General features: G+C 45.0%; 5 protein-coding genes across 11 annotated transcripts; 4 read left to right on the forward strand and 1 right to left on the reverse strand.

Annotated features, from left to right (window-relative positions):
* The first annotated feature begins 7,065 nt into the window (after positions 1-7,065).
* LOC127930340 (uncharacterized) lies at positions 7,066-8,629 on the forward strand. The gene is made up of 2 exons (XM_052520012.1): positions 7,066-7,084; positions 7,218-8,629. The coding sequence occupies exons 1-2, from the start codon at positions 7,066-7,068 to the stop codon at positions 8,627-8,629; spliced, it is 1,431 nt and encodes a 476-aa protein (XP_052375972.1).
* Positions 8,630-22,444: 13,815 nt separating this feature from the next.
* On the reverse strand, positions 22,445-36,847 carry LOC118375880 (luc7-like protein 3). Of its 7 annotated transcripts, XR_008136811.1 has the most exons (12): positions 36,495-36,845; positions 32,100-32,206; positions 31,518-31,662; positions 31,285-31,365; positions 27,796-27,900; positions 27,463-27,624; positions 26,893-27,230; positions 25,807-25,967; positions 24,803-25,038; positions 24,523-24,640; positions 23,940-24,024; positions 22,445-23,073 (listed from the first exon to the last, which is right to left on the reverse strand). XR_008136811.1 is itself a non-coding variant. In XM_052519377.1 (10 exons), exons 1-9 carry the CDS (start codon positions 36,591-36,593, stop codon positions 24,836-24,838), a joined length of 1,398 nt encoding a protein of 465 aa, XP_052375337.1. In that variant the 5' UTR covers positions 36,594-36,847; the 3' UTR covers positions 22,445-24,640; positions 24,803-24,835. The 7 variants fall into 7 exon arrangements, 4 of the variants coding, with proteins under 4 accessions (XP_052375337.1, XP_052375334.1, XP_052375335.1 ...); XR_008136809.1 differs by having other exon boundaries at positions 22,445-24,024; XR_008136810.1 differs by having other exon boundaries at positions 23,940-24,640.
* Positions 36,848-44,322: 7,475 nt separating this feature from the next.
* On the forward strand, positions 44,323-53,924 carry ankrd40 (ankyrin repeat domain 40). Its single transcript, XM_052519378.1, has 5 exons — positions 44,323-44,870; positions 45,379-45,527; positions 45,852-46,454; positions 46,757-46,938; positions 50,451-53,924. Exons 1-5 carry the CDS (start codon positions 44,737-44,739, stop codon positions 50,592-50,594), a joined length of 1,212 nt encoding a protein of 403 aa, XP_052375338.1. The 5' UTR covers positions 44,323-44,736; the 3' UTR covers positions 50,595-53,924.
* Positions 53,410-57,548, forward strand: LOC127930341 (serine/threonine-protein kinase PRP4 homolog). The gene is made up of 3 exons (XM_052520013.1): positions 53,410-53,419; positions 55,608-56,093; positions 56,544-57,548. Exons 1-3 carry the CDS (start codon positions 53,410-53,412, stop codon positions 56,999-57,001), a joined length of 954 nt encoding a protein of 317 aa, XP_052375973.1. The 3' UTR covers positions 57,002-57,548.
* A 4,620-nt stretch (positions 57,549-62,168) lies between these two features.
* Positions 62,169-69,705, forward strand: LOC118375876 (WAP, Kazal, immunoglobulin, Kunitz and NTR domain-containing protein 2). Its single transcript, XM_035762500.2, has 3 exons — positions 62,169-62,804; positions 66,736-67,052; positions 67,447-69,705. The coding sequence occupies exons 1-3, from the start codon at positions 62,586-62,588 to the stop codon at positions 68,654-68,656; spliced, it is 1,746 nt and encodes a 581-aa protein (XP_035618393.2). The 5' UTR covers positions 62,169-62,585; the 3' UTR covers positions 68,657-69,705.
* Positions 69,706-71,439: the final 1,734 nt, after the last annotated feature.

A 71,439-nucleotide genomic window follows, 5' to 3' on the forward strand; every position in this document is an offset into this window, starting at 1 on the left:
ATCGTCAATGCCCTTGCTGATGGAAGGAGGTTTTCACTCAAAATCTCACGATACATGGCCCCATTCATTCTTTCCTTTACACGGATCAGTCGTCCTGGTCCCTTTGCAGAAGAACAGCCCCAAAGCATGATGTTTCCACCCCCATGCTTCACAGTAGGTATGGTGTTCTTTGGATGCAACTCAGCATTCTTTGTCCTCCAAACATGACGAGTTGAGTTTTTACCAAAAAGTTATATTTTGGTTTCATCTGACCATATGACATTCTCCCAATCTTCTTGGTGGTAGGCTTTGTTACTTTGGTCCCAGCTCTCTGCAGGTCATTCACTAGGTCCCCTGTGTGGTTCTGGGATTTTTGCTCACCGTTCTTGTGATCATTTTGACCCCACGGGGTGAGATCTTGCGTGGAGCCCCAGATCGAGGGAGATTATCAGTGGTCTTGTATGTCTTCCATTTCCTAATAATTGCTCCCACAGTTGATTTCTTCAAACCAAGCTGCTTACTATTGCAGATTCAGTCTTCCCAACCTGGTGCGGGTCTACAATTTTGTTTCTGGTGTCCTTTGACAGCTCTTAGGTCTTGGCCATAGTGAAGTTTGGAGTGTGGCTGTTTGAGGTTGTGGACAGGTGTCTTTTATACTGATAACAAGTTCAAACAGGTGCCATTAATACAGGTAACGAGTGGAGGACAGAGGAGCCTCTTAAAGAAGAAGTTACAGGTCTGTGAGAGCCAGAAATCATGCTTGTTTGTAGGAACTTGCACAATTGGTGGCTGACTAAATACTTTTTTGCCCCACTGTATGGCCTATTTATTGCCTTACCTTCCTTATCCTATCTCATTTCCACACACTGTATATAGACTTTATTTTCTATTGTATTATTGACTGTATGTTTGTTTATTCCATGTTTAACTCTGTGTTGTTGTATGTGTGGCACAGCTTTGCTTTATCTTGGCCAGGTCGCAATTGTAAATGAGAACTTGTTCTCAACTAGCCAACCTGGTTAAATAAAGGTTACATTTTAAAAAAATAACAGAATGACACACACACACAGTGCACTGTCATCGCCCTGACGCTCTTTATTATGGAATGACACACACACTCCCTTTGTCCAATTACCGTCACAAGCACACGCACACACACACACCGGTAGACTGACCTTCAGTACAGATCCTCTATGGACACAGGTACGCCCATTAGAGGAGGGGTAGGTGGGAACTGAGGAACCAGCCACAAACTCTGGCCTTGCAGGTCGAAAAGCATCTTTATCAGGTCTAAAACATACTTTAAACCTCTAGAACGGGCTTTCTAACGGTCTAACGGTGTTGTTTAAGTCATAAAAGTATTCTTTAAAAGTACAAAAGTATAACATTCTAAGCAGTAATACAGCGTTAGCATTTAACCCCAGTCTATTGAAGCTATAGCATTGCAGCACAGGACTAAGCCTTATATAAAAGGCTGTGGTCCTGGCCGTGCAGCATCACTGGACAGAACATGACTGACAGAGCCGGCTCTAACTTTTTGGGGTTTCTAAGCGAGATTTGGTGGGGGGCCCCCCACCAAGCGGGCACATTTTTTAGTGGTCCGCCTCTTGACGGCGGAGAGAACATTTGTCCTGCAATTCTACACATTGTGGCATGAGGTGCAGAGAACATTTTAGAATTTTATAACACATTTGAGGGGGCCCTAATCGACCGCTTATGTCGCTTATGCCTGGAGCTGGCCCTGGTGACTGATCTTTGATCCAGGATGAGAAGATCAATGTAGGCTATTGGAGCCCGATCCAGAAGAGGCTATCTGGTTCTCCACCCCATAACGCCTCTACCACCTCCTGCTAGACCTCCACCCCATAACACCTCTACCACCTCCTGCTAGACCTCCACCCCATAACATCTCTACCACCTCCTGCTAGACCTCCTCCTCATAACATCTCTACCACCTCCTGCTAGACCTCCACCCCATAACATCTCTATCACCTCCTGCTAGACCTCCACCCCATAACATCTCTACCACCTCCTGCTAGACCTCCACCCCATAACATCTCTACCACCTCCTGCTAGACCTCCTCCTCATAACATCTCTACCACCTCCTGCTAGTCTCCTCCTCATAACATCTCTACCACCTCCTGCTAGACCTCCACCCCATAACATCTCTATCACCTCCTGCTAGACCTCCACCCCATAACATCTCTACCACCTCCTGCTAGACCTCCTCCTCATAACATCTCTACCACCTCCTGCTAGACCTCCTCCTCATAACATCTCTACCACCTCCTGCTAGACCTCCACCCCATAACATCTCTATCACCTCCTGCTAGACCTCCACCCCATAACATCTCTACCACCTCCTGCTAGACCTCCACCCCATAACATCTCTACCACCTCCTGCTAGACCTCCACCCCATAACATCTCTACCACCTCCTGCTAGACCTCCACCCCATAACATCTCTACCACCTCCTGCGAGACCTCCACCCCATAACATCTCTATCACCTCCTGCTAGACCTCCACCCCATAACATCTCTACCACCTCCTGCTAGACCTCCACCCCATAACATCTCTACCACCTCCTGCTAGACCTCCACCCCATAACATCTCTACCACCTCCTGCTAGACCTCCACCCCATAACATCTCTACCACCTCCTGCTAGACCTCCACCCCATAACATCTCTATCACCTCCTGCTAGACCTCCACCCCACCTCCTGCTAACATCATCTACCACCTCCTGCTAGACCTCCACCCCATAACATCTCTATCACCTCCTGCTAGACCTCCACCCCATAACATCTTTACCACCTCCTGCTAGAACTCCTCCTCATAACATCTCTACCACCTCCTGCTAGACCTCCTCCTCATAACATCTCTACCACCTCCTGCTAGACCTCCTCCTCATAACATCTCTACCACCTCCTGCTAGACCTCCTCCTCATAACATCTCTACCACCTCCTGCTTCCCACCCCTTTACTTTGTTACTGGGTACAGTGTATTATTACCTGGTGGTGTTTGTGTGTGCATGCCTTCATTTAAGCATGTGTGTGTCTTCACTCAAAGCACGGGTTGACGTGTGTATACTGCAGATGTATTGCTCATACAGACAGCAGCAGCCTACTAGACCAGGGGAAAGGTCTGAGAGGAGAAGAGGTCTTTCAAACATTTACATCTCCAGTCTTCGCTCTAGTGAAAACATGCCTGACACATGCAGGGCCAAGTGGGGAGTGGAGGGAGAGTATCATGTATATAGATTGACTGTATGAGCTTGGCTTACTATGGATTCATCCTAAAATCCTAGCTCTCTGTGTGTGTGTGTGTGTGTGTGTGTGTGTGTGTGTGTGTGTGTGTGTGTGTGTGTGTGTGTGTGTGTGTGTGTGTGTGTGTGTGTGTGTGTGTGTGTGTGTGTGTGTGTGTGTGTGTGTGTGTGTGTGTGTGTGTGTGTGTGTGTGTGTGGATAAGAGCATCTTATCTGACTAAAATGGGAGTATAGCTTCTAAAGGAATACTGTGAGATATAATACTGTGAGATATAATACTGTGAGATATAATACTGTGAGATATGATACTGTGAGATATGATACTGTGAGATATAATACTGTGCGATGTAATACTGTGAGATATGATTAGACATCCAGGTGGAGTCACACCTCAATGTGTATATCATGAACCATTTTCCATAGCTATGCAATGACCTGTTATGCTTGGCCTAACCATGGTTATCCATGTGATATGTGCACGTGTATGTTTATGTGTTTTACATGTAATGTTCTGCTCAGCAGTGACATACAGTACCCCCCTGCCTCACAGCCTTCTAGGTAAACTGAGCTGCTCTTTGAAAACTCATTCTAGTATTGTGTCAAGCTGCACTACTGTTCTGCGTTTCTTTCCCTGGTGCTTTGATGTCCGTCGTAATTCTTTCTCCAGTTGTCTTGTTATGCTGTTGCATTCCCACCAAGCAACGCCAACCTCCCGTGGGTGCGCTAATATTCTCTCTCATCCTCAATCTATAGGAACAATAAAAGCCATGTTTTTTGTTTGAACTGGGACAGGGAATTTCCAGTGACCATAATGATGAGCCGTCTAGTTAATCAGATCATGAATAATGCATGAGATGGAAGTGTGTCTCCTGTGTGATCAAGATTGCATCGCAGCACAGTTCCTGGGAGGAGAGGAGGTTGCGAGAGAAAGACACGTGTGGGGAGCATGTAGAGCACGTGAAATACCTTACTTTATTTTTAAAAAAATATTGAAACTTTATTTAACTAGGCAAGTCAGCCTGAGCACCGTCATTGACAATCATAAAGACTTTCGACGCAGTCTCCTCTAAAATATGTCCCATTACTTTGCTAGAATGTCTGTTCAAGTTTTAGTCATCATAAATGATATAACATCATAGAGAAACACTGTTGATATTACATAGTGTGAGATATGATTAAACATCCACATAGAATCACACCTAAAAGCACTTTGAATAACCCCTAATTATTGATTGGTGCTTAGCTAACACCAGCATGAATGTGTTGCATATTGAATATCAAACCTTACCTCTAATGGTTTGGTGTGTAACCTAACCTCTAATGGTTTGGTGTGTAACCTAACCTCTAATGGTTTGGTGTTTAACCTAACCTCTAATGGTTTGGTGTGTAACCTAACCTCTAATGGTTTGGTGTTTAATCTAACCTCTAATGGTTTGGTGTGTAACCTTACCTCTAATGGTTTGGTGTTTAATCTAACCTCTAATGGTTTGGTGTGTAACCTAACCTCTAATGGTTTGGTGTGTAACCTAACCTCTAATGGTTTGGTGTGTAACCTAACCTCTAATGGTTTGGTGTTTAACCTAACCTCTAATGGTTTGGTGTTTAACCTAACCTCTAATGGTTTGGTGTGTAACCTTACCTCTAATGGTTTGGTGTGTAACCTTACCTCTAATGGTTTGGTGTTTAATCTAACCTCTAATGGTTTGGTGTGTAACCTTACCTCTAATGGTTTGGTGTTTAACCTAACCTCTAATGGTTTGGTGTGTAACCTAACCTCTAATGGTTTGGTGTGTAACCTAACCTCTAATGGTTTGGTGTGTAACCTAACCTCTAATGGTTTGGTGTGTAACCTAACCTCTAATGGTTTGGTGTGTAACCTAACCTCTAATGGTTTGGTGTTTAACCTAATCTCTAATGGTTTGGTGTGTAACCTAACCTCTAATGGTTTGGTGTGTAACCTAACCTCTAATGGTTTGGTGTTTAACCTAACCTCTAATGGTTTTGTGTTTAACCTAACCTCTAATGGTTTGGTGTTTAATCTAACCTCTAATGGTTTGGTGTGTAACCTAACCTCTAATGGTTTGGTGTTTAACCTAACCTCTAATGGTTTGGTGTTTAACCTAACCTCTAATGGTTTGGTGTTTAATCTAACCTCTAATGGTTTGGTGTGTAACCTAACCTCTAATGGTTTGGTGTTTAACCTAACCTCTAATGGTTTGGTGTTTAACCTAACCTCTAATGGTTTGGTGTGTAACCTAACCTCTAATGGTTTGGTGTTTAACCTAATCTCTAATGGTTTGGTGTGTAACCTAATCTCTAATGGTTTGGTGTGTAACCTAATCTCTAATGGTTTGGTGTTTAACCTAATCTCTAATGGTTTGGTGTGTAACCTAATCTCTAATGGTTTGGTGTTTAACCTAACCTCTAATGGTTTGGTGTTTAACCTAACCTCTAAAATAATTATAATTTGCAAATTGACCACATCTAAGCCCAAAAAGAGTTTGTATTTGAAAATAACAATTTCATACCTTGATTAAATTGAGACATGATCTCATATCTCTTCTATTAATTTATGGGAATACTGGGAAACAGATTTTCAAAATTATACATATATTTTTGCTGAATTCCAGGTGATCTTACAGTCTTTTTGTCACAACTTCCTCCGAAGTCGGTCCCTCTCCTTGTTCCGGCGATGTTTGGCGGTCGACGTCAATGGTCTTCTAGCCATCGTCGGTCCACCTTTCAGTTTCCATTTGTTTTGTCTTGTCTCCACACACACCTGGTTTCAATCCCAGCAATTACATGTTGTGTATTTAACCCTCTGTTCCCCACATGTCCTTGTCCGGTATTGTTGATTCTAAGAGTTTGTGCACGTTATGTCTGGCGTGCGAAGGGTTTCGTCCCATTGCATTTATTTCTTGTTTTAGTTCACAGTGATTTTATTATTAAACTGCACCGTTGTAACAGTCTTTGCCATCCTGCGCCTGACCTCTCTGCCGCCAGTACGCACGCATTACACTTTTTGACCAAAAACTAAAATCCCCCAAAACATTGGGGGTTCAAAAACAAATCACTTGGGACAGTTGTGGCTCGAGGCTGCCTGTTCCCGACCCCTGCTTTAATGGTTTGATCCAAGAATCTCATATCAATATTGACTAATTGGATTGTCCTGATATTAATCAGAGACCACCAGAGGTGATAGGTGAACCATAGCCATGACCCTGGATGGGCTCATCGATCCTGATTCATAGCTAAGAGAATCGTGGTTATATTCCATCAATCAAGCACTTGTGGGGGTATGGGGGTATGGGGGTATGGGGGTATGGACAGTAGGCTATTCATAAATTGTCTGGTTTCAACTTCTGCATATAACACTGTTTATTACACTGCAGTGTTGTCATTCAAAAAGTGATGTGAAGCATTCCATGGCTAGTGTTAAAAACAGGTGGATGGGCAGTATTTATAAATGATCTGCTTCTGACTTTTAGTTGAATATCACAGACAACCTCTGATCCCTACAAAAATACTAAGTAAGCACGGAAATAGAGCAGTGACACTTGCAACTTTACTACTCTGCTCCTACCTGCTCCTACCTGCAGTGAGGTGTGGTAATTTGGACACATAATTCCAGATGTGCTGCAGTGAATTTAGTTTGGGATAACTTTTTCTGTCAGCACCGCACTTAACCGACCCAATGTGCATTCTTTCCTAGTTATTTTCCACATATCCTTCTGCCTCAGTGAGAGAATGAGAGGGAGACTAGTGTTTGTGCTGTTTCTATTTTGCCGTCGTGTTTGGGTTTTTGCATCGGCTGGTTGTTATGGTACAGATTATGGGAGGTCAGTTTGAGGGGTTGCCATGGAGACAGTGTGCCCTGCGCTGGCGGAGGATGATTCGGTAGCTCCTTGGTGTGTCAGTAGCCTCTGATGAGGTGAAATAGATTTCACCTGAATAACACATCCAACCATTTAGACATAAACACAGCCAGGCCTCCCCGCCAGTTCAACCCACCATTCCATCTCCACGCCTCCCTGCCTGAGAGCAGGCAGTTCAACCCACCATTCCATCTCCACGCCTCGCTGCCTGAGAGCAGGCAGTTCATCCCACCATTCCATCTCCACGCCTCCCTGCCTGAGAGCAGGCAGTTCAACCCACCATTCCATCTCCACGCCTCCCTGCCTGAGAGCAGGCAGTTCAACCCACCATTCCATCTCCACGCCCCTCCCATGCCTGAGAGCAGGCAGTTCAACCCACCATTCCATCTCCACGCCTCCCTGCCTGAGAGCAGGCAGTTCAACCCACCATTCCATCTCCACGCCTCCCTGCCTGAGAGCAGGCAGTTCAACCCACCATTCCATCTCCACTCCTCCCTGCCTGAGAGCAGGCAGTTCAACCCACCATTCCATCTCCACGCCTCCCTGCCTGAGAGCAGGCAGTTCAACCCACCATTCCATCTCCACGCCTCCCTGCCTGAGAGCAGGCAGTTCAACCCACCATTCCATCTCCACGCCTCCCTGCCTGAGAGCAGGCAGTTCAACCCACCATTCCATCTCCACGCCTCCCTGCCTGAGAGCAGGCAGTTCAACCCACCATTCCATCTCCACGCCTCCCTGCCTGAGAGCAGGCAGTTCAACCCACCATTCCATCTCCACGCCTCCCTGCCTGAGAGCAGGCAGTTCAACCCACCATTCCATCTCCACGCCTCCCTGCCTGAGAGCAGGCAGTTCAACCCACCATTCCATCTCCACGCCTCCCTGCCTGAGAGCAGGCAGTTCAACCCACCATTCCATCTCCACTCCTCCCTGCCTGAGAGCAGGCAGTTCAACCCACCATTCCATCTCCACGCCTCCCTGCCTGAGAGCAGGCAGTTCAACCCACCATTCCATCTCCACGCCTCCCTGCCTGAGAGCAGGCAGTTCAACCCACCATCCATCTCCACGCCCCTGCCTGAGAGCAGGCAGTTCAACCCACCATTCCATCTCCACGCCTCCCTGCCTGAGAGCAGGCAGTTCAACCCACCATTCCATCTCCACGCCTCCCTGCCTGAGAGCAGGCAGTTCAACCCACCATTCCATCTCCACGCCTCCCTGCCTGAGAGCAGGCAGTTCAACCCACCATTCCATCTCCACTCCTCCCTGCCTGAGAGCAGGCAGTTCAACCCACCATTCCATCTCCACGCCTCCCTGCCTGAGAGCAGGCAGTTCAACCCACCATTCCATCTCCACTCCTCCCTGCCTGAGAGCAGGCAGTTCAACCCACCATTCCATCTCCACGCCTCCCTGCCTGAGAGCAGGCAGTTCAACCCACCATTCCATCTCCACGCCTCCCTGCCTGAGAGCAGGCAGTTCAACCCACCATTCCATCTCCTCTCCTCCCATGCCTGAGATCAGGCAGTTCAACCCACCATTCCATCTCCACGCCTCCCCCTGCCTGAGAGCAGGCAGTTCAACCCACCATTCCATCTCCACCCTCCTCCCTGCCTGAGAGCAGGCAGTTCAACCCACCATTCCATCTCCACGCCTCCCTGCCTGAGATCAGGCAGTTCAACCCACCATTCCATCTCCACGCTGGAGCAGGAGTTCTCCCCTGCCTGAGAGCAGGCAGTTCAACCCACCATTCCATCTCCACTCCTCCCTGCCTGAGAGCAGGCAGTTCAACCCACCATTCCATCTCCACGCCTCCCTGCCTGAGAGCAGGCAGTTCAACCCACCATTCCATCTCCACGCCTCCCTGCCTGAGAGCAGGCAGTTCAACCCACCATTCCATCTCCACGCCTCCCTGCCTGAGAGCATGCAGTTCAACCCACCATTCCATCTCCACTCCCCTCTTGTTTTATTTCCATCTCTCTAATCTGTAATTTTCACCAAAAAATACATGCCGGGCATTCAGTTTGTGTTTCTGAAGTATTTGCTTATCATTTTTATCTATCTCTCTGTATCCTAGTCATCCCCCTCTTTCTGCATTTCTCCTTTTCCTCTTCATCTCACTCCATCCCTCTCTTCTTCTCTCCTGATGAGGTGGGTGGAAGTGAGGACATCCTCTCTCCATTTCTTTCTCCATATCCCTCGCTCCTCTCCCTTTGCTTTTTGAGAGTGATGTATGCAGTCATCCTTTCATTGTCAGTCCTGAATTCTCTCATCCGACTCTCCTTCTCTCAAATGTCTCTCTCCCTTCTCCCCTTCCATTTCTATTATCACTCTTTCGTTTATTCTCTCCATACCTCTCTCTCCTGTGCTCTCTGAGAGGAGTGGAGGCGGCTGGAGGGAGGATGTCATCCTGAGCATCAAGCCCACTATGAGGCTTTGAAGCTGGGTTGGACTCCACTCACTGGCTGCCTCTCCTCCCTCTCTGCCTCTGCAGCTCCTGGCTCTGGAGCTATGGCTAGGCAGGCAGGACTGCAAACGCAGCAAAAACACAGAGAGAAAGAAAGCTAATGAAAAAGGAAAGAGGGAGGGAGGAGAAAGAAACAGAGAGCTCCTGGGCTTTTACTCAGAGCCTGTGTGGGGCCTAATTCCTGTGGAGGGGCCATCTGCTTAGAGGGAAGGAGAAAGAGAGGGGGGAGGGGAATTCAGAAAAGAGCAGTAGTAACAGCACCACACACACATTTATCTAACCAGTCTCCACTGTAACCAGTCTCCCCTGCAACCAGTCTCCTCTGCAACCAGTCTCCCCTGCAACCAGTCTCCCCTGCAACCAGTCTCCCCTGCAACCAGTCTCCCCTGTAACCAGTCTCCTCTGTAACCAGTCTCCTCTGTAACCAGTCTCCCCTGTAACCAGTCTCCTCTGTAACCAGTCTCCCCTGTAACCAGTCTCCTCTGTAACCAGTCTCCTCTGTAACCAGTCTCCCCTGTAACCAGTCTCCCCTGTAACCAGTCTCCTCTGTAACCAGTCTCCTCTGTAACCAGTCTCCCCTGTAACCAGTCTCCTCTGTAACCAGTCTCCCCTGTAACCAGTCTCCCCTGTAACCAGTCTCCCTGTAACCAGTCTCCCCTGTAACCAGTCTCCCCTGTAACCAGTCTCCCCTGTAACCAGTCTCCCCTGTAACCAGTCTCCTCTGTAACCAGTCTCCTCTGTAACCAGTCTCCCCTGTAACCAGTCTCCTCTGTAACCAGTCTCCTCTGTAACCAGTCTCCCCTGTAACCAGTCTCCCCTGTAACCAGTCTCCTCTGTAACCAGTCTCCCTGTAACCAGTCTCCCCTGTAACCAGTCTCCTCTGTAACCAGTCTCCCCTGTAACCAGTCTCCCCTGTAACCAGTCTCCTCTGCAACCAGTCTCCCCTGTAACCAGTCTCCCCTGTAACCAGTCTCCTCCGCAACCAGTCTCCCCTGTAACCAGTCTCCTCTGTAACCAGTCTCCCTGTAACCAGTCTCCCTGTAACCAGTCTCCCTGTAACCAGTCTCCCCTGTAACCAGTCTCCCTGTAACCAGTCTCCCTGCAACCAGTCTCCCTGTAACCAGTCTCCCTGTAACCAGTCTCCCTGTAACCAGTCTCCCCTGTAACCAGTCTCCCCTGTAACCAGTCTCCCCTGTAACCAGTCTCCTCTGCAACCAGTCTCCCCTGTAACCAGTCTCCTCTGTAACCAGTCTCCTCTGTAACCAGTCTCCACTGTAACCAGTCTCCCCTGTAACCAGTCTCCCCTGCAACCAGTCTCCTCTGTAACCAGTCTCCTCTGCAACAAGTCTCCCCTGCAACCAGTCTCCTCTGTAACCAGTCTCCCCTGTAACCAGTCTCCTCTGCTGTGTTACTATGACAGAGGAACAGTACAGTAAACATCACCTACAGCCTCTTACCATCACCTGGTGTCCTGAGGACTCTCTCTCTGTAACCAGTCTCTGCTGCTCCAAGTCTCACTCCACCATTATGTTACACTACTAATGGTATTAAGTGGTAATAATGCTCATGTGTGTGTGTGTGTGAGACAGAGGTGTACTTTCATGCTCTATCCACCATGCGTTACAGTACTAAGTGTGAAGGAATAAGCCCTTCACTACAAGGACATTGTTTTAATTGTGTCTGTTGCCAATTGTAAAACAAAATGAATGCAGAATCCCCATCATGTTAACCATTCATCATTCCATGCAATATTATAGCTGCAATGTCAATTGCACCTCTTCTGTGTTAATTCATTATGTAGCTCCTGATTGGCTAGTTAATTGAGTGGTTGTTTGAACACAGGTGTGGTCCCTCAGACCTAATTATTGAAGGAACCGCTTTTAACAGAGAGTGTGTTATTGTTTGAGAGATTATTGTGTGTGTGCATGGTGAGCCACTGTTTTAGCTATCCGTTTTGTCATTTTTACCTGGTTTATCTTGCCTTTTTACAATAAATGTAGCATTATTGCCAGTCTCGGTTTTAAAAGCCTTATGTGCAAGAGTAGGCCAGCTGTAACCAGTCTCAAGTGATAATGATGTGATAATGGGTAGTAAACAGCAGCCTCAGACAAAAGGTAATACATGACTCTGGAGGAGAGTCCTCTGGCCTCACTACTCGATGACTGACAGGTGACATAGTAGGTGTGTGTGTGTGAGACCAGTGGGAGTCAGGGTCGTTAGACAGACAGTCGAGTGACATTGCATTACTGCTTTTACTGTCAGTGAATGGCCCTCTGATACAATCTAGTCTCCCACTCAACCTTCACTTGTACACTACTGACTATGTGTGTGCAGGTGACAGGGAGAGAGGGAGGAAGGAAGGAGAAAGAGGGAAGGCAGAGAGATGACCATCCATCCCCATTATCCTTTTTCACTCAAGTTATTTATGCCTCACATCCGGCTGACCTCTCTGTTTGTTTTTCTATCGCTCCCTGTCATTTTCACTTGTTCATGACTGTCCCCTCTCCCGCTTTCTGTGCTCTCATTCTGCCCTGCTCCCTGAGGAAATACCAGGGTCCTAATGACATGCAGAAAGGTTGAGGTTACCAGGGTCCTAATGACATGCAGAAAGGTTGAGGTGGGAGAAATACCAGGGTCCTAATGACATGCAGAAAGGTTGAGGTGGGAGAAATACCAGGGTCCTAATGACATGCATAAAGGTTGAGGTAGGAGAAATACCAGGGTCCTAATGACATGCAGAAAGGTTGAGGTGGGAGAAATACCAGGGTCCTAATGACATGCAGAAAGGTTGAGGTAGGAGAAATACCAGGGTCCTAATGACATGCAGAAAGGTTGAGGTGGGAGAAATACCAGGGTCCTAATGACATGCAGAAAGGTTGAGGTGGGAGAAATACCAGGGTCCTAATGACATGCAGAAAGGTGAGGTAGGAGAAATACCAGGGTCCCTAATGACATGCAGAAAGGTTGAGGTGGGAGAAATACCAGGGTCCTAATGACATGCAGAAAGGTCGAGGTGGGAGAAATACCAGGGTCCTAATGACATGCAGAAAGGTTGAGGTGGGAGAAATACCAGGGTCCTAATGACATGCAGAAAGGTTGAGGTGGGAGAAATACCAGGGTCCTAATGACATGCAGAAAGGTTGAGGTAGGAGAAATACCAGGGTCCTAATGACATGCAGAAAGGTTGAGGTGGGAGAAATACCAGGGTCCTAATGACATGCAGAAAGGTTGAGGTGGGAGAAATACCAGGGTCCTGTGACATGCAGAAAGGTTGAGGTAGGAGAAATACCAGGGTCCTAATGACATGCAGAAAGGTTGAGGTGGGAGAAATACCAGGGTCCTAATGACATGCATAAAGGTTGAGGTGGAGAAATTGGGTCCTTGACATGCAGAAAGGTTGAGGTAGGAGAAATACCAGGTCCTAATGACATGCAGAAAGGTTGAGGTAGGAGAAATACCAGGGTCCTAATGACATGCAGAAAGGTTGAGGTGGGAGAAATACCAGGGTCCTAATGACATGCAGAAAGGTTGAGGTAGGAGAAATACCAGGGTCCTAATGACATGCAGAAAGGTTGAGGTGGGAGAAATACCAGGGTCCTAATGACATGCAGAAAGGTCGAGGTGGGAGAAATACCAGGGTCCTAATGACATGCAGAAAGGTTGAGGTGGGAGAAATACCAGGGTCCTAATGACATGCAGAAAGGTTGAGGTGGGAGAAATACCAGGGTCCTAATGACATGCAGAAAGGTTGAGGTTACCAGGGTCCTAATGACATGCAGAAAGGTTGAGGTAGGAGAAATACCAGGGTCCTAATGACATGCAGAAAGGTTGAGGTGGGAGAAATACCAGGGTCCTAATGACATGCAGAAAGGTTGAGGTAGGAGAAATACCAGGGTCCTAATGACATGCAGAAAGGTTGAGGTGGGAGAAATACCAGGGTCCTAATGACATGCAGAAAGGTCGAGGTGGGAGAAATACCAGGGTCCTAATGACATGCAGAAAGGTTGAGGTGGGAGAAATACCAGGTCCTAATGACATGCAGAAAGGTTGAGGTAGGAGAAATACCAGGGTCCTAATGACATGCAGAAAGGTTGAGGTGGGAGAAATACCAGGGTCCTAATGACATGCAGAAAGGTTGAGGTAGGAGAAATACCAGGGTCCTAATGACATGCAGAAAGGTTGAGGTGGGAGAAATACCAGGGTCCTAATGACATGCAGAAAGGTTGAGGTAGGAGAAATACCAGGGTCCTAATGACATGCAGAAAGGTTGAGGTAGGAGAAATACCAGGGTCCTAATGACATGCAGAAAGGTTGAGGTGGGAGAAATACCAGGGTCCTAATGACATGCAGAAAGGTTGAGGTAGGAGAAATACCAGGGTCCTAATGACATGCAGAAAGGTTGAGGTAGGAGAAATACCAGGGTCCTAATGACATGCAGAAAGGTTGAGGTGGGAGAAATACCAGGGTCCTAATGACATGCAGAAAGGTTGAGGTGGGAGAAATACCAGGGTCCTAATGACATGCAGAAAGGTCGAGGTGGGAGAAATACCAGGGTCCTAATGACATGCAGAAAGGTCGAGGTGGGAGAAATACCAGGGTCCTAATGACATGCAGAAAGGTTGAGGTGGGAGAAATACCAGGGTCCTAATGACATGCAGAAAGGTTGAGGTGGGAGAAATACCAGGGTCCTAATGACATGCAGAAAGGTTGAGGTGGGAGAAATACCAGGGTCCTAATGACATGCAGAAAGGTTGAGGTAGGAGAAATACCAGGGTCCTAATGACATGCAGAAAGGTTGAGGTGGGAGAAATACCAGGGTCCTAATGACATGCAGAAAGGTTGAGGTGGGAGAAATACCAGGGTCCTAATGACATGCAGAAAGGTTGAGGTGGGAGAAATACCAGGGTCCTAATGACATGCAGAAAGGTTGAGGTAGGAGAAATACAGGGTCCTAATGACATGCAGAAAGGTTGAGGTGGGAGAAATACCAGGGTCCTAATGACATGCAGAAAGGTTGAGGTAGGAGAAATACCAGGGTCCTAATGACATGCAGAAAGGTTGAGGTGGGAGAAATACCAGGGTCCTAATGACATGCAGAAAGGTTGAGGTAGGAGAAATACCAGGGTCCTAATGACATGCAGAAAGGTTGAGGTGGGAGAAATACCAGGGTCCTAATGACATGCAGAAAGGTCGAGGTGGGAGAAATACCAGGGTCCTAATGACATGCAGAAAGGTTGAGGTGGGAGAAATACCAGGGTCCTAATGACATGCAGAAAGGTTGAGGTGGGAGAAATACCAGGGTCCTAATGACATGCAGAAAGGTTGAGGTGGGAGAAATACCAGGGTCCTAATGACATGCAGAAAGGTCGAGGTGGGAGAAATACCAGGGTCCTAATGACATGCAGAAAGGTTGAGGTGGGAGAAATACCAGGGTCCTAATGACATGCAGAAAGGTCGAGGTGGGAGAAATACCAGGGTCCTAATGACATGCAGAAAGGTTGAGGTGGGAGAAATACCAGGGTCCTAATGACATGCAGAAAGGTTGAGGTAGGAGAAATACCAGGGTCCTAATGACATGCAGAAAGGTTGAGGTAGGAGAAATACCAGGGTCCTAATGACATGCAGAAAGGTTGAGGTGGGAGAAATACCAGGGTCCTAATGACATGCAGAAAGGTCGAGGTGGGAGAAATACCAGGGTCCTAATGACATGCAGAAAGGTTGAGGTAGGAGAAATACCAGGGTCCTAATGACATGCAGAAAGGTTGAGGTGGGAGAAATACCAGGGTCCTAATGACATGCAGAAAGGTTGAGGTTGGAGAAATACCAGGGTCCTAATGACATGAGAAAGGTTGAGGTGGGAGAAATACCAGGGTCCTAATGACATGCAGAAAGGTTGAGGTGGGAGAAATACCAGGGTCCTAATGACATGCAGAAAGGTTGAGGTGGGAGAAATACCAGGGTCCTAATGACATGCAGAAAGGTTGAGGTAGGAGAAATACCAGGGTCCTAATGGCATGCAGAAAGGTTGAGGTGGGAGAAATACCAGGGTCCTAATGACATGCAGAAAGGTTGAGGTAGGAGAAATACCAGGGTCCTAATGACATACAGAATGTTGAGGTGGGAGAAATAGCAGGCTATTGACATACAGAATGTTGAGGTGGGAGAAATAGCAGGCTATTGACATACAGAAAGGTTGAGGTGGGAGAAATAGCAGGCTATTGACATACAGAAAGGTTGAGGTGGGAGAAATAGCAGGCTATTGACATACAGAAAGGTTGAGGTGGGAGAAATAGCAGGCTATTGACATACAGAAAGGTTGAGGTGGGAGAAATAGCAGGCTATTGACATACAGTAGTGTGTGTGACACTGGTCAAATGTCAGTGATCTTATTCTCAATGATCCAGTGTGTGTGTGTAAATGACTGTGCGACACTCACTAGCACACACACACACTCCCCTCTCGTGTTCTGGCACATCAAAAGCCTTTGGGGTGAAAGTGACACAGCGCAGACAGTTACACACTGACCCCTGCTGCAAATATTGGGTAATACAACCAGCACATACACGACCACTTTAAACAGGAAGATAACACTCGGCATGACGTTGCATTGGAGCCTCTGGGCTGGTAAAACTCTTGTGACATCACATTTACATGTAGGCTGTTTTACAACAGCAATGCAATGTGGTCCTTTACTTTTTCTGGAGAACAGTGATCTGACCACTAAAACAGAATTGAAATACTATTTACTCATACTCTGCCGAGGTTAAAGCATAGCAGTGAAACAAGTTGAAAGAGATACTGACGTTCCATTCCAAACTGCAGCACACCTGCTCTCATCACCACTTCTATTGTGCTGCAGAGGGGAGAGTCAGCCACAGCCTTTACCTCTGTGGACCAGGGCCAATGTAGTAGAGCCAGACTTCAGAACCTGTATGGGAGCTTTACCAAGACATTTCAGTCTTCAAATTTACAACCTTGGCCGGGACTCAATCCAGGCCACATCTGCAGTGTTTACCTAGAATACATTGCCTTTAAACGGTGCATTGCATAAATCATGGTTTAATGAACTGATACAAAAAACACTTGATTCAACACTGAGTTTTTCCATTTTAAATTATGATACATTTTTCGCCACCAACAGAATATATATATATATATATATAGTGGGGCAAAAAAGTATTTAGTCAGCCACCAATTGTGCAAATTCTCCCACTTAAAAAGATGAGAGAGGCCTGTAATTTTCATCATAGGTACACTTCAACTATGACAGACAAAATTAGAGAGAAAAAAATCCAGGAAATCACATTGTGAGATTTTTTATGAATTTATTTGCAAATTATGGTGGAAAATAAGTATTTGGTCACCTACAAACAAGCAAGATTTCTGGCTCTCACAGACCTGTAACTTCTTCTTTAAGAGGTTCCTCTGTCCTCCACTCGTTACCTGTATTAATGGCACCTGTTTGAACTTGTTATCAGTATAAAAGACACCTGTCCAGAACCTCAAACAGTCACACTCCAAACTCCACTATGGCCAAGACCAAAGAGCTGTCAAAGGACACCAGAAACAAAATTGTAGACCTGCACCAGGCTGGGAAGACTGAATCTGCAATAGGTAAGCAGCTTGGTTTGAAGAAATCAACTGTGGGAGCAATTATTAGGAAATGGAAGACATACAAGACCACTGATAATCTCCCTCGGTCTGGGGCTTCACGCAAGATCTCACCCCGTGGGGTCAAAATGATCACAAGAACGGTGAGCAAAAATCCCAGAACCACATGGGGGGGACCTAGTGAATGACCTGCAGAGAGCTGGGACCAAAGTAACAAAGCCTACCATCAGTAACACACTACGCCGCCAGGGACCCAAATCCTGCAGTGCCAGACGTGTCCCCCTTCTTAAGCCAGTACATGTCCAGGCCCGTCTGAAGTTTGCTAGAGAGCATTTGGATGATCCAGAAGAAGATTGGGAGAATGTAATATGGTCAGATGAAACCAAAATATAACTTTTTGGTAAAAACTCAACTCGTCGTGTTTGGAGGACAAAGAATGCTGAGTTGCATCCAAAGAACACCATAACTACTGTGAAGCATGGGGGTGGAAACATCATGCTTAGGGGCTGTTTTTCTACAAAGGGACCAGGACGACTGATCTGTGTAAAGGAAAGAATGAATGGGGCCATGTATTGTGAGATTTTGAGTGAAAACCTCCTTCAATCAGCAAGGGCATTGAAGATGAAACGTGGCTGGGTCTTTTTCAGCATGACAATGATCCCAAACACACCGACCGGGCAACGAAGGAGTGTCTTCGTAAGAAGCATTTCAAGGTCCTGGAGTGGCCTAGCCAGTCTCCAGATCTCAACCCCATAGAAAATCTTTGGAGGGAGTTGAAAATTCGTGTTGCCCAGCAACAGCCCCAAAACATCACTGCTCTAGAGGAGATCTGCATGGTCAGGAATGGGACAAAATACCAGCAACAGTGTGTGAAAACCTTGTGAAGACTTACAGAAAACGTTTGACCTCTGTCATTGACAACAAAGTGTATATAACAAAGTATTGAGATAAACTTTTGTTATTGACCAAATACTTATTTTCCACCATAATTTGCAAATAAATGTATTAAAAATCCTACAATGTGATTTTCTGGATTTTTTTTTCCATTTTGTCTGTCATAGTTGAAGTGTACCTATGATGAAAATTACAGGCCTCTGATCTTTTTAAGTGGGAGAACTTGCACAATTGTCCCACTGTATGTAAAATGTGATTGCAAAATGTATGTATATGTAGCAGAAAAGCTGTAAAAAAACAAAAAAAGATGTGTCCTCCTTAGGGGGGGTAAATATAATACAAATCAATATATACAGTACCAGTCAATTTGACACACTCATTCAAGGGTTTTCTTTATTTTTTACTAACCTTTACTACATTGTAGAATAATAGTGAAGACATCAAAACTATGAAATAACACATGGAATCATGTAGAAAGCAAAACAGTATTTTATATTTGAGATGCATCAAAGTAGCCACTCTTGGCATTCTCTCAACCAGCTTCATGAGGTAGTCACCTGGAATGCATTTCAATTAACAGGTTTGCCTTGTTAAAAGTTCATTTGTGGAATTTCTTCCCTTCTTAATGCATTTGAGCAAATCAGTTGTTTTGTGACAAGGGTGGTAATACAGAAGATAGCCCTATTTGGTAAAAGACCAAGTCCATGTTATGGCAAGAACAGCTCAAATAAGCAAAGAGAAATTACAGTCCATCATTATTTTAAGACATGAAGGTCAGTCAATCTGGAAAGTTTCTTCAAGTGCAGTCACAAAAACCATCATGATGAAACTGTCTCTCATGAGGACCACCACAGGAAAGGACCCAGAGTTACCACTGCTGTAGAGGATATGTTCATTAGAGTTAACTGTCTCTCATGAGGACCGCCACAGGAAAGGAAGACCCAGAGTTACCGCTGCTGCAGAGGATAAGTTCATTAGAGTTAACTGTCTCTCATGAGGACCACCACAGGAAAGGACCCAGAGTTACCACTGCTGCAGAGGATAAGTTCATTAGAGTTAACTGTCTCTCATGAGGACCGCCACAGGAAAGGAAGACCCAGAGTTACCACTGCTGCAGAGGATAAGTTCATTAGAGTTACCAGCCTCAGAAATTGCAGTCCAAATAAATGCTTCACAGAGTTCAAGTAACAGACACATCTCAACATCAACTGTTCAGAGGAGATTGCATGAATCAGGCCTTCATGGTCAAATTGCAGCAAAGAAACCACTACTAAAGGACACCAATAAGAGACTTGCTTGGGCCAAGAAACACGAGCAATGGACATTAGACCAGTGGAAATCTGTCCTTTGGTCTGATGAGCCCAAATTTGAGATTTTTGGTTCCGTCTTTGTGAGACGTAGAGAAGGTGAACGGACGATGTCCACATGTGTGGTTCTCACCGTGAAGCATGGAGGTGTGACGGTCTTTCGCCGGTGACACTGTCAGTAGTTTATTAAGAATTCAAGGTACACTTAACCAGCATGGCTACCACTGGTTTGCACTTAGTGGGACTATCATTTGTTCTTCAACAGGACAATGACCCAACACACCTCCAGGCTGTGTAAGGGCTATTTAACCATTAAGGAGAGTGATGGAGTGCTGCATCAGATGACCTGGCCTCCACAATCCCCCGACCTCAACCCAATTGAGATGGTTTGAGTAGGACCGCAGAGTGTAGGAAAAGCAGCCAACAAGTGCTCAGCTGTTGGAAAAGCATTCCAGGTGAAGCTGATTGAGAGAATGCCAGGACTGTGCAAAGCTGTCATCAAGGCAAAGAGTGCCTACTTTGAAAAATCTCAAATATAAAATATGTTTAATGCTTTTTTTTGGTTACTACAAGATTCCATGTGTTATTTAATAGTTTTGATGTCTTCACTATTATTCTACAATGTATAAAATAGTACAAATTAAGAAAATGAGTAGGTGTGTCAATTTGACTGGTACTGTATATAGACTATATAGAAATATCCTCTCACTGTCAACTGCATTTATTTTCAGCAAACTTAACATGTAAATATTTGTATTTACATAACTGAACAAGTTCCACAGACATGTGACTAACAGAAATGGAATAATGTGTCCCTGAACAAAGGGGGGGGGGTCAAAATCAAAAGTGGCGACCAGCTGCATTAAATACTGCAGTGCATCTCCTCCTCATGAACTGCACCAGATTTGCTAGTACTTGCTTTGAGATGTTACCCCACTCTTCCACCAAAGCACCTGCAAGTTCCCAAACATTTCTGGGGGGAATGTGCTCAATGGGATTGAGATCCAGGCTCTTCGCTGGCCATGGCAGAACACTGACATTGCTGTCTTGCAGGAAATCACAAACAGCACGAGCAGTATGGCTAGTATGGCATTGTCATGCTGGAGGGTCATGTCAGGATGAGCCTGCAGGAAGGGTACCACATGAGGAAGGAGGATGTCTTCCCTGTAATGCCCAGCGTTGAGATTGCCTGCAATGACAAGCTCAGCCCGATGATGCTGTGGCACAACCCAGATCATGACGGATCCTCCACCTCCAAATTGATCCCGCTCAAGAGTACAGGCCTCGCTGTAACGCTCATTCTTTTGACGATAAACACAAATCCAAACAGCCCCCCTGGTGAGACAAAACCGCGACTCGTCAGTGAAGAGCACTTTTTGCCAGTCCTGTCTGGTCCAGCGACAGTGGGTTTGTGCCCATAGGCGACATTGTTGCCGGTGATGTCTGGTGAGGACCTGCCTTACAACAGGCCTACAAGCCCAGTCCAGCCTCTCTCAGCCTATTGCAGACAGTCTGAGCACTGATGGAGGGATTGTGCGTTCCGGGTGTAACTCGGGCAGTTGTTGTTGCCATCCTGTACCTGTCTCGCAGGTGTGATGTTCGGATGTACCGTTCCTGTGCAGGTGTTGTTACACGTGGTCTTCCACTGCGAGGAAGATCAGCTGTCCGTCCTGTCTCCTTATAGCGATGTCTTAGGCGTCTCACAGTACGGACATTGCAATTCATTGCCCTAGACACATCTACAGTCCTCATGCCTCCTTGCAGCATGCCTAAGGCACATTCACGCAGATGAGCAGGGACCCTGGGCATCTTCCTTTTGGTGTTTTTCAGAATCAGTAGAAAGGCCTCTATAGTGTCCTAAGTTTTCATATCTGTAAGCTGTTAGTGTCTTCAACCGTTCCAGAGGTGCATGTTCATTAATTGTTTATGGTTCAATGAACAAGCATGGGAAACAGTGTTTAAACACTTTACAATGAAGATATGTGAAGTTATTTGGATTTTTACTAATTATCTTTGAAACACAGGGTCCTGAAAAGGGGACCTTCCCTTTTTCGCTGAGTTTATGATTCCGGCCCTTGTCTCTGTGATAAAACCATTGCTATCAGTGTTTAATAAGTGTTATTAGGTATGGTTTTGAATTGTTAAATCAAATATTCTCAATTGCTAGTACGGTACTTTATGGCCTGCAGGTCACTTGGTTAGGGAAACCTTTTGGCCCTAATCACGATTTATCATCAACCGGGCTACAAGCTCCAAGCCCTAGACCCAATTCCCCTCTGTAAAAGGCAGGTGCAGTCTACACCCAGTACAATCACTTAGACCTTCGCACTAATCCTTAAGCAGTTGGCTGGGCTCCAGTGGTCACTCAGACCAGCCACAGGAGGCAGGCACAAACCCAGCCTGTACACTGACCCCACCACCCTTAATTATTAATTACAATGCTCTGATCATGTCTAGAAACGCCCGCTGCGTTGTCTAATTGCCTGCTGGGTTGACAAGGTCAGTTCTGAGACTGAAAAGCCGAAATCACACTAATAAAAAGGCGCGACTAAGCCAAACTAGGCTACTGGGGCCTCATTACACATTCACTATAGTTGCCGAGCCAGCACAGTGGGGTTCAGGTCAGCCCTAAAGTGTGATCCAGGGAAGGGCGAGAGGCTAGTAAAGCATCCTTATTAGGACCATAATCAGACCAAACTCCCTCAGTTATCTGGCTCCCATCTTGCTGCTGGATGGTAGACAGGGAATACCTAGTCAGTTGCTTAACCACTAGGCTACTTGCCGCCCCAAAAAGACAGAGCAAGTGAAAGAGACAAAGATGGAGTGAGTCAGCTACCGTTGATGAATGAAAATGTCTGGGTTTTATACAGAGCCAGTGGGGCTCATCCTCAATTTAGATTTTAATGAGCCGGGTCTGTATTCACAAAGCATCTCAGAGTAGAAATGCTGGTTTTGTCGGGATCAGTTCCAACCTCTTATTTATTAAGACTTAAAAGGTCAAACTGACCCTAAATCAGCACTCCTAAAAACAGGAGTCAAACAAATCCACAGACATCATTCAAGCTCTCTTTTTATTGATCAAGATGAACAGGTTTAAAAATCAGAACAAAAAATGTTTTATTCAATCTCACTATATTTTACAGTAAGGGGCTAGAGAGATCAGTCAGTGGGTGTGAGATCTGGTGGGTGGGAAGGAGAGAGGAGAGAAAGAGATGCTCCTGACTAAACATTGTACAAACACTTCCCAAACTGATTTCCCCAAAAAGTCAAACCGTGAAAGAGTGGAAACCTGACATTACAAACCAAAACAAGCACGGTTTTTATTTGTCATAAAAACTGCATGAGAAACAGAACATAGATAAAAGCCTTAATGTACCATTCTACCTCAGCAGCTACTAGACAAGGTCCTTTATATCAGAAACGATGAAGGAAAGAAATACAACGGAAAACTGAATGAAGAATGTCTGGTCCTGCGCTAAAAATGTGATCTTCCAAAAACAACAAGAGGAGGACAACAGAGGGCACCTTTACACACGTGTCTTTTGTTGTGATTTAGATGTCACAGTTGTTTTAATAAGCCACTACATCTGTGGTTCACCTTGTTTTAAGCAGCGCAGAGACAGGTTCAGGGTGGAGCGACAGGTGGTCTTCAGATCTTCCTCCTCCAGATTTCCCAGCGTCCCCTGGGGTGCACAAACGGTCAAAGAGGTGACACATTAGCAAAGATCCTGGTAACACAGCTTGTAGCAGCCACAAGCTGTTATCATCAACTATACATACAGAAATCCCCCTATAGACATGTCACAGAGGAATGGTAACTAATCTAACGAACTGGAAAATAAACTAAAACTAACACTAGCAAACATTGGGGAAAACTAAATTGCATTTTTTGGAGCAGGGAACATCCTGGAATTTTGTGGACGTTTCTCCAACAGCCCTTTAATGTTAGTGGACATTAGCTGACGATGGCCGCCCTGCTCTTCACACTCAGTTTGGGACACAGTATAAGGCAATAGAACTCAACTTTAAAAGCTTTAACCATCCTATTTTGAGATTATGGAACCTGCTTGATATCCCCTTTACCATAAAATGAACTGTAGACAAACCTAAACTGAGGAATGTTAGTTGGATGATAGATATAACCATCGATATCAAACATGGGCCAACATTAAGTGTTTTCAATTAACAGCATGTAGATAATATAAATTGGTACACTTTCAAAGTCAATGAAGTCCTGAAAGGCAGGTCCACTAATAAGTACCAAGTCTGCTAAATGACTTAAATGTAAAATGTAAATGTAATTAAACTAGACAGCTGGAGGATATCAAACAAGTTCACCTGTACCTCTATACATCATTATCATCACTTCCTGATAATAAATACTTCAAAAACAACCTTTAAAAGATGAAAAAAATCCACCAAAAAAGCAAAGGAGAAACAAAAAACAAGACACATCAAGCTTTAGTCATGATAAAGAGCAGTAAGCTCACAGGCAACAGCATTCAGTAGAAATGGATGTGGGTAGAGAAAGGAGTACCTGGGTGAGTACCTGAATAGTTTGACAGTTTGATCCTTGAGGGTTTATTAATTTGCCTTTTTCTTTCATGAGGTCGCTCACTCACTCAACACCAACGCTGTGTGAGGTATGGAAGTCAGCTGCAATCATTCATTAACCCCTACCCTTCCATCATCAGCCCAATGCTAACCAACACACTGTGTTACAATACATATCAGAGAACAGAGAGCTGTATATAGAACACAATATCCATGGCAGTGGGAGAGAAAATGGTTTTAGACTGTGCATTCAGTAGGTCAAAGCAATAGTACGGCTCCGTCCAGATATAGCTTCACTTTACTTTTAAAGTATCTGTAAAATGCAGTGTGTCTATGTGTGGATACATGTCCACATTGCTAGACAGTCACTTTAATATGTTCCTTAGGCTATGAAAATCGACAAATTAAAAGACATGGTTACTGCCACCATCACTGAAGAGAAAAAAAATATACAAGAGGCAATACAGGCAGAAAGAAATGCTTGGATTTAAATTTGGAAGAGATTTTTGTCCAATAGACCAAATATAGAGATATATAATATGTATGCATGTATATAACCGATACAAAACGAGGGGTACCTCCAGGTATGTTTTTCAGGACTACACTGGTCTTTCCCTCTGGGCTTTGTGACCTCTGTTTCTACCTTCTTCTCTCATCATCGGTCTAGCTCCATCTTCAGTGCATACTTACGATGCACTATATCCAAAACAACAGGATAAAGATACAACATACAAATCAAAGGCAATAGAACTGAAAGTAAACAGGGGGACAGGAGAACAGGAGGGGGAGGTTTGAGAGGGAAGATGGGGGAGGGGTGTGTGTTTTGAGAGCCAGGATGACGGGGGAGGGCGCACTTACCTGAGCCTGATCTGAGGTCCTATCAGATCAGTTTTAATTGGACTGAGTGTCACCTTCAGAATGGAGTTCGTCTTGAGCAGCCCCGTTGACCCTGGCCAGAAGGGCCAGGCCCAGAGTGGAGGCAGGAGCCTCAGCCTCCACGGGCCCAGGCTTGGCCACGTCAGAGGAAGGCTTGTCATCCTCTAACACCTCGTCCTTCTTGGAGCTGCTCCTCCTCTCCTCCGGCTCCTTACGCTCTGGGAGGGATGGAGGTATGAAACAGAGTCATGACAAAGACTCCTAGAGTAGGACACACTTCAAATCACACTTGTGAATTCGGTAGGGACCATGATGGTCCAAATGTTGTTGCATCACCAGCTCAATCACAAGTGTGGAGTCACTAAACCAAACGTGGGTAAAAGGTCTAGTCAGGGATTTGTCTGCCGTTTAAATCTTTAGGTGGGCCGCCTAAGTGTTTTTCAGGCCACCTAATTCCAATCTGTAAAAAAATATATTTATCTGATCAATTTTAGGGATGGAAACCGCTTCAGTGTAAACTTAAACGACAAACCAGATAGAGTATTTACAATAAATAATAGGGAAAGAAATGGTAGTCTTTGAGATCTAAATCACCAAAAGAAAAGCTAGACAGTCGAGGAGAATTTAAAAAATATATGAATTTAGCAGTATTGATTTTATCTTCGAGTAAAAGAACACCGCATTAGCAATGGCAAAATGAATAGAATTGCAGGAAATTAGCTTTAAAACAAACATTCTCGCAGCTCAATGGGGAAATTTGTATAACTAAGAAATTCACTTAAATTCAAACATTTCTCTACACCGCCTCTAAAATATTCTCTAAAATTCAGCCACGCCGACGGATGGACCTCGCCCATTGCCACGTCCACCACCTAAGCCCCTTTTAGATTCAGAAAAAAACCCTGCTATTGCTGCAAGAAACCTGCAAGATCTGAGTTGTAATTATTCTAAATGTGTTTGATGTGCCAACTTGTCCCATGTCTCACCTTTGTCTCTGGACGTCCTGTCCTTGTCCCGGCTGCGGCTCCGGTGGCGGTGAGACTTGCGCTCCGAGCTGCGGGACCTCTTCCTCTCCCGGCTACGGGAGCGCCGTTTCCTGTCCGAACGCTCCCGGCTGCGCCGCCTCTCCCGGTCCCTGTCCCGGCTTCTGTGGAAAAACACAGGACACAGGAACATGTTAATCCACGACACACTCAAGAGCAGAGCAGTGGAACTTTCAACGAGTGAGAGTTTTTCACAAACACATGAACTGTGATACCTGATTAACATTATAGGGCCAGGCAGAGCTGTACTGGGCTGGTTAACCCCCTAAGGCCGATGTCCGCACCCCACGGAAAACTAATTAGCATAATAATATCTCCATAAAAATATTTCAGATTAAGGCGGAGATATGTTGTTTTTGCAATGGATGCGTCTCAATCCACTGCATCCGCCCATGTTAACACTTCCGCATCTGCAGTGATGCGGTGTTTGTCAGACCATGAGACATCCCGAAAAATCGCTCTTCTCACAAAATCGTCGGTAGCGTCCGAAATACTATGACCCCTCTATGGAAAGATGAGACTGGGATGAACACGATGGTGTTCTCCGTTTTAATTGGAAAAAATAAGGGGTTAAATACATGTTTAAAAAATAAAATAATCTGTTATTCAATGTGAATCTGTTATTCAATGTGAATCTGTTATTCAATGTGAATCTGTTATTCAATGTGAATCTGTTATTCAATGTGAATCTGTTATTCAATGTGAATCTGTTATTCAATGTTTGTATAGGCCAAAAGCAGTAAGGCCAAAAAATGTTTTCATCAAATATGTTTAACATTTATTTTTTTAAAAGTGTGATACAAAATACCAAAATGATCTTTGGTATGACCGTAACACAATTCCTTACAGCTTAGTAGACCCCCTCCCCGGCTTAGACTCTTATGGGTTAAGCATCCACCATAGTTGCTGGGACCGTGCTGGAAAAGACCATTTGAAAGGAAAAATAACGAGCCAGTACAGTACAGTTGGGGGTCGACCTATAGTGTGAATCAGCCATAAGGCTAGTCTACGTGCCATACAGTACAGTACCTGCTACGTTTGCGCTCCCTCTCCTTGCTCCTGGACCGCCGGCGTTCCCGGGAACGACTCCTCTTACGGTCCGACGCCCGGCTGGAGTGCCGGCTGTTCGAGTGGCTCCTCCTTCCTCTCTTCTCCCTCTCTCGCTCCCTCTCTCTCTCCCGCTCCTTCACTCGCTCCCTCTCTTTCTCCTTCTCCTTCTCGCGCTCTTTCTCCTTCTCCTTCTCTTTCTCCTCCTCTTCCAACTTGCGCTTAGTCTCCCTCTCCTCCCTCTCACGCTCCCAGTCCTTGCTTTCTAGCTCTCCCTTGTCTTCTCCGGCGGGGTCTTCGGATCGCCGATTTAACTTCTCCTTAACAGAAAATCATTCATTCATTATTCATGATGAACAATTAAATTATATGACCAAATGTTTTTCTGCATCAGCAATATCAACATACTGGTCTTTCAAAACAGCAACAGTCAAAATGATTAAATTATACTTCCTTTTCATGGGTATTAAAGCATACAGTACAACAAATGGCATATATGGAATCTTGACAAACAAACATTGACTTGGGAGTGAACAATCCTTCAAACCTTACCTTGAGCTCCTCCACAGTGGATTTGATCTTGGCGTAGCCCATGTGCTGCTTGCCCATCAGGTGGTCATCCACCCGGGACTGGGCGTCTCCCACAATGAGAAACGCCCCGCACACCTCACAGACCTCCATCTGTTTCTCCTGGGCCGCAAAGGTCTCAATCGTCTGGAATCAATCAGGATAACTTTTAGTTTTACAAGTACAGTACTTTCAACCACAAATGCATTCATCCCCGGGTTTAGTTCACGGTATTGAATTCATACTAAAGGCTTACTAAATAGATCACTGAGTTGATCTCAATGCTGATGGAGTGAGAAAGAACCGGGAGTAACTCACCGAGGGGGTGGAGCTGAGCAGCTCTCGCTCATCCTTTAGCTGTTCCACCAATTTCATCATCCCCTGGGCCTCCTCCACTCTGCCCTCAGAGCCCAACTCCTCGATCTGAACACAGCACATACAAACGCCAACTTTGTTGACATAGAAAACAACTTACTCACTCCAGAGTGTGTGTCCTGCATGAATGTAGGCCTTCACATGATGGATGCATGTACACTACATTTCAAAAGTTTGTGGTCACTTAGAAATGTCCTTGTTTTTGAAAGAAAAAATAAAAGCAAACAATGTGTACACTGTATTTCTGACCAATTTGATGTCATTTTGTTGGACCAAGAACTAGGACATTTCTAGGTGACCCCAAACTTTTGAACGGTAGTGTAGGGTCCATGTACATTTGAAGTCGGAAGTTTACATACACCTTAGCCAAATACATTTAAAATCAGTTCCACAATTCCTGACGTTTAATTCTAGTAAAAATTCTTTGTCTTAGGTCAGTTAGGATCACCACTTTATTTTAAGAATGTGAAATGTCAGAATAATAGTAGAGAGAATAATTTATTTCAGCTTTTATTTCTTTCATCACATTCCCAGTGGGTTAGAAGTTTACATACACTCAATTAGTATTTGGTAGCCTTTAAATTGTTTAACTTGGGTCAAACATTTCAGGCAGCCTTCCACAAGCTTCCCACAATAAGTTGGGTGAATTTTGGCCCATTCCTCCTGACAGAGCTGGCGTAACTGAGTCAGGTTTGTAGGCCTCCTTGCTCGCACACGCTTTTTCAGTTCTGCCCACACATTTTCTATAGGATTGAGGTCAGGGCTTTGTGATGGCCACTCCAATACCTTTACCATGTTCTTACGCCATTTTGCCACAACTTTGGAAGTATGCTTGGGGTCATTGTCCATTTGGAAGACCCATTCGCGACAGAGCTTGAACTTCCTGACTGATGTCTTGAGATGTGGATATATTGAAGCAACATCAATTTTCTGCCTCATTGCACCATCTATTTTGTGAAGTGTACCAGTCCCTCTTGCCACAAAGCACCCCCACAACATGATGCTGCCACCCCCGTGCTTCATGGTTGGGATGGTGTTCTTTGGCTTGCAAGCATCCCCTTTCTCCTCCAAACATAACAATGGTCATTATGGACAAACAGTTCTATTTTCATTTCATCAGACCAGAGAACAATTCTCCAAAAAGTATGATCCTTGTCCCCATGTACAGTTGCAAACCGTACTCTGGCTTTTTTATTGCAGTTTTGGAGCAGTGGCTTCTTCCTTCCTGAGCAGCCTTTGAGGTTATGTCGATATAAGACTTGTTTGACTGTGGATATAGATACTTTTGTAACCGTTTCCTCCAGCATCTTCACAGGGTTTATTGCTGCTGTTCTGGGATTGATTTGCACTTTTCGCACCAAAGTACGTTCATATCTAGGAGACAGAACATGTCCCCTTCCTGAGCGGTATGACGGCTGCGTGGTCCCATGGTGTTTATACTTGCATACTATTGTTTGTACAGATGAACATGGTACCTTTAGGCGTTTGGACATTTCTCCCAATGATGAACCAGACTTGTGGAGGTCTACATTTTTTCTGAGGTCTTGGCTGATTTCTTTTGATTTTCCCATGATGTCAAGCAAAGAGGCACTGAGTTTGAAGGTAGGCCTTGAAATACATACACAGGTACACCTCAATTGACTCAAATTATGTCAATTAGCCTATCAGAAGCTTCTAAAGCCCTGACATCATTTTCTGGAATTTTCCAAGCTGTTTAAAGGCACAGTCAACTTAGTGTATGTAAACTTCTGTAAACCCACTGGAATTGTGATACAGTGAATTATAAATTCAATAATCTGTCTGTAAACAATTGTTGGAAATATTACTTGTGTCAGATGTAGTAGATGTCCTAACTGACTTGCCAAAACTATGCTCTGTCAGGTTGGAGGGAGAGCTTCACTGCACAGAAACTGTTAACTTCTTTGGGGTATGGGGCAGTATTTTCACATCCGGATGAAAAGTGTGCCCAGAGTAAACTGCCTGCTACTCAGGCCCAGATGCTAGGATATGCATATTATTAGGATAGAAAACACTCTGAAGTGTCTAAAACTGTTTTAATGATGTCTGTGAGTATAACATTACTCATATTGCAGGCAAAAACCTGAGAAAAAGGAAATTTGAGGTTTGTAGGTTTTCAAGTTTTTGCCTATCAATATACAGGGTCTGTGGGGTCATATTGCACTTCCTAAAGCTTCCACTAGATGTCAACAGTCTTTACAACCTTGTTTCAGGCTTCTACTGCGAGGTGGGAGAGAATGAGAGCTGATTGAGTCATGGGTCTGCCAGAAGGCCATGTGCTCAGTCAGGCGCACACCCGTGAGAGTTAGCTCCGTTCCCTTTCATTTCTAAAGACAAAGGAATTCTTCGGTTGAAACATTATTGAAGGTTTAAGATAAAAACATCCTAAAGATTGATTATATACATCGTTTGACATGTTCTAAGAAACTGTAATATAACTTTTTTTGACATTGTCTGGACCTAGTGCCTGCGCATTTGGATTACTGTACTAAATGCGAACAAAAAGGAGGTATTTGGACATAAACATTGGACTTTATCGAACAAAACAAACATTTGTGGAACTGAGATTCCTGGGAGTGCATTCTGATGAAGATCAAAGGTAAGTGGATATTTATAATGCTATTTCTGACTTTTGTTGACTCCATAACATGGCGGGTATCTGTATTGCTTGTTTTGGTCTCTGAGCGCTGTAATCAGATTATTCCATGGTGTGCTTTTTCCCGTAAAGCTTTTTTGAAATCTGACACCGCAGTTGCATTAAGGAGAAGTATATCTTTAATTCCATGCATAACGGTTATATTTTCATCAACATTTATGATGAGCATTTCTGTAAATTGACATGGCTCTGCACTTTTACCGGATGTTTTGGAAGCAAAACATAACACGCCAATGTAAACAGAGATTTTTGGATATACATATGAACTTTATCCAACAAAACATATATGTATTATGTAACATGAAGTCCTGTAAGTGCCATCTGATGAAGATCATCAAAGGTTAGTGATTCATTTTATGTCCATTTCTGCTTTTTGTGACTCCTCTCTTTGGCTGGAAAAATGTGTCTGGGTGCAGACCTAACAATCACATGGCATGCTTTTGTCGTAAAGCCTTTTTGAAATCGGACACTGTGGTGGGATTAACAACAAGTGTATCTTTAAAATGGTGTATAATACATGTATGTTTGAGGAATTTTAATTTTGATCATTCTGTTTGAATTTGGCGCCCTGCACTTTCACTGGATGTTGGTCAGGTGGGACGTTAGCGTCCCACGTACCCTAGAGAGGTTAACAAGACATTTGTGGAGTGGTTGAAAAACAAGTTTAAATGACTGCAACCTAAGTGTAAACTTCCGACTTCAACTGTAATTGTGCTCAATGGAGGAATGTAATGTTTTAGTAAACCCAGGCAGCTCACCTGCATGACTAGGTCCTCGATCTTCTCTGTCAGGACTGTAGCTTTCTCCTCGTTCTTCCCCACAGGACCACCAGGCCCCTGCTGGAGAAAGGTCCAGTCAGCATAATCTAACAACATTGATGAACATGACAAACCGAATACAAGGGTTGGCCTAGGTTTCCATGTTGAGTTCTGTGTTCTCTATAGTGGCAAACCTATGGGCATTGACTGAGTATATCTATATATATTCTTACTCCTGCGGCCTGCTGGGCCTGCGACAGGGCTAGACGGGCGTGGCCCCTGCGGATCCTCCTCTCCACCTCGGCCAGGAGAGACTGCAGGTAGCGCAGGAAGTCCCTCTCATAGCCCTCCTTCATGAACCGGGAGCTCTTCTCATACCTGGTGCACATAGGGATGAAAAGGACGTTATACACCTGTAATTCCATGTTATACGCTATAGACATGTGATACTAGTTTAAGGACAGCCCTTACTCATGGTATATTGTCCACATACCACAGGTATAATACAAAATGACTTGTTTACCTTTCTAATTACTTTGGCAACCAGTTTATAATAGCAATAAGGCCTGAAGGGGTGTGGTATATGGCCAATATACCATGGCTAAGGGCTGTATCCAGGAACTCTGCGTTGTGTCATCCCTAAGAACAGATGTAAGACGTGGTATATTCGCAATATGCCACACCCCCCTTGGGCCTTATTGCTATTAGAAACTGGTTACGAATGTTATATTGGCCATATACCACACCCCTCGGGCCTTATTGCTTAATTATAACACAAACAACAAAAAGTGATGGGGGAAAAAGGTAAAACGTACATTTTCCTAAGGTTTTCATCGTGGATTTTTTCACAGGGACCCAAGTCAGACCGGGTGTTTGTGAATAATTCTGCAGGGCAGAATCCACAGAGATAGTACTTACAGGTCTGCAAGGGAAGGGAGAAAAGATAAGCCACGTCATTAGTGAGCCAACAGTTGCATGATTTTGGGAAATAAGAAGCCACAAAACCCAAAACCTCTTCAATGCCGGGCCTGACAAAAATGTTGCTTGCAAACTGGTTGGGAAATGCAACATGGATCTTCTATCAAACATGCATCTTCAAACATTGATTAGCCTAATCTCACTGATGAACCAAATTAGTAGCTAGTGACCTTTGCTTTGGTAATAATGCCAATTCTATTTTTTTTTAAATAGGTAACCATTTGGCCCATCATACACACAGTGCGTTAGGAAAGTACCCCTTCACTTTTTGTAACGTTACAGCCTTATTCTAAAATTGATTAAGTGAACAGAAAATCCCCTCAATCTACACACAATACGACAATGGCAAAGCAAAAACAGGTTTAGAAAATGTTGCATAAAAATACACACAAAAAAAAATAGAAATACCTTATTTAAATAAGCATTCAGGCCCTTCGCTATGAGACTCAAAATTGCGCTCAGTTGCATCATGTTTCCTTTGATCATCCTTGAGATGTTTCTACAATATGATTGGAGTCCACCTGTGGTAAATTAAATTAATTTGACATGATTTGGATAAGCACACAGCTGTCTATATAAGGTCCCACAGTTGACAGTGCATTTCAGAGCAAAAACCAAGCCGTGAGGTCAAAGGAACTGTCGATTGTGTTGAAGCACAGATCTGGGGAAGTGTACCAAAAAATGTCTGCAGAATTGAAGGTCCCCAAGAACAGTGGCCTCCATTATTAAATGGATGAAGTTTGGAACCACCAAGACTCTTCCTAGAGCTGGCCGCCCGGCCAAACTGAGCAGTCGGGGAGAAGGGCCTTGGTCAGGGAGGTGTCCAAGAACCCGATGGTCACCGACAGAGCTCCAGAGTTCCTTCCAGGACAACCATCTCTACAGCACTCCACCAATCAGGCCTTTATGATAGAGTGGTCAGACGAAAGCCACTAAACATTAAAAGACGCATGACAACCCGTTTGGAGTTCGCCAAAAGGTAGCTAAAGGACTCAGACTGATGTAACGATATGACATTTTTGGCCGATACCAATATCCGATATTTTCCTTGCCAAATAAAACGATACCGATAAGACATTTAACATTTTAGTAGGCTTTTAAGCATTCTAGTTCAGTTAAATAGTTAAGACACACACGGACGCAGCGGTCTAAGGCACTGCATCTCAGTGCAAGAGTTGTAACTACAGTCCCTGGTTTGAATCCAGGCTCTACCACATCCGGCCGTGATTGAGAGTCCCATAGGGCAGCGCACAATTGGCCCAGAGGCGTCCGAGTTTGGCCGTCATTGTAAATAAGAATTTGTTCTTAACTTACCTAGTTCAATAAAAAGTTTACACACACACTAACCAGAATTTAAAAAGTAAACATCAGTATCTGGTGTGGCCATCAGCTGCAATAAGTACTGCAGTGCATCTCCTCCTCATGGACTGCACCAGATTTGCCAGTTCTTGCTGTGAGATGTTACCCCGCCCTTCCACCAAGGCACCAGCAAGTTCCCGGACATTTCTGTGGGGGGCCCTAGCCCTCACCCTCCGATCCAACAGGTCCCAGACGTGCTCAATGAGATTTAGATCCGGGTTTTTCACTGGCCATGGCAGAACACCGACTTTGCTGTCATGCACAGAACGAGCGTATGGCTGGTGGCATTGCATTGCTGGAGGGTCATGTCAGGATGAGCCTGCAGAAGGGTACCACATGAGGGAGGAGGATGTCTTCACTGTAATGCACAGTGTTGAGATTGCCTGTGCAGGTGTTGTTACACGTGGTCTGCCACTGCGAGGACGATCAGCTGTCCTGAGGCGTCTCACAGTACAGACATTGCAATTCATTGCCCCGGCCACATCTGCAGTCCTCATTCCTCCTTGCAGCATACCTAAGGCACGTTCACACAGATGAGCCGGGACCCTGGGAATCTTTCTTTGTGTTTTTCAGAGTCAGTAGAAAGGCCTCTTTAGTGTCCTCACAACTGTGACCCAATTGTCTGTAAGCTGTTAGTGTCTTAACGACCGTTCCACAGGGGCATTTTCATTAATTGTTTATGGTTCAATGAACAAGCATGGAAAACTGTGTTTAAAACCTTTACAGTGAAGATATGTGAAGTTATTTGGATTTGTATGAATTATCTTTGAAAGATAGGAGACGTTTATTTTTTTGCTAAGTTTATGTATGTCGTGAAGCTAACAGCAGTGATGCTATTACTGTGTAACTCCAGTAGGACAACATCTGAAAAATATCGCACTTAGTGTGTACCGGTGCTTGACCAGTCGGCAAAAGCCAACTACCCCACGACAGAGAACGGTTGATTGTCAAGAGCAATGAATTCCATTATCTTGGCTTTAATGGATTTTGCCTTTGAGTTGTCTCACTGAAAATGTCTTACTTGTTCAAATGACTGCTCAACTTGTTGACTGCTCAATCCACAGCAGACATTGTGGGCTCGGTTAGAGATGCTGTGCTGCACAACATTTTACGTGGTGTCATTACCTACATTATATAGATATGCACGACAGCTTTGACATCGGTGTGAAACTGGATATTGGGCCGATACCGATATCGGCATTTTTAGCTAATATTGGCTGATTCCGATGTTCACCAATATATTGTGCATCCCTAGACCATGAGAAATAAGATACTCTGGTCTGATGAAATCTTTGGCCTGAATGTCAAGCGTCACGTCTGGGGAAAGCAGGCACCGCTCAACTCCAGAGCGCTCATGACCTCAGACTGGGGCAAAGGTTCACCTTCCAACAGGACAACGACCCTAAGCACAGAGCCAAGAAGACGCAGGGGTGGCTTCATGACAAGCCTCAATGTCCTTGAGTGGCCCAGCCAAAGCCCGGACTTGAACCCGATCGAACATCTCTGGAGAGACCTGAAAACAGCTGTGCAGTGAAGCTCTCCATCCAACCTGACAGAGCTTGAGAGGATCTGCATTGAAGGGATTAACTCCCCAAATACAAGTTGTAACATCATACCAAAGAAGACTTGAGGCTGTAATCGCTGCCAAAGGTGCTTCAACAAAGTACTGGGTAAAGGGTCACAATACTTATTTGATTTATTTAACTAGGCAAGTCAGTTAAGAACAAATTCTTATTTTCAATGAGAGCCTCGGAAAATGCTGGGCCAATTGTGCGCCGCCCTATGGGACTTCCTATCACAGCCGGATGTAATACAGCCTGGACTCAAACCAGGGACTGAGATGAGATGCAGTGCCTTTAGACCGCTGCGCCACTCAGGAGCCCTGAAAATGTTCGTTTTTTAAAATAATTAATACATTTGCAAAAAAAATAACCTTTTTGTAATTATGGGGTATAGTGTGTAGATTGAGGGGACAACAATTTAATCAATTTTAGAATAATGCTGTTATGTAACAATGTGGGAAAATTCAAGGGGTCTGAATACTTTCCGAATGCACTGCATGTTACATTACTTTTTAGATGTGTATATTGTTAGATATTACTCCACTGTTGGAGCGAGGAGGAACACAAGCGTTTGGCTACACCCGCAATAACAGATACTAAATATGTGTATGCGACCAATAAAATGTGATTTGACTCAAGTCTCATGCAACTTGATTAACTAGCTAACGTTACATTGACAACGACATAGCGTAAGGTTACTAAGCTAGCTAATGTCTAACTTTGAGCCAATACAAATGTCAATGTTGACTGATATTCGCAGCTACCTAACGTTAGTGTGTCTCCATTACGGTTTCACATTCGGCTGATGTCTGCAAATAACGTTAAAAGTATCCACTTGTTTTTATTTAAGCAAGCCAGCTAGCCCAGTTGTCAGTGGACCTGTAGCTAGCCGTCGTTAGCAAACGCGTATGTTGTCTTTGGCGAAATTACTCATTAACTACTATATAACATTATCTAGCGAGCTATATATAGTACAGGGCCAGTGTTGCTCGTTAGTTTAAATGTTGAATGCGGATTCGTGGGTCAGGGGGTTGGGCCTGAGAGGAACATGCTGTCCTCAATTGTAGCTAACGCGTTAACTTACTACCTAGCTAGCTAACACCCGACCCTGGCGGTCGTTAGTTCATAGCTAGTTAGGATGCTGTTAGCTAGCGAGCATCATGTATGTAGCCAGCTATTACGTTTAAGCAAACACATCAATATCAACGTCAGTTTACTAGTTACCTACCTATAAAACGACTCACTGAAAACAAGAACCGGACGAAATTGTTTCCAGCGAGCTGGCTAAAGCTAACAAAGTGGCTAACTTACGGTCTCGTGGTCCCAGCGTACGTTGCATCGTTTCTCGTCGGGGGCCAAGTTTCTGTCTCGACCCATCAACTCATCGAGTAACTGGGCTGCGGAAAGCATTTTGCGTCAAAACTGAAAGCAAAAAGCTATTGTATCTACTAAGTTAAACCATTTATTAATGAGCCAAAGAAACACAGATCCTAGTTATTTCAGATCAAAATGGCAGCCGTTCGCATTCAGCAACAGTCGCTACCCACTGTGCATCCGTGTGCGAAAAACCTGAACCCGCCGCTGTGTGAGAAATTACGCCACCCTCTGCTAGGATGTCCTGTAGCATCCACTCTTGTTCCCCCACTAGCCCTTGATCATCATGACTCCCACATACGAGTTATTGGGCGAAGGCGTATTCTGTATGGGGGTTTATTAAGAGCCCTGACGCTTGGTCTGAAAATTAACTAGCATCGCTTGCAGTAAGGTTTTAGAAGCCTAGGGATCTTATCTTTCATATCACCGATATATTATATATACTGAAATATGGCTGTGTGGGAACCTTAACATGGCTGTGTGGGACCCTTAACCCTAACCCTATTAAAGGTGTATATCAATTTAACTTTTGTGTGTATGTATATATATATATATATATATATATATACATATATATATATATATATATTTCCATGTTTCAGTGATTGTTTACAAGAGCAGATGGAAGACAGAGGCCGTGTTGGAGAGCATCAAAATGACTGCAGGCGACTGCCGACTGACTGATCTACAAATCACCTCGCACATTGATATCAAAATATTTAGCCCCTATACTAACCTTGGTAGAGCTTCATACTGGAAGCTAAATAGCTCATTATTAAATAATTATATAGTTAAGTTTGAGGTTAAAGATCTGCTTTCACACTTTTGGGAAGGGCTTTTGAAGAAAAATCTTATTGCAAAATCTGGGAGCTCTTTCATTTGAGGTGTCCAAATCCCTTAGAAAATATGGTAGTAATCTTGCTAAGGCCACAAGAGCTGAGGAGGAAAAGGTGATCATTAAGATAACTTGCCTTTTTCAGAGGTCTCCAGCCAGGGGAGGAGAAGATAGAACTGATTGAGTTACAAAATAAACTGGATAATATATTGAGATTAAATAAACTGGATGATGTATATAGATCCAATAAACTGGATAATATATAGAGATTAAATAAAGTGGATAACATATAGAGATGAAATAAATTGGATAATATATAGAGATTAAATAAACTGGATAATATATAGAGATTAAATAAACTGGATAATATATATAGATTAAAAGCAGAAGGAGCCTTTATTAGATCTAGGAAAAAAATGGATTTAGGAGGGAGAAAATAAATCATCCTATTTCTTTAGACTTAAGAAATTTCTCTCTACAAATCGCTTTGGATAAAAGCGTCTGCTAAATGGCATATATTATTATTATTATTATAACACTATCCAAATAACACTATTTCTACAACAAGGACGACGCACAAGACATTCTCCAAACACCCCACAGGGCCGACATCCCCATTATTTGCAAGAGGAAGCGGCGCAGGTACAGAGGACAAAGATCTGGACAAAGACCCGGAGAAGGCGACTGGGAAAGCTGCCGTTACAGTCAATACTACTCGCCAACGTGCAATCATTGGACAATAAATTAGACGAGGTACGATCACGAATATCTTACCAACGGGACATCAAAAAACTGTAATATCCTATGTTTCACGGAATCGTGGCCGAATGACGACATGGATATTCAGCTAGCGGGATAGACACTGCACCGGCAAGATAGAAGAGCACACTCAGGTACAACGAGGGGTGGCAGTCTGTGCATATTTGTAAACAACAGCTGGTGCACGAAATCTAAGGAAGTCTCTAGATTTTGCTCGCCTGAAGTAGAGTATATTGTGATAAATTGCAGGCCACACTACTTGCCTAGAGAGTTTTCCGCTATACATTTCGTGGCTGTTTATTTACCACCACAGACAGATGCTGGCACTAAGACCACACTCAGTCAGATGTATAAGGAAATAAGCAAACAGGAAACCACTCAACCAGAGGTGGCGCTTCTAGTGGCCGGAGACTTTAATGCAGGGAAACTTAAATCAGTTCTACCAAATTTCTATCAACATGTTAAATGTGCAACCAGAGGGAAAAAAATTCTAGATCACCTGTACTCCACACACACACATGCGTACAAAGCTCTGCCTAGCCCTCCATTTGGTAAATCCGACCACAACTCTATCCTCCTGATTCCAAAAATTAAAGCAGGAAGCACCAGTGACTCGGTCTCTAAAAAAGTGGTCAGATGAAGCAGATGCTAAACTACAGGACTGCTTTGCTATCACAGACTGGAACATGTTCCGGGATTCTTCTGATGGCATTGAGGAGTACACCACATCAGTCACTGGCTTGATCAATAAGTGCATTGAGGACGTCGTCCCCACAGTGACTGTATGTACATACCCCAACAACAAGCCATGGATTACAGGCAACATTCGCACTGAACTAAGGGGTAAAGCTTCCGCTTTCAAGGTATGGGACTCTAACCCAGAAGCTTACAAGAAGTCCTGCTATGCTCTGCGACAAACCATCAGACAGGCAAAGCGTCAATATGAGACTAAGATTGAATCATACTGTACCGGATCCTACGCTCGTTTTATGTGGCAGGGCTTGCAAACTATTACAGACTACAAAGGGAAGAACAACCGCGAGCTGCCCAGTGACATGAGCCTACCAGAAGAGCTAAATCACTTCTATGCTCGCTTCGAGGCAAGCAACATTGAGGTATGCATGAGAGCATCAGCTGTTCCGGGCGACTGTGTGATCACGCTCTCCGTAGCCGATGTGAGTAAGACCTTTGAACAGGTCAACATACACAAGGCTGCGGGGCCAGACGGATTACCAGGACGTGTGCTCCGGGCATGTACTGACCAACTGGCAGGTGTCTTCACTGACATTTTCAACATGTCCATGATTGAGTCTATAATAGCAGTTTCAAGCAGACCACCAGAGTCCCTGTGCTCAAAAGCACAAAGGCAACCTGCCTAAATGACTACAGACCCGTAGTACCCACGTCTGTAACCATGAAGTGCTTTGAAAGGTTGGTAATGGCTCACATCAACACCATTATCCCAGAAACCCTAGACCCACTCCAATTTGCATACCGCCCAAACAGATTCACAGATGATGCCATCTCTATTGCACTCCACACTGCCCTTTCCCACCTGGACAAAAGGAACACTTATGTGAGAATGATATTCATTGACTACAGCTCAGCGTTCAATACCATAGTACCCTCAAAGCTCATCACTAAGCTAAGGATCCTGGGACTAAACACCTCCCTCTGCAACTGGATCCTGGACTTCCTGACGGGCCACCCGCAGGTGGTAAGGGTAGGTAGCAACACATCTGCCACGCTGATCCTCTACACTGGAGCTCCACAGGGGTGCATGCTCAGTCCCCTGGCCTAGCCCTCAACGTAACCAAGACTAAGGAGATGATTGTGGACTACAGGAAAAGGAGGACCGAGCACGCCCCCATTCTCATCGATGGGACAGTAGTGGAGCAGGATGAGAGCTTCAAGTTCCTTGGTGTCCACATCAACAACAAACTAGAATGGTCCAAACACACCAAGACAGTCGTGAAGAGGGCACGACAAATTCTATTCCCCCTCAGGAGATTAAAAATATTTTGCATGGGTCCTGAGATCCTCAAAAGGTTCTTCAGCTGCAACATCGAGAGCATTCTGACTTGTTGCATCACTGCATCACCTGGTATGGCAATTGCTCGGCCCCTGACCGCAAGGCACTACAGAGGGTAATGTGAACGGCCCAGTATATAACTGGGGCTAAGCTGCCTGCCTTCCAGGACCTCTACACCAGGCGGTATCAGAGGAAGGCCCTAAAAATTGTCAAAGACCCAAGCCACCCCTGTCATACACTGTTCTCTCTACTACCGCATGGCAAGCGGTACCGGAGTCCCAAGTCTAGGACAAAAAGGCTTCTCAACAGTTTTTACCCCCAAGCCATAAGACTCCTGAACAGGTAATGAAATGACTACCCAGACTATTTGCATTGTCCCCCCCCAACCCCTCTTTTTACGCTGCTGCTACTCTCTGTTTATCATAAATGCATAGTCACTTTAACTATACATTCATGCACATACTACCTCAATTGGGCCGACCAACCAGTGCTCCCGCACATTGTCTAACTGGGCTATCTGCATTGTGTCCCGCCACCCACCACCCGCCAACCCCTCTTTTACGCTACTGCTACTCTCTGTTCATCATGTATGCATTGTCACTTTAGCCATATCTACATGTACATACTACCTCAATCAGCCTGACTAACTGGTGTCTGTATGTAGCCTCGCTACTTTTATAGCCTGTCCTTTTACTGTTGTTTTATTTCTTTACCTACCTATTGTTCACCTAATACCTTTTTGCACTATTGGTTAGAGCCTGTAAGTAAGCATTTCACTGTAAGGTCTACACGGCACACGTGACAAATACACTTTGATTTGATTTGACTATCCATAAGTTAAACATTGATGGTGTTATTAGAGATGACCAAAAATGTATCGCTAAATACTGTTGCCACTTTTGCAGGAAATTGTACAGCTCTTCGTAATGTCAGGAATCCACAGATATGTTTTTTGACTCACTGAATAATGTTCACTCTATCAGTGATATAGAATCTAAACAGTGTGATGAACCCATCAAAGTTTAAGAGATTATAGAGTCTATCAAACATGTAAAGAACAATAAATCACCAGGTGTTGATGGAATTACATCATAATTTTACAAATTATTTTCTGAACAAGTAGCTCCCTTCCTATTTGAAGTCTTTTTAGAGAGTATTAAAAACAATGTTCTCCCTCCTACAATGAGTCATGGGTTAATAACACTGATAATAACAATAACACTAAGCCTAAAAAAAGTGCTGCTCATCGATAACTGGTGTCCAATTTGTCTTCTTAACCTTCTTAACAGTGGGTTAACTGCCTGTTCAGGGGCAGAACGACAGATTTGTACCTTATCAGCTCAGGGGTTTGAACTTGCAACCTTCCGGTTACTAGTTCAACATTCTAACCACTAGGCTACCCTGCCGCCCACTGGCTCCAGGTCATCTACAAGTCAATGCTAGGTAAAGCTCCGCCTTATCTCAGTTCACTGGTCACGATGGCAACACCCATCCGTAGCACGGGCTCCAGCAGGTGTATCTCACTGATCATCCCTAAAGCCAACACCTCATTTGGCCGCCTTTCGCTCCAGTACTCTGCTGCCTGTGACTGGAACGAATTGCAAAAATCGCTGAAGTTGGAGACTTTTACCTCCCTCACCAACTTCAAACATCTGCTATCTGAGCAGCTAAACGATCGCTGCAGCTGTACATAGTCTATTGGTAAATAGCCACCCATTTTCACCTACCTCATCCCCATACTGTTTTTATTTATTTACTTTTCTGCTCTTTTGCACACCAATATCTCTACCTGTACATGACCATCTGATCATTTATCACTCCAGTGTTAATCTGCAAAATTGTAATTATTCGCCTACCTCCTCATGCCTTTTGCACACAATGTATATAGACTCCCCTTTTTTTCTACTGTGTTATTGACTTGTTAATTGTTTACTCCAAGTGTAACTCTGTGTTGTCTGTTCACACTGCTATGCTTTATCTTGGCCAGGTCGCAGTTGCAAATGAGAACTTGTTCTCAACTAGCCTACCTGGTTAAATAAAGGTGAAATAAAAAATAAATAAAAAAATCTTAATAATGACTATAAGATGTTAGCCTTACTACTTGCAAAAATAATTAAAGAAGTCCTGGATGCAATCATTGATGAAACACAGTCTGGCTTTATGAGGAACAGACATATTTCTAGCAATATCAGACTAGTATTAGACATACTTGACTACTCAGACCTAATAACTGAGGATAGCTTCATATTATTTGTAAGGCTATTAAGACTCTCTATACTCTCTATACAAATGGTAACAGCTCTATCAAATTGAAATATGGCACCTCACCTAGAGTTGAGTTAAAGAGAGGAATTAGGCAAGGTTGTCCTATCTCTCTATACCTGTTTTTATTAATCACCCAACTTTTTACAAATTCTTTAAATAATAATCCTGTACAAGGTATTTCCATAGCTGGTAAAGAAATTATTATAAGCCAGCTGGCTGACGATACTACACTTTTTCTGATATACAATCCTTTTCCAAAATGTCTGGTCTAAATCTTAACATTAATAAATGTGAACTCATAGCTGTCAAAGATTGTGTGACACCTTCATATTATGGTATTGCAGTAAAAGAAGAACTTACATATTTAGGCAGAACCATTACAAAGGATCAGAAGTCTAGAGGCTTACTAAACTTTAACCCTCTTATTAAAAACCCCAGAAGATGCTAAATTAATGGCTACAGAGGGACTTATCTTTAAAAGGAAGAATTTAAAAGGTTTCTCTAGACTAACATATGGCGCTCTATCTTTATATCTTGACAGTAAAATAAGCAAGGAGATAGACCAGATGCTTTTCAACTTTCTTTGGAGAAACCGTACCCATTACATTAGGAAAACTGTTGTAATTAACACTTATGAGCATGGTGAGCTGAATTTTCTGGACTTTACTACCTTAAATAATAATTTCAAGATCAATTGTATAAAACAATTCCTAAGAAGACCCACTTCTATCTGGAATTTTATTCCTCATCATGTCTTCTCTACTTTTGGTGGCCTTAACTTCATGTTGTTTTGCAATTATAATATTGACAAAGTTCCAGTGAAACTTTCTGCTTTTCATCAGCAGGTTTTCTTGTCATGGTCCTTAATTTATAAGCATAATTTTCTCCACACAGATATTATATATGGAATAATCGGGACATTTTGTATAAAAATACTTATTTTAATATTCTTTTAGAATATTGGTTCCGAAATAAATTCCTATTGGTGAGCCAACTGGTAAATTCAGAGGGTAATTTACTTAGTTCTAAAGAAGTCTTATCACTTTACAAGGTCTCTCCTAAAGATTTTGGAATTGTTTTAAATGGCATTCCCTCAGGTGATGCTTTATTATTCAGGAACGTGTCAAGACCTGACCCTCAATTGAGAATCGATTCACATTTAGATGGGAGTATTTGGCTGCTTTGACTTCCAGAGCCAAATGAGCCTTTAAACAGAACATGCAAGGGTCCTTGGACTATAAGGAGTAATGTTAGGCTGCTTTAGTCCATGTTTGGGCTAGGTCCCCCACATGATATACTTTCTGATACACAAAATCAGTTTGAAATCAAATATTGATTGACCACAACTTTGAAAAGGGTATAACTGTAAATCAGTGACCCTCACCCTTGATTAAAATGCTACTAAGTCGATGAGGTCAAAGTCTACTGTGGTGTCAAGCTATAAAGTTTTGTTGAGTCTGAAAAATTAGAATGATTTTGGTTGAAGACAATATAGACGATTTCAAGGGAATCCTCAAGGAGGTTTAGAGGTAGAAAATTACTTATTTGTGGGAATGAACAAAGCAAGGGTGCTGTAGGTGCTCTCAGTAAGCACTGTCTTCAATTCGTGTACTTTTAAACACACACACACACACCAGATATTTTCTGAATATCGTCCAGAAAACCTGTAACTAGACCTGTTGGACAGCTAACTCGTTGACTCCAAACGGAGCATACATGGACATATTGCACAAAACAGTGTACGTTAAACATTCAAATATGTATGTGCAGGGTAAATACATGTCAACAGAACACATGGGTTACTGTAACATTCATTATTACGAGAGATAATTAAAATAAATCGTATTTTTCAAGGAGGAACATACAACTTTCTTCCCACTGTTGTTACACTCAAACCTGTCCCCGATATGGGAGGAATAGTTGACAGCGCACTTCGGAGCCTTTACGCAACACAGCTACAATGTAATGGACTTTTAATTTCAAAACTCATTTAAAAGAGTTGACAAGCCGGTGCAGCAACAACATATTACATTAAACTAACCATTGATGGTGTCCTTTGATAAACATTGTTCTTGTCAAGCTTAACGTTACGGACATCAACAATCTTGCGCGAGCCTAGTAGCTGTAAAGCTAGCTATCTAACGTTAGTCAGTTAACGTTAGCTTCTCCCCGGCTATTTTTAGTGCAATTAAGCAGCTATTTTCAGACCAAGGCGTCACCCTCTTACGACCTGTAAAGTCATTATTGTCTCCCATGATCTCGTTAAGTTAGCTAATCATTTGTACAAAATGTCAACGACATCGTTGGATAAGGAATTGCAAGAGCGCTTGAGAGAGGCGTCTGCGATTGGAGACATCGACGAGGTGCGGATTTTAGTGGAAAGCGGAGTAAATATCAACTCTCAAAACGAAATAAACGGATGGTAAGTGTGTCATATATATATATATATTAATCAAACTTAAACACAAGTTGATCAATAATCACCCGTCCTTACATGTTATTTATCGATTGATTGTTAAAATGCTGCCGGCGCAATGTTGGCAACGTGCTCTATGCAATGGCATGTCAAATGTCACCATTTCATGAATGGCCTAAGAAGAATAGTGTGTTATCCAATTATGCCTAGATGGCAGTCTCCTTCAACTGCAAGTGATGCAAATATACCCCCGCGTGGGTTCTCAAGTTTGACTATGATGACAATAAAAATGAACTAGTAAATGTTGGCTGCAGGGTGCAAATATTTGCGTAGGTAAAGTCGGTGAACGCTGTACTTCATCTGGATCTACCTCCAGTAGCTACTTTATCATTCACAATAACTGTTCCAACATTGGCTGTTTGAGTCATCATCATGCAATGTCAGTCTTTCATCAACATTATGAATCATCCCAGAGCAGATCAGAGACTTACTTTTTTCATTGTCTCCTATTCAGGACATGTTTGCATTGGGCATGCAAGAGAAACCACAAACCGGTTGTGTCTTACCTGCTGAACTCTGGCGCTGACCAAGAGATCCTCACTGCTAAAGATGAGCTGGCTGTCCAGCTGACCTCTAAGCCTGAAATCAGAAGACTGTTAGGAGGTAAATGTCCCATCACATCACCACTCTCCCAGTTATTACTGTTTTTGTGTCAAAATTCTCTTAAACATGTTCATGAAATATGTGTATAATAGCTGTATTTTGGATTTAATGACTATTAGAAGCACTAATGCCACCCCTAAGCACTAGTTTATTGCCAGTGAATTGTTTTACCTGCTCATAGTTAGGGGTCACAATTTGGGTAATGATCATAGATGGAGACTCCTGCCAGGACCTGCTATGTTTTGGTTTTCACAGCATGCTCTGGGCATGTCAATGTTCAAGACTCCCCCAATTCAATTTGGTGTCTTATATATTTTTTCACAGTTGAGGAGGAGGAAGTGCCTGAAATCAAGGAGCCTGAGTTGCCAATCATCCCAAACTACCTGTCCAACCCGCCATTCATGTACAGTAAGATGGACAACAAGGCTGAGCTCATATTGGCACAGTTGACCCAAAATGGCAATGGAGACCACTCATCAGATGACCCGCACAGTGACTCAGCTTCCCTGTCGCCCACCCACGAGCAACAGCTGCCTCAGCAACCGCAGAGCCTACTCTCTGACATCCCGAGGGAGGGGGCCTTCATCCCATTGGCGCAGCAGAACGGAGTGTCGCCGAGCCCCGCCTCGTCTCTCACCGTCAACGGAGGCCTGCCTATGGACATCTCCATGGAGCCCCACCTGGTCAACCATGGGGAGTACCCACACTCGGTGGCCCATAATGGGGCTGTGTGCTCTCCTCCCCTGCCCTCCCCCAGCCCCAGCACCACCAGCAGTAGCAGCCAAGCCCAGGTGGCTAACGCTAACCCATCTATGACCCGGCAGCAGTCCCTCCCTCAGCAGCTCAACTGTGGCCAGGGTGCTGGGGGTAACATGCCTGCCTTCCAGCCTTTCTTCTTTACCAGTACATTCCCTGTCAATGTGCAAGGTAAGGACGGTCGCCACACTGCACTTGCTGCTGATGTTGTGCTGTTGATGTCTGTTTGTCTCTAATGTTGTGGTGTTCGATCAAGCATTGATTTGAGTCAACAGCAGAGCTCTTTTGGAACCAATCCCATTGCATGTTGAGCCTGTTTTATCACTGCTCTGCACTTTCAGACCCATTATCCAATGCTTTCTCCCCATGTGTGTGCCTGAATGTGCCCCAGGTGCTGAGTGTTCTCTCTACTGCATCTTACACACTGAAGTAGCTAGCGTAATCTCATTGGTGTATTTGTGTGTCTCTCCCAGAGCTGGTCTTAAAGGTGCGCATCCAGAACCCCAACGCGCGGGAGAACGACTTCATCGAGGTGGAGCTGGACAGACAGGAGCTGACCTACCGCTCGCTGCTCCGGGTGTGCTGTCGCGAGCTGGACATCAGCACCGAACACGTGGAGAAGATCCGCAAGCTGCCCAACACCATGCTGCGAAAGGTATGGAATGGCAGAGGCACGCACACGCAGGCACAAAAACACACACTCTGGTACTCTGGTACTCAAACTGGCTGGTTATAACACTAGTGGCTGAGCACTAGCACTGTGAACCCTGAGGCTGCAGCTACCGTTCCACTCCACTAACCAGCTCAATGGAGCGAGCAGGCCGGGGCAGGGCCCAGACACCACTAATAAAAGATGCAGGAACACTCCTAGACACACCTCGATGACAGTTCACTGCTCTGTTAGGTTAGAGCGCAACGCTCTTCTGTTAGGTTGGAGCGCCACGCTGTTCTGTTAGGTTGGAGCGCAACGCTGTTCTGTTAGGTTGGAGCGCAACGCTGTTCTGTTAGGTTGGAGCGCAACGCTGTTCTGTTAGGTTGGAGCGCAACGCTGTTCTGTTAGGTTGGAGCGCAACGCTGTTCTGTTAGGTTGGAGCACCACGCTGTTCTGTTAGGTTGGAGCACCACGCTGTTCTGTTAGGTTGGAGCACCACGCTGTTCTGTTAGGTTGGAGCACCACGCTGTTCTGTTAGGTAGCGCCACGGTTTTGTTCTGTTAGGAGCACCACGCTGTTCTGTTAGGTTGGAGCACCACGCTGTTCTGTTAGGTTGGAGCACCACGCTGTTCTGTTAGGTTGGAGCACCACGCTGTTCTGTTAGGTTGGAGCACCACGCTGTTCTGTTAGGTTGGAGCACCACGCTGTTCTGTTAGGCTGTTGTTAGGTTGGAGCACCACGCTGTTCTGTTAGGTTGGAGCACCACGCTGTTCTGTTAGGTTGGAGCACCACGCTGTTCTGTTAGGTTGGAGCACCACGCTGTTCTGTTAGGTTGGAGCACCACGCTGTTCTGTTAGGTTGGAGCACCACGCTGTTCTGTTAGGTTGGAGCACCACGCTGTTCTGTTAGGTTGGAGCACCACGCTGTTCTGTTAGGTTGGAGCACCACGCTGTTCTGTTAGGTTGGAGCACCACGCTGTTCTGTTAGGTTGGAGCACCACGCTGTTCTGTTAGGTTGGAGCACCACGCTGTTCTGTTAGGTTGGAGCACCACGCTGTTCTGTTAGGTTGGAGCACCACGCTGTTCTGTTAGGTTGGAGCACCACGCTGTTCTGTTAGGTTGGAGCACCACGCAGGTTGGAGCACCACGCTGTTCTGTTAGGTTGGAGCACCACGCTGTTCTGTTAGGTTGGAGCACCACGCTGTTCTGTTAGGTTGGAGCACCACGCTGTTCTGTTAGGTTGGAGCACCACGCTGTTCTGTTAGGTTGGAGCACCACGCTGTTCTGTTAGGTTGGAGCACCACGCTGTTCTGTTAGGTTTCTGTTAGAGCACCACGCTGTTCTGTTAGGTTGGAGCACCACGCTGTTCTGTTAGGTTGGAGCACCACGCTGTTCTGTTAGGTTGAGCTTTCTGTTAGGTTGGAGCACCACGCTGTTCTGTTAGGTTGGAGCACCACGCTGTTCTGTTAGGTTGGAGCACCACGCTGTTCTGTTCGGTTGGAGCACCACGGTTAGGTTGGAGCACCACGCTGTTCTGTTAGGTTGGAGCACCACGCTGTTCTGTTAGGTTGGAGCACCACGCTGTTCTGTTAGGTTGGAGCACCACGCTGTTCTGTTAGGTTGGAGCACCACGCTGTTCTGGAGCACCACGCTGTTCTGTTAGGTTGGAGCACCACGCTGTTCTGTTAGGTTGGAGCACCACGCTGTTCTGTTAGGTTGGAGCACCACGCTGTTCTGTTAGGTTGGAGCACCACGCTGTTCTGTTAGCACCACGCTGTTCTGTTAGGTTGGAGCGCTGTTCTGTTAGGTTGGAGCACCACGCTGTTCTGTTAGGTTGGAGTGTTCTGTTAGGTTGGAGCACCACGCTGTTCTGTTAGGTTGGAGCACCACGCTGTTCTGTTAGGTTGGAGCACCACGCTGTTCTGTTCTGTTCTGTTAGGCACCACGCTGTTCTGTTAGGTTGGAGTTAGGTTGGAGCACCACGCTGTTCTGTTAGGTTGGAGCACCACGCTGTTCTGTTAGGTTGGAGCACCACGCTGTTCTGTTAGGTTGGAGCACCACGCTGTTCTGTTAGGTTGGAGCACCACGCTGTTCTGTTAGGTTGGAGCACCACGCTGTTCTGTTAGGTTGGAGCACCACGCTGTTCTGTTAGGTTGGAGCACCACGCTGTTCTGTTAGGTTGGAGCACCACGCTGTTCTGTTAGGTTGGAGCACCACGCTGTTCTGTTAGGTTGTTCTGTTAGGTTGGAGCACCACGCTGTTCTGTTAGGTTTCTGGGTTGGAGCACCACGCTGTTCTGTTAGGTTGGAGCACCACGCTGTTCTGTTAGGTTGGAGCACCATGCTGTTCTGTTAGGTTGGAGCACCACGCTGTTCTGTTAGGTTGGAGCGCTGTTCTGTTAGGTTGGAGCACCTGTTACGCTGTTCTGTTAGGTTGTTAGGTTGGAGCACCACGCTGTTCTGTTAGGTTGCTGTTCTGTTAGCACCACGCTGTTCTGTTAGGTTGGAGCACCACGCTGTTCTGTTAGGTTGGAGCACCACGCTGTTCTGTTAGGTTGGAGCACCACGCTGTTCTGTTAGGTTGGAGCACCACGCTGTTCTGTTAGGTTGGAGCACCACGCTGTTCTGTTAGGTTGGAGCACCACGCTGTTCTGTTGTTGGAGGTGTTCTGTTAGGTTGGAGCGCCACGCTGTTCTGTTAGGTTGGAGCACCACGCTGTTCTGTTAAGCACCACGCTGTTCTGTTAGGTTGGAGCACCACGCTGTTCTGTTAGGTTGGAGCACCACGCTGTTCTGTTAGGTTGGAGCGCAACGCTGTTCTGTTAGGTTGGAGCACCACGCTGTTCTGTTAGGTTGGAGCACCACGCTGTTCTGTTAGGTTGGAGCACCACGCTGTTCTGTTAGGTTGGAGCACCACGCTGTTCTGTTAGGTTGGAGCACCACGCTGTTCTGTTAGGTTGGAGCACCACGCTGTTCTGTTAGGTTGGAAACACTGATCATGACGGCTGCTTGATGATGGAATGATGGTCACCCATTATTACCATTTTAATAAATAATTTGCATGAGAGTGAGAGTGTGTGTACAGCTCTTTTCTTATGAGTTAGGGCCACAAAAAATGTTAATGTTTGCAAGTTAATTGATTTGAGCTACATTGTGTTCCATGGCACACGGTAGTCCCATCTTGCACTGCATGGGTGGGTTTGATATGAAAACAATGTCACCCATCCAGTTATGAAGGGAGCTGTTGTCACATTATGTAATCCCAGAACAACTGCTGACTAAGACTCTAAGACTGTGAAACATACACACACACACACACACACACACACACACACACACACACACACACACACACACACACACACACACGTCTCTCCTATCCTCCCACTTAATGTCTGTAAGTCCTGTGTGTGATGAAACAATGTATGTACTCGATTTTGTACCGTAATCACTACAAACAATTGGACCTTTTGTGGACAATAAAGATGTTTTATTGAATGTAACTTTATTATTCCCAGGACAAAGACGTGGCTCGGCTGCAGGACTTCCAGGAGTTAGAGGTGGTGCTGGAGAAGGCTGAGGGCCTGGCACTCCTCTCTGGGGCGGGAGGCCTCACCGACAGACCCTGCTACAACATGAAGGCCTCCAGACTCACCTACTAGAGACCAACAGGATTGACAGACACACAGACAGACACTACTACAACATGAAGGCCTCCAGACTCACCTACTAGAGACTAACAGGATGGACAGACACACAGACAGACACTACTACAACATGAAGGTCTCCAGACTCACCTACTAGAGACCAACAGGATTGACAGACACACAGACAGACACTACTACAACATGAAGGCCTCCAGACTCACCTACTAGAGACTAACAGGATTGACAGACACACAGACAGACACTACTACAACATGAAGGCCTCCAGACTCACCTACTAGAGACCAACAGGATGGACAGACACACAGACAGACACTACTACAACATGAAGGCCTCCAGACTCACCTACTAGAGACCAACAGGATTGACAGACACACAGACAGACACTACTACAACATGAAGGCCTCCAGACTCACCTACTAGAGACCAACAGGATTGACAGACACACAGACAGACACTACTACAACATGAAGGCCTCCAGACTCACCTACTAGAGACCAACAGGATGGACAGACACACAGACAGACCCTGCTACAACATGAATGCCTCCAGACTCACCTACTAGAAACCAACAGGACGGACAGACAGACCCTGATGTCCATGTGGACCCTACTATCTCTCTATTGACCGTAATAGCCACTATCGTTATTAGTCAATTTCATTGCATTATGATCCGGTGTCGTTCAGCCAGCGTTATTGGGGGTTTGTTTAAAAATCCTGTTGTGTTAGCTAGGTAACGTGGTCGCCCTGCCTGTCCTTGCCTTGCTCCCTGCCAGTCTGTCCCCATGCAGCGCTCGCTAACCGATTGCTCATGCATCATGTCCTCAGTTACATACTGAAGAATTTGGGCCTCCTTCCCTCTCTGTCCCCTCTTCTCTTCCCTCTGTGTGTTGTCGGGCTACAGTGGAACATTGGCGTTGAGGGACAGTGACAGTCTTCCTAGATGGCTTAACTTATGTACTGTACATGGATCCCTTTGTACTGGGCATTAGTCATACATGTACTGGGGACTTGGCTCCTGGGAATGAGGGGGTTGAGCAGAGTAGAGGCCATTTGAACAGCTCTTCTGATATACAGCCATGGCTCTTATTAGTCCAACATGGGCGGCTTAGTACAATGTTGCGACACAGCTGACTTGCACACAGCAACATGCGTATTGCCGCTTGCTTAGTGGGCATAGCAGGTGGCTGCCGACGTTCCAACTGGCATTCACACCCATGCTGCAGACTGCACACACACACACACACTCAGTCATACTCCCACACTTCAGTGATATTTCCAGTTTTTCCTTCAGTGGTTGCCCATGTTATCACACTACCCTGTTTATTTGTTCTTAGGTGGATGTTGATGGAGCTATTAACCGAGATGTTGCTTTGTGCTGCTGAGGTTTGATCATCTAAGAGGGAGTGGGTTTGAGTGTTGTCTCTTGCCAATTGAGAAGTTTTTGTTAGTTTCGTAGAACTGTTTATGTGCTTAGTAAGCAAACAGATGCTTCAAGTGTAATCCGTATTGTTAAGACGGTGTGTCTGTTTCTTAAAGAACTCTCTTCGTCAGTTGGAAGATAACGGCCTTCTAACAGATGCTATGGTTAACTAGCTCCACAGACACCGTCTGGATTTCAATCAAACACCCAATGTGGAACAATTCTTCATTGCTCCTGCTCTATGAATTTAGTTTTATTCTACAATGTTTACTTGCTGAAACAAAACTCATTTAGATGAACATGTATTGGGTGCAGGGGCAATATTTAAATGTTCTACAGTTTGGTTGAATGTTTGTGTGTGAGGGGTTATTTTCAATTTTAACAGTTATTGGGTCTAATATTCAACTGACACTTTCAGCTGTGAATGAATTGAATGGTAGACCGTTCCTATAGAGTTCAGGTATTATTGATTGAAGCAGAATCTGCTAGGTTCACTTTAGGGGAAGTATATTCCCAGCTCAAGTAGGGGTTCCCCTAAAATGAGCATTTTAAACTGTTTCTGGATCGCTTCGCTTAAGATACTTCCATTTACTGTGATTAGATCAAAACCAAATACAAACCTAGCCAGAAAAATAGTATGGTTCTCCACAATAGATTATCTATCATAAATGTCCTATTTTTGAATTGCTGTATGAAATGTTTTTAGTTTTTTCGGAGTGAACTGAATGACGTGGGCAAAGGACAGTTTGAAAGGATTGTTTCTGTTTCATAAGTTTGACACGGCTGTTATGTTTGAGTGCTTCCATAACACGTTTCCCAGCAATTCTCCCGGTTGCTTCTATCATACAGGGCATTTGTCATAATACTCAAGTTCACACTGCTCTGTGAGAACGTTTTAAACACATAACCTACATTAACATGTAAGCTAGCTAGAGATCAAATGTTAGCTCTTAAGGGGTCCCGAGTTTAACCTACTGACATTTGACTTTTGTCAAGTTGTGGTGTTTGCTACTTCTTTGTTTGAGTATAAATGACGATTCATACACAAGAACGCAAACGTTAGTTTTGAAGCTGAATGAGAGTGCATTGATTGAAAAGATTACTGCTTAAAATGCTTTATGACAAACACATTTGCTCATAGAGGAAGACGCAGACCCTAACATGTCCTATCAGTCCTTTATGCTGGTTAACATTCAGTTCAATGGTACAGTCAGTGGCCCACTACAGAAGTTTATAAACAATCAACAGTCAGTTACTAACAAAGGCGTTCATTGTTTACCGTTCAGATGTATACCTTAAGCTCTGGCTGTCTTAGTATGTTTAATGGTTATATATTTTTATTCATTTGTCATTTCCTTTTTTAACGAGAAATGTCTTTAGTTTGTATCGATGCCTACAAGTATGGACCGTGTTTATCAATGGGGGTGAAAGGGAAGGTAGGTTGCAGCTAGGATGAAACCAAGTGTAAAGCCACAGTATCTACTGTGTTGAATGGGTTGAGTGTAAATGTTGAAGAAATACAAGACTAACTTGAACATGTCAAATGGGCTCTCCAGATAATTTTTGTATTCCTAACTTGTGCCACGAGACCGAGAGGTACCTGGTTGAAGAAGCTGAATGATGATGTTTGAAATGCCAACGGCCATTTTGTGCCCAGTGAAGGAGCACCAGTGTTCTAGAATGTTCCAGAATGAATACTAGTTCTGTGAAATGGATGACTAACATTGTACTGATTGATTGCTCATGTTCTAGAGGAAGAATACAGTAACTTTACCTATGCATTCAGAGTCTGATATTTTTATATGTCCTGTGTACCTTTGATAAATTCCTTATAGGCACTGTTTAACTTGTTTGATTGTGAAGACCTGTACCTGTTCTTTGATAAAGCATGGTGGGTAACTTGATCAATCTGTCCTTTTGTCGGAAATTGGTGGTTATATCAAAGGATCAGATGGTAATTATGAATATGGCAGAGAACTGAATTGAAGCCTTGTCTGTTTCTGCTAAGATCCACTAGAGGGTGTAGTTAGGTCAGTGTTGACATGAATCAACCATGCCAATGCAGTGGTGTAACTGTTCACTGCCTTGCTCTCCTCCCGAAGTAAATCATTTCAAATGAAACATGCTTAAATTTCATCCAAAAAGCATGATTATATGGAGCTTTAAAATTGTTTAACTAGATTGATTTGGGAGTCGGGGGGTGTTATTACAATAGGATACACAGTGTACAAACCATTAGGAACACCGCCCTAATATACTGTAGAGTTGCACCCCCTTTTGTGCTCAGGACAGCCTCAATTAATCGGGACATGGACTCTACAACGTGAAAAGCTTTCCACACATGTTGACTCCAGTGCTTCCCACAGTTGTGTCAAGGTGGCTGGATGTCCTTTGGGTGGTAGATCATTCTTGATACACGGGAAACTGTTGTCTGTGAAAAGCCCAGCAAGGTTACAGTTCTTGACACACTCAAACCGGTGAGCCTGGCACCTACTACCATATCCTGTTCAAAGGCACTTAAATCTCTCACTCTAAGTCTTGCCTGTTCACCCTCTGAATGGCACACATACACAATCCATGTCTCACTTGTTTTAAGTCTTAACAATCCTTCTTAACCTGTCTCCACCCCATTCATCTCCACTGACTGTAGTGGATTTAATAACATGTGACATCAATAAGGGATCATAGCTTTCAACTGGATTTACCTGGTCAGTCTATGTCATGGAAATAGCAGGTGTTTCTAATGTGTACACTCAGTACATAGTCTAGATACCTCTGAAAACATGATTCTTCCTGGTTTAAGATTTTGTGCAGATGGATAAAGAAGAAGACTAGTTCAGTGTAGTGTCAGACGAAGGTAGAAAACCTACAGAAGCACATCACTTTAGTTCACACACAATTTAGGAGTGGAAAAGTCATTAATTTGTTCAACTTTAAACAGCCTAGTCATCAACCACTCCAAATCTCTTTATTTATTCCAGTCCATTGACAGTGCCAGTTTGGTCAACAACAAAAAAATACAATTTTATTTAACAATTTAATAATACATAACATCAGTAAAATAGTTTTTAGATACTGGGGTACACGATGTTATGGGCCAATGCCAGCTTACGCTGCGGGACCCTTTTATCAACTGATAGCCACAACATGAGCCTGATGACTAAGATTCAGAATGATCCTTGACATGTTATTTTGAGCTGTCTAACTTGTTCTTGGTAGAAGTTGGGGGAGCTACTGTACCAGTTAGTGCATAATCAAATTGATGCTTCACTAACGGTGATGAAAGTTTTTCAAGGTCCCTTTATCTAGAAACGTGGCTTTTGGTGACTTTGGTAACCAGAAACAAGCATGGGAATTGTTTTCCTTCCTACCAGTGGCTCAGTGGCAGGCAGACCTTATTCCTCTCTCCAGTCTCACTGGTGAAGCTCCAAGAGAATGATTGGATGTGTAGATTGATGTGTAGATTGACCTCAGGGACTTTGACACAACATAGCTGCTTCCCCAAGTACAGGTGGGAGTGGGGTCTCAAAATAACACAGCTGCTTTAGTCGGAGTGGAATCTCATAACAAAAGCTAGAATTGAACAGCCCTAGGTGAATGGGGCAGAAATCCTTTAGGTGACAGGAGCAGAAATCCTTTAGTTGACAGGAGCAGAAATCCTTTAGGTGACAGGAGCAGAAATCCTACAGGTGACAGGAGCAGAAATCCTTTAGGTGACAGGAGCAGAAATCCTTTAGGTGACAGGAGCAGAAATCCTTTAGGTGACAGGAGCAGAAGTCATTTAGGTGACAGGAGCAGAAATCCTTTAGGTGACAGGAGCAGAAATCCTTTAGGTGACAGTAGCAGAAATCCTTTAGGTGACAGGAGCAGAAATCCTTTAGGTGACAGGAGCAGAAATCCTACAGGTGACAGGAGCAGAAGTCATTTAGGTGACAGGAGCAGAAATCCTCTAGGTGACAGGAGCAGAAATCCTTTAGGTGACAGGAGCAGAAATCCTTTAGGTGACAGGAGCAGAAATCCTTTAGGTGACAGGAGCAGAAATCCTACAGGTGACAGGAGCAGAAATCCTTTAGGTGACAGGAGCAGAAATCCTTTAGGTGACAGGAGCAGAAATCCTACAGGTGACAGGAGCAGAAATCCTTTAGGTGACAGGAGCAGAAATCCTTTAGGTGACAGGAGCAGAAATCCTTTAGGTGACAGGAGCAGAAATCCTACAGGTGGTAGGAGCAGAAATCCTTTAGGTGACAGGAGCAGAAATTCTACAGATGACAGGAGCAGAAATCCTTTAGGTGACAGGAGCAGAAATTCTTTAGGTGACAGGAGCAGAAATCCTACAGGTGACAGGAGCAGAAATCCTTTAGGTGACAGGTAAATCCTTTATGACAGGAGCAGAAATCCTTTAGGTGACAGGAGCAGAAATCCTACAGGTGACAGGAGCAGAAATCCTACAGGTGACAGGAGCAGAAATCCTTTAGGTGACAGGAGCATAAATCCTTTATGTGACAGGAGCAGAAATCCTTTAGGTGACAGGAGCAGAAATCCTTTAGGTGACAGGAGCAGAAATCCTTTAGGTGACAGGAGCAGAAATCCTTTAGGTGACAGGAGCAGAAATCCTTTAGGTGACAGGAGCAGAAATCCTTTAGGTGACAGGAGCAGAAATCCTTTAGGTGACAGGAGCAGAAATCCTTTAGGTGACAGGAGCAGAAATCCTTTAGGTGACAGGAGCAGAAATCCTATAGGTGACAGGAGCAGAAATCCTTTAGGTGACAGGAGCAGAAATCCTATAGGTGACAGGAGCAGAAATCCTTTAGGTGACAGGAGCAGAAATCCTATAGGTGACAGGAGCAGAAATCCTTTAGGTGACAGGAGCAGAAATCCTTTAGGTGACAGGAGCAGAAATCCTACAGGTGACAGGAGCAGAAATCCTTTAGGTGACAGGAGCAGATGTCAGATGTCCTTAGTGGCTGTTCCTGATAGTTAGTTGTGTACAGCTTTGTTTTCAGCCGGTCCACACACACTTGACCCTGCACACAATGTCTGTATAAGTGTTGACATGTACTATAAAAGCCCATGTTCAAGAGTGCAGGAATGTTATTATGTTCTCTTCCTAATTTAAAGAACACAAACAGTGAGTAAGCTATCGCCACACTGCCCCCAAATATGTGCGAAGTGCACAAGCTGGTTGGAAAAGGAATGAAAATATTCCTCATGTGGTCAGCAGATGTTTTAAGGCCTGCTCAACTGACACAAGAGCAAGGCACTAGTTGCGTAATACCAACCGGCTGGAAAGTGACACTTAACGGAGTGATATTTGTGTGCTGACGTGCTCGTAGGTGTGTGTATGTGCGTAGGTAAGTAGGTCTGTATGTTTGTTTGTTTGCTACATGTCTAGCCGCTGTCTGTTTGGTCAGGGCGGGCGGATATGTGTGGGAGTGTGTGTGTCCGCATGTAGTTAAGTCTATGCACCTGGGTGTTTGACCTTCATACATGTTCTGTGTGTGTGTGTGTGTGTGTGTGTGTGTGTGTGTGTGTGTGTGTGTGTGTGTGTGTGTGTGTGTGTGTGTGTCTGCACACGTGTGCCATGTCTAGCCATCATGTGTCTGGCCTCCTCCCTGGGTCAGGGTCTAGGAACCAGCTTAGGCTGCCGCTGAGGCCGGACGCGTTCCTCTCCTTTGTCTTGGTGTCAGACACTTTAATAAGATTAGAACCAGCAATAACACCTTCATTGTTTTTTTAACAGCCCTCAGTCCCTACCCAGACAGAACCATCTGCAAAGCCAGTGGCTGGCTCTTCCAAGGCTCCTAAGTGCTTTTAGGGTCAGAAACTTTGGATATGTTCCCCGCAGGAACGGAGACAAAGGGCGACGTTACTCACAGGTACCTAAAGTGATGGGTTTGGACTGTGGCCCTGCACCATGGTTTTCGTGCAATTCGTGCCATTCACCAGGGGATAAAGCACAGCGCTACTTAGCTGTTGCACAAATGCACATACAACATTGTAAACCCACTGTAAAAAGAGAAAAAGGCAGGAATGGAAAACCATTTCAGGCACATTCTAAGCCCGCTGTGTATTTCTGAGGGCTGCTACATCACAGTGGGAAACAGGTGCTGTACTGGTCACAGCTTCAAGGAGATAATCAGGTATTACTGCATCGCTAAACTCTTAGAAAAAAATGTGCTAACTAGAACCTTAAAGGGTTCTTTGGCTTTACCCATAGGAGAACCCTTTGAAGAACCATTTTGGTTCCAGGTAGAACCCTTTACACAGCGGGTTCTACATGGAACCCAAAAGAGTTCTACCTGGAACCAAAAAGGGTTCTCCTATGGAGACAGCCGAAGAACCCTTTTGTATAGCTTGGTCACAGGTCATTTTCTGGTGGATAAAAATCATAGAATTAGATGCTGATTCAGAAGTCAGTGTAGGCAGTGAAGCCCTTGACCGAGGCAGTCTTTGACCAGCCCTTGCCCGAGGCAGGCTTTGACCATCCCTTGACCGAGGCAGGCTTTGACCAGCCCTTGACTGAGGCAGTCTTTGACCAGCCCTTGACCGAGGCAGTCTTTGACCAGCCCTTGACCGAGGCAGTCTTTGACCAGCCCTTGATCGAGGCAGTCCTTGACCAGCTTCATTTTGATTAACAACACATCCCCATATCCCCATCTGTCAGACTGCAACTCAAAGATGCCAATTATTGGAGGTTTGGTTGAACTGAACTAATTGTTCTTGATTGTATGCTAATCTATCCTTTGTCCTGTGACTCAGTATTCTATAAATTCTATTCACTATCTAATATTGTCCTGGCAAATGTGTAAAATGTTCCCGTATTTGAGAGGGCAGGGTGGCGAGAAGGGAATCTAGGTAGGAACAGATTAAGAACAGATTCAGTATCAGATTTAGGTGTTTTCTCAGAATGACAGATCACATCACACATCACCCCATCTGGACCTTATTGGCTTGAGTTAACCAAGGCAAGAGGGCTTTGTGTGGTGGTTGTGATTGTATTGCTGGTTACAAATCACACTATGTCAACCTGTGAAATAACGCAATTTGGGGAATTTTGAAATATTGTCTAGTTTACTTAGCTGGTTTTCAGTGAGCTACATTTCATTATGTTTATGGCATTCAGCTTTTTTACTTGTAGATTGATGGAGTACTGCCAGCAACAAGGGAAAGACAGTACGAGAAAACACCTCACACCCCTGTTTATTTTAACAGGAAATAAAATCCTTTGTAAGAACACCAAAACACACAGGAACTTATAGAATATTTATGTGACTGTTTTATTATCATGTCTCCATACTGTGAAATTGCGTGGGTTTGGATAAGATTATATAAGTGATCAAAAAAAAATATTGTGCTTGTTTTGGACAAGGTTCAGAGAGGCTGCAAAGTCCTCACAGAAGGTCAAAAGGACTGTTTGCAGACAAGACATATAGGCTGAATGCAAGGAGGGTGTCAGAGTGCTTGGAGGGGGTTCTCTGGAAATCGTTATTCAATATGTGACATGTTTTTAAGCCTTCATGTGTCAGCATTGGTGGGAATGTTGGGGTCTCAACCTCCCAGGGGTGAGGGCTGGAGGGGGAGGCTGGGGGTGAGGCTGGGGGTGAGGAGGCATCAAACCGTCTGAATGCATGTTGTGAGAAAAGGGATCACTTTGTACTGTTGCTCAGATTATGGTAGTGTGTGTGTGTGTGTGTGTCTATAAGTGTGTGTGCACTTGCGCACGTTAGTGTGTTAGCTTGTGTTTTTGTGTGTGTGTGTGTGTGTGTGTGTGTGTGTGTGTGTGTGTGTGTGTGTGTGTGTGTGTGTGTGTGTGTGTGTGTGTGTGTGCGCGCAAGCGTTCACACACTTTGTATATGCACATGTATGAGTGTGTTTGTGGAATATATGAATGTGTATGCATACATGTGTGGAATCTGTATGTGTGTGTTTATGTGTGTGAGCAGCAGGTTGCTAGTCTGCCAGTGTGCCTGGTCAGTGAGGGCTCTGACTGAAGTTAGAGCTGCAGGGGCCTGGGCCTCTTAGACACAGCAGGGACTCCACTTGGAAGGAGACTGGATGCAGAGAGACTGATGTAGATTTACACATGCATACAGACCACTCAATCCATGTCCCATAGAATGTTGGGTTGACAGCTATGGGAAAGATCCTGTTGTACCTCTGTGTGTGAACATCATGGACCCTCTCTCTTTCAGAACTAACTACAGGACGGCTCATAGTAATGGCTGGAAAGGAATACATGGAATGGTATTGAACACATCAAACATATGGTTTCCATGTGTATGATACCATTCCATTTACTCCATTCCAGCCATTGTTATGTGGCGTCCTCCCCTCAGCAGCCTCCCGTGGAACTAATGTTCAGAACAGTGATAGTAGATGGGCTGAGAGGTCTCGGAAAATGGAAATTAGGCAGAAAGGGAGTTGTTCTTAAGGTAGGCTGTTCCTTTGCGACACGTCAAAACATTGTGTACTCATTTCTTCATTGAGTCCTCTGTTGACTGTTTATAACGTGTCATGCCAATGTTCTGTCAGTGTTATACAGGTCTTATGACAGAGGATCAAGGTGTTGCTGATGTTTCCATAATCATGAGGCATATTCATCAGTGGGAGTAGGGAGATGTGTGAGCGTTCTCCAGAGTTCAATACAAACCTTTGACCCCAGGATGACAAGCAGAGTTGGGGAGTAACTGGTTACATGTTAATTGTTTACTCCATGTGTAACTCTGTGTTGTCTGTTCACACTGCTATGCTTTATCTTGGCCAGGTCGCAGTTGCAAATGAGAACTTGTTCTCAACTAGCCTACCTGGTTAAATAAAGGTGAAATAAACATTTAAAAAAATAAAATGTAAATTACATGTAATCTGATTACAATAAAAAAAAATATTGTAATCAGATTGCAGATACTTTAGAAAGAAAGTAGATGATTGCTTCTTGGATTACTTTAAAATTAAGAGAGGATGTTTGTGAAAACAAATACATTATGCCATCTATCTGTTTTCTCAATGATATTCAATTCAGCATTGAAAAAGGAGCAAGTTTAAGTTTGTTGCAGCTGAGGGAGTCTGGCCACACGTCAGAGACGACTATGATGACACACCAAATGCATTTGATGGATCATTTTTGTCTTCTTCTAATGCCTCTTAAAGGTAAAGTAAACAAAAAGTAGCTGAAAGTAATCAGATTATGTTACTGAGTTTGGGTAGTCCAAAAGTTAAGTTACGGATAAAAATGTTGGACAGGTAACTAGTAACTGTAACTGATTACATTTAGAAAGTAACTTACCCAAGCTTGGTGACAAAATACTGTGTCTGTGAAGAATATCACTGGGTATGGTGCCATCCCCAGGAGACCCATTGTGACCCACACACTGTACATACAGTATAGCACGACCTACAATAGTCATCATAATTTAGTCAGTGCTTATATTTGTCCTATTTCACACATGTACAAGTGTGTTTTATATGCATGTGTGAATAAGAAATGTGTTTTGCATATCACAACTCTGTGAATAGGAAATGTGTTTTGCATATCGTAACTCTCCCTGAGACACCCTTGGAGAGTGGGGAAAACCATTGTCTATGGCGACCCTGGAGCATTTTAGGGTTAAGTCCCTTGTTCAAGAGCACATCCCTTGTCGGCTCCGGGATTTGAACTAGCGACCTTTCGGTTAGTGGCCCAATGCGCTAACTGCTAGGCTACATTCCACCCAGTATCATATAGCCTACAGTAGTAGGAGAGAAGTCTCAGAGCAAAGATCTCCAATAATTCGACCCTTGCCATATTATGGATGTATTAAGCTCATTCCACATGGTTTTACTGATTCACCTCTGAAGATGTAAACTCACTCCTGGGAAAGGTTGAACAAAGCACGATGCAACGTGTTCAATAAGGCCATATTGATCCAGATGGTTAACTGTTTAGATATTATTATCCAAATATCTAAATGTGTATCAACACAAGAGTAAATATTGTGTTAATATAAAAATACTTGTATCAGTATGAATATAATTCGTTTTTATGTTACCACAGTATGTTTTCCACATTTACAGTGCTGCATAGTGGGCTACAATGAAGGTGGTCCAACTATTTACACAAAGGGGGAAAAGGTGTCAACACGCGCCTTGCGCACCACACGCGCACAGCACAGGTATTTTGCCGGAGGTCCCTGCTCGAGCCTGCTGCTGCTGCTACGGACTTTTTAATATGTTCATCAGAACTGTAACTCGCCTGGGATTTGCTGTCGGGGTAGACTAGCCACTGTAATTCATGTAGTTAGATTTTAAGTAATAGGGTTCAAATACCACCTAATCTCTCCAGACTATTAAACGTTGACCAGCGGACTGACGGAGTTCTTCACTGCAGCAACACTCCGCACTGACCACACGTCTTCCTGACCGTTTAATCACATTTACTTTACATTTCAACTTAATTTCTCCCTTTGGCTTTGTCATTTATGACCATTTAATAGTTTTGCACTCATCGGGAAAATTTGCTAACTTCGACGCTCCTCGGATCTTGTTTTATTTCTTCGGGATCCTTGTGAAAGTCCCGTTACGCGCTGGATATGTGGTGGATGTTGTTTCCTCGATGGATCTGGTTTCTCTTTGGACAGTGCTACGTCTTGCTCCTGATCATAGACAGCTGTGTGAGGGTGAAAGCGATGCCAATGTCCATGCCCAACAAAGTGGTGTACTCTCACGCGGGCATGTGCCCCAACGAGATGAACCCCAACCTGTGGGTGGACGCCATGAGCACCTGTATGCGCGAGTGCGAGTTGGACCGGGTGAGTTTCTGGGATCAGTTTTCCTCGCGGGCTGGAGACAAATGGGGGACACTTTATTCTGTCAAAAGTTTCTCTACATAAAGTTTCTGCAATTAAATTCATGGAATGAAAGGTGGAGATAAGTGGGACATGCGCACTGCGCACTGTTTTTGGCCAAATTCAATTGTGACCACATTGCCTGTGTTGTTTATTTCTGAATTTCTCTTTGAATTAGATTGAATATCTCCTCAATCAGATACTTGTTCATAGACTACAGATTTTGGAAATAGCAGACACTGGTGTATATGCCCACAATATTACATTTGTTGTCAACAGATTGTTCACCTAGACAGCTCAGTAATTCAAACCAGCAACCTTTCAGTTACTGACCCAACACTCTTAACCGCTAGGCTACCTGACCATACCAGTTACTGACCCAACACTCTTAACCGCTAGGCTACCTGACCATACCAGTTACTGACCCAACACTCTTAACCGCTAGGCTACCTGACCATACCAGTTACTGACCCAACACTCTTAACCGCTAGGCTACCTGACCATACCAGTTACTGACCCAACACTCTTAACCGCAAGGCTACCTGACCATACCAGTTACTGACCCAACACTCTTAACCGCTAGGCTACCTGACCATACCAGTCAGTTACTGACCCAACACTCTTAACCGCTAGGCTACCTGACCATACCAGTTACTGACCCAACACTCTTAACCGCTAGGCTACCTGACCATACCAGTTACTGACCCAACACTCTTAACTGCAAGGCTACCTGACCATACCAGTTACTGACCCTGACAACACTCTTAACCGCTAGGCTACCTGACCATACCAGTTACTGACCCAACACTCTTAACCGCTAGGCTACCTGACCATACCAGTTACTGACCCAACACTCTTAACCGCAAGGCTACCTGACCATACCAGTTACTGACCCAACACTCTTAACCGCTAGGCTACCTGACCATACCAGTTACTGACCCAACACTCTTAACCGCAAGGCTACCTGACCATACCAGTTACTGACCCAACACTCTTAACCGCTAGGCTACCTGACCATACCAGTTACTGACCCAACACTCTTAACCGCTAGGCTACCTGACCATACCAGTTACTGACCCAACACTCTTAACCGCTAGGCTACCTGACCATACCAGTTACTGACCCAACACTCTTAACCGCTAGGCTACCTGACCATACCAGTTACTGACCCAACACTCTTAACCGCAAGGCTACCTGACCATACCAGTTACTGACCCAACACTCTTAACCGCTAGGCTACCTGACCATACCAGTTACTGACCCAACACTCTTAACCGCAAGGCTACCTGACCATACCAGTTACTGACCCAACACTCTTAACCGCTAGGCTACCTGACCATACCAGTTACTGACCCAACACTCTTAACCGCAAGGCTACCTGACCATACCAGTTACTGACCCAACACTCTTAACCGCAAGGCTACCTGACCATACCAGTTACTGACCCAACACTCTTAACCGCTAGGCTACCTGACCATACCAGTTACTGACCCAACACTCTTAACCGCAAGGCTACCTGACCATACCAGTCAGTTACTGACCCAACACTCTTAACCGCTAGGCTACCTGACCATACCAGTTACTGACCCAACACTCTTAACCGCAAGGCTACCTGACCATACCAGTTACTGACCCAACACTCTTAACCGCAAGGCTACCTGACCATACCAGTCAGTTACTGACCCAACACTCTTAACCGCTAGGCTACCTGACCATACCAGTTACTGACCCAACACTCTTAACCGCAAGGCTACCTGACCATACCAGTTACTGACCCAACACTCTTAACCGCTAGGCTACCTGACCATACCAGTTACTGACCCAACACTCTTAACCGCTAGGCTACCTGACCATACCAGTTACTGACCCAACACTCTTAACCGCTAGGCTACCTGACCATACCAGTTACTGACCCAACACTCTTAACCGCTAGGCTACCTGACCATACCAGTTACTGACCCAACACTCTTAACCGCTAGGCTACCTGACCATACCAGTTACTGACCCAACACTCTTAACCGCAAGGCTACCTGACCATACCAGTTACTGACCCAACACTCTTAACCGCTAGGCTACCTGACCATACCAGTTACTGACCCAACACTCTTAACCGCTAGGCTACCTGACCATACCAGTTACTGACCCAACACTCTTAACCGCTAGGCTACCTGACCATACCAGTTACTGACCCAACACTCTTAACCGCTAGGCTACCTGACCATACCAGTTACTGACCCAACACTCTTAACCGCAAGGCTACCTGACCATACCAGTTACTGACCCAACACTCTTAACCGCTAGGCTACCTGACCATACCAGTTACTGACCCAACACTCTTAACCGCTAGGCTACCAGTTACTGACCAACACTAACCAGTTACTGACCCAACACTCTTAACCGCTAGGCTACCTGACCATACCAGTTACTGACCCAACACTCTTAACCGCTAGGCTACCTGACCATACCAGTTACTGACCCAACACTCTTAACCGCTAGGCTACCTGACCATACCAGTTACTGACCCAACACTCTTAACCGCTAGGCTACCTGACCATACCAGTTACTGACCCAACACTCTTAACCGCTAGGCTACCTGACCATACCAGTTACTGACCCAACACTCTTAACCGCTAGGCTACCTGACCATACCAGTTACTGACCCAACACTCTTAACCGCTAGGCTACCTGACCATACCAGTTACTGACCCAACACTCTTAACCGCTAGGCTACCTGACCATACCAGTTACTGACCCAACACTCTTAACCGCTAGGCTACCTGACCATACCAGTTACTGACCCAACACTCTTAACCGCTAGGCTACCTGACCATACCAGTTACTGACCCAACACTCTTAACCGCTAGGCTACCTGACCATACCAGTTACTGACCCAACACTCTTAACCGCTAGGCTACCTGACCATACCAGTTACTGACCCAACACTCTTAACCGCTAGGCTACCTGACCATACCAGTTACTGACCCAACACGCTTAACCGCTAGGCTACCTGACCATACCAGTTACTGACCCAACACTCTTAACCGCTAGGCTACCTGACCATACCAGTTACTGACCCAACACGCTTAACCGCTAGGCTACCTGACCATACCAGTTACTGACCCAACACGCTTAACCGCTAGGCTACCTGACCATACCAGTTACTGACCCAACACTCTTAACCGCTAGGCTACCTGACCATACCAGTTACTGACCCAACATTCTTAACCGCTAGGCTACCTGACCATACCAGTTACTGACCCAACACGCTTAACCGCTAGGCTACCTGACCATACCAGTTACTGACCCAACACTCTTAACCGCTAGGCTACCTGACCATACCAGTTACTGACCCAACACGCTTAACCGCTAGGCTACCTGACCATACCAGTTACTGACCCAACACTCTTAACCGCTAGGCTACCTGACCATACCAGTTACTGACCCAACACGCTTAACCGCTAGGCTACCTGACCATACCAGTTACTGACCCAACACGCTTAACCGCTAGGCTACCTGACCATACCAGTTACTGACCCAACACTCTTAACCGCTAGGCTACCTGACCATACCAGTTACTGACCCAACACTCTTAACCGCTAGGCTACCTGACCATACCAGTTACTGACCCAACACTCTTAACCGCTAGGCTAGCTGCCACCCATGACTATTGAGTCTAATAACATTTATTACTCTGCATTATGAGATATTGAGAAGTAAGCATGTAAAATGTATAGCCTACAATACCAACCTCACATTGCATAGTATTGTTTCATTACATTAGAAAGTGCATCACTCTCAAGTTCCTTAACATCCTATATGTTCCCTGAGTGCACAATGAACTGAAACATGCTGATCCTAACACAACACCTCCCATGTATCCCCTATCACCCCCAAGGACTGTGAAAACTTTGAGAAATGCTGCAACAACGTGTGTGGGAACAAGAGCTGTGTGGCGGCACGCTACATGGACATTAAGGGCAAGAAGGGGCCGGTTGGCATGCCAAAAGGGGTCAAGTGTGACAAGTTCATGTGTACGCAGCAGGGCTCCGAGTGTGACATCTGGGAGGGCCAGCCCGTGTGTAAGTGCCGGGACCGCTGTGAGAGAGAGCCCCACTTCACATGTGCCTCAGACGGTATGACCTACTACAACAAGTGTTACATGGATGCAGAGGCCTGCTCCAAGGGCATCTCTATCTCTGTGGTCACCTGCAGGTAAACCGGAAACATCTATGTATAGACTCCCATATTAATCACATGTTAATAGAAAAGTTCTGAATAGACTGCAGTGTTTACTGTTTTGTTGTGCTATGACTGCTTTGTTATGTTGATATCCATCTCTATGGTAACAGGAACTGAAAATTAATAGATGGGATTCTGAATGATAACTGTAGACATACTAACCCTATATTTCTGTATTTGTATGAGATCTGTATTCCTCTGTAGTTACACAGGAGTAATGCTCACTCAATCTAGCGTTTCACTTAGCTTTTGTTTTATGCATTTGAGTTTCTTGTACCAACCTTTGTCTATCACACACCCAGCTCAAGGTGGATTACATTACTGTGGTAAATAATCTATTCTTCTCTCTCTGACATCACCTCTGCAGGTACCACCTCACCTGGCCAAACACCAGCCCGTTGCCCATGGAGACCACCCTGCGGCCAACCACTGCCCTCCTGGAGACCACCCCCCCGGCTGACATCCATCCTCCAATGATGCTCAGCAACCCCACTCAGCAGGCTGTGTTCGTGGGTGAGACAGCCAGCTTCCTGTGCGAAGTGTCAGGTAAGCCCAGTCCGGAGGTGACCTGGGAGAAGCAGCTGGAGGGCAAGGAGAACACAGTGATGAGGCCCAATCACGTGCAGGGGAACGTAGTGGTCACCAACATCGGCCAGCTGGTCATCTACAATGCCCAGCAACAGGACGCCGGCATCTACACCTGCACGGCCAAGAACCTGGGGGGGGCTGTGACCTCCCACTACCCACTGTCGGTGATCCAGAGAGACACGGGCCGGAAGGAGGGTGAGGTAGGGAATGCCACCAACCCATTCCCATTCCCCGCCGAAGAGTGCCTGAAGGGGCCGGACAGTGACGACTGTGGGGAGGAGAGCATAAGCTGGTACTACGAAGTCAAGAGAAACAATTGCTTCACCTTCACCTACAGCCAGTGCAACAAGAACCGCAACCACTTTGACAGCTACGAGACATGCATGTTGTCATGCGGGGCAGAGCTGTCGGCTCCCTGCTCTCTCCCCAGCCTGCAGGGACCCTGTAAGGCCTACGAGCCCCGCTGGGCCTACAGCAGCACCCTCAAACAGTGCCAGTCCTTCATCTGGGGCGGCTGTGGAGGCAATGAAAACAACTTTGAATCCAAAGAGGCCTGCGAGGAGATGTGTCCTTTTCCGAAGAACCATAACTGTAAGATGTGTAAACCGCGGGGCAAGATGGTGACCAGCTTCTGCAAGAGCGACTTCATCATCCTGGGGCGCGTGACAGAGTTGCCTGAAGAACAGGACTCGGGCCACGCCCTGATCACCGTGGAGGAGATCCTAAAGGACGAGAAAATGGGCCTCAAGTTCTTCGGCCAGGAACCCTTGGAGGTGACCTTGATGAACATGGACTGGAACTGCCCGTGCCCCAACATCACCATGGCCAACGGGCAGCTCATCATCATGGGAGACGTCCACAACGGCATGGCCGTGCTGCAGCCCGACAGCTTCGTGGGGAGCTCCACCGCACGCAGGGTCAGGAAGCTCCGAGAGGTCATTCACAAGAAGACCTGTGATTTTCTCAAAGAGTTCCCAACAAACCAGTAGTTACTCTCTGAGAGATCCCCCAGTATCCTGTACAAGAGCTGTCTATATCAAGAAAAGCAAACTGGTTCTAGCATCCAGTAGTAGCTATTGTCTGAGATTTCCCCACTATCCAGTAGGGAAGATATCTAGAAGAGTAGACTGGGACTTTGTCAAAGTTTCTTACCATTCAGTAGCCGGATGATGGCTTTTGTTGATTATTGCTTTCTCCTTCTCCTAAAGGTGGGGACTGAACCAATACCTTAACACTGATCCGACAAGCTGTTTCCCTACCCATGACCTTCTCTTTAGTTTCCACAGAAGACACATTTTGTATGCATTTTGTCATATCTCCTTCACTCAGATGTTCTCCATATACAGTAGATATCTAGAAGATCCATGACTTTCTCAGATGACGGCTGCTGTTAGCTGATTCCAGATTCTCGTCTCTCTCCTTCACTCTGAAGTTTGGACATTAAGTGTTGGGGCTCCTCTGTACTATGGAAATGGCTGGAGGTACCTGTATATTTAAAACAACGACAGATTTATACTTTGTGTGGATTCGCTTTCTGAAAGGAGAGCTAATTGTCCGTTTATAGTACTGTAGTGGTGACTTATATCAAGCGCTTACCTTGGAAATATTTTAGTTAAACTAAAATGGCTCTTTGAATAATATTTTAAATTCAAATATTTTATCTTGGTATGAATGTACTAATGCCTGACAGATAGCTAAACTCTGTGCCTTGGTTAATATGAATGTTATATTATGTTGACTTAAAGTATCTATGGTATCCTGAAAGAGACATTTTGTAATATATATTCTGAGTGCTTGAGCTCACGATAATGTCATGTAAAGCTCATGGATCAAACAAGTCATTTGATTCCACTAGAAACCACTTTGTAGTCCATGATTGCTGATACAGTATATGAACTTCTGTTCTTAACATCCTATTTATTTTTTATCCCCTCCTATTAGAGATACACCCAATTCAATAATGGACAGACTTATGTTATTTTGTAAATCCAAATGATAAAGATGTTCATAACACAATGGTAAAGAAATAAAAATGACACTTTGAAAGAATATCCACTTCTTATCTCTGTGTTGCGCTATGCTTTTATACCTGTAAAATGAGTGACAGCAGGTGTCTGTCTGTCTGTCTGTCTGTCTGTCTGTCTGTCTGTCTGTCTGTCTGTCTGTCTGTCTGTCTGTCTGTCTGTCTGTCTGTCTGCCAGTTTGTCTGTCTGTCTGTCTGCCAGTTTGTCTGTCTGCCAGTTTGTCTGTCTGTCTGTCTGTCTGTCTGTCTGTCTGTCTGTCTGTCTGTCTGTCTGTCTGTCTGTCTGTCTGTGTATTTGTATGTTCACAGGCAAGCGTAATTGTTCATGTGTGCGTGTCATTCTCTAGTTTATACCAGCCCCCTATCTTCCTCCACCCCTTTCCTCATCCCCCTTCACATGGAGGGCCAAGTTTGGCATTAAATCTGGAGCAGGTCACATTCCAGCCCAGCTGTGAAGCCCAGGGGGACGGAGAAGAGAGCAGCCTGGCCGGCCTTGTGTTGTGTCTGGGTCTGGCTGGGCCCTCCATCCTCCACCCACCACCCACTGGCCCTCAGATCTTTCATGTGTGAGGGGCTGACGGAAGGGGGGAGGAGAGGGGGAGGAAAGGATGTAGGCCATCTCTCTCTCACCCTCGGCTGGACACATCTGCGTAAAGGGGCTATGCTGAGGGGGGAGAGGGGGAAGTGAGGGGTTAGATGAAGGGGCCGTAACGGGAAAGCAAAGTGGAGTTGGGATGGAGTGATGCATGCTCTCTCTCTCTCTCTCCATCAGATGGGCACCCTGCAGTCTGTCTCTCTCTCTCCATCAGATGGGCACCCTGCAGCCTGTCTCTCTCTCATCTCAGCGCTCCCTCTCCAGCCACGCTCTGACCCGACGCGGGGGGAGGTGGTAGGCCCACAGACTGGGCTGTGTTTAAAGCAGAATTTGAACTTTTGACATGGCTGGCTGGGCTGAAGCCAGGGCTGGAGGCTGGGAGTTGGGACTGGGGTAAAGGGAAAGGGCTAGAGCTAGGATGTAGGGCTGGAGATAAGGCTTAGGTTGGGGTAAAAGGCTGGAGCTGGTCCCTGGGCTAGGGTTTAAAGCTAGTAGTCTGGGGTTAGGGTCTGGAGCTGGTCTCTGGGCTAGGGTATAAAGCTAGTAGTCTGGGGTTAGGGTCTGGAGCTGGTCCCGGGGCTAGGGTATAAAGCTAGTAGTCTGGGGTTAGGGTCTGGAGCTGGTCCCTGGGCTAGGGTATACAGCTAGTAGTCTGGGGTTAGGGTCTGGAGCTGGGGTTGTAGCTGGGGGCTGGAGTTGGGGTTACGGCTGGGGGCTGGAGTTGGGGTTACGGCTGGGGGCTGGAGTTGGGGTTACGGCTGGGGGCTGGAGTTGGGGTTAGGGTTGGGACTGGGGTAGGTAGGTACTAGTTGTGTTGGGGCTTGATCTGAGGCTGACACTGTGTGACTGGGACTAGATCAGAAAGAGGGACAGGGAAATAAACGATAAAGAGTCAAGAAGGTTTTCCCAGGGAGGGCCCCTCACCCGTCTGCCCCCTCGGGCCCACACACAGCACAGGGCCGACCCCTGACCCCCTAAGCTGCTAATGAAAAAGAGGCCAGGAGGAAAAGACCACTTTCATTATGGGCTGTTGACAAGTGTTACGTACGGAACTAGTCATGACCTAGACAGAGATGTCAGGCTCAAGTTCACTTTGAACCCACAGACCAAACAGACCATAATAACACAAGCTCTGCTTAGAGGCACACACATCT

This window comes from Oncorhynchus keta, chromosome 5, assembly GCF_023373465.1.
Source record: "Oncorhynchus keta strain PuntledgeMale-10-30-2019 chromosome 5, Oket_V2, whole genome shotgun sequence".
Lineage (NCBI taxonomy): Eukaryota > Metazoa > Chordata > Actinopteri > Salmoniformes > Salmonidae > Oncorhynchus > Oncorhynchus keta.

Bases quoted from the DNA above. Each gene is read 5' to 3' on its own strand.
- LOC118375880 (XM_052519374.1), bottom strand. From the start codon at position 36,593: ATGCTTTCCGCAGCCCAGTTACTCGATGAGTTGATGGGTCGAGACAGA. The intron at 32,207-36,494 runs GTAAGTTAGCCA...CTTCCCTTGCAG, and splicing joins TACGCTGGGACCACGAGACC to ACCTGTAAGTACTATCTCTG. The intron at 27,901-31,284 runs GTGAGCTGCCTG...TGCTGTGTTCAG, and splicing joins TCGAGGACCTAGTCATGCAG to ATCGAGGAGTTGGGCTCTGA.
- ankrd40 (XM_052519378.1), top strand. From the start codon at position 44,737: ATGTCAACGACATCGTTGGATAAGGAATTGCAAGAGCGCTTGAGAGAG. The intron at 45,528-45,851 runs GTAAATGTCCCA...ATTTTTTCACAG, and splicing joins AATCAGAAGACTGTTAGGAG to TTGAGGAGGAGGAAGTGCCT. The intron at 46,455-46,756 runs GTAAGGACGGTC...TGTCTCTCCCAG, and splicing joins ATTCCCTGTCAATGTGCAAG to AGCTGGTCTTAAAGGTGCGC.
- LOC127930341 (XM_052520013.1), top strand. The intron at 56,094-56,543 runs GTGACAGGAGCA...GAAATCCTTTAG, and splicing joins CAGGAGCAGAAATCCTTTAG to GTGACAGGAGCAGAAATCCT.
- LOC118375876 (XM_035762500.2), top strand. From the start codon at position 62,586: ATGTGGTGGATGTTGTTTCCTCGATGGATCTGGTTTCTCTTTGGACAG. The intron at 62,805-66,735 runs GTGAGTTTCTGG...ATCACCCCCAAG, and splicing joins GCGAGTGCGAGTTGGACCGG to GACTGTGAAAACTTTGAGAA. The intron at 67,053-67,446 runs GTAAACCGGAAA...TCACCTCTGCAG, and splicing joins ATCTCTGTGGTCACCTGCAG to GTACCACCTCACCTGGCCAA.